This window comes from Lutra lutra, chromosome 10, assembly GCF_902655055.1.
Source record: "Lutra lutra chromosome 10, mLutLut1.2, whole genome shotgun sequence".
In the NCBI taxonomy this organism is placed as follows: domain Eukaryota; kingdom Metazoa; phylum Chordata; class Mammalia; order Carnivora; family Mustelidae; genus Lutra; species Lutra lutra.
The window spans coordinates 15,000,617-15,058,306 of record NC_062287.1 but is presented as its reverse complement, the minus strand read 5'-3'; the positions used below and the strand labels follow the sequence as shown (position 1 = coordinate 15,058,306).

General features: G+C 48.6%; 6 protein-coding genes across 16 annotated transcripts; 2 read left to right on the top strand and 4 right to left on the bottom strand.

Moving 5' to 3' along the window:
* Positions 1–11,215: 11,215 nt before the first annotated feature.
* On the top strand, positions 11,216–17,715 carry SLC37A4 (solute carrier family 37 member 4). 6 transcript variants are annotated; one of them, XM_047747472.1, is made up of 10 exons: positions 11,216–11,335; positions 12,554–12,896; positions 13,712–13,944; positions 14,254–14,497; positions 15,003–15,161; positions 15,394–15,479; positions 15,990–16,103; positions 16,319–16,384; positions 16,722–16,860; positions 16,993–17,715. In XM_047747472.1, the coding sequence occupies exons 2-10, from the start codon at positions 12,749–12,751 to the stop codon at positions 17,157–17,159; spliced, it is 1,356 nt and encodes a 451-aa protein (XP_047603428.1). In that variant the 5' UTR covers positions 11,216–11,335; positions 12,554–12,748; the 3' UTR covers positions 17,160–17,715. The 6 variants fall into 6 exon arrangements, with proteins under 6 accessions (XP_047603428.1, XP_047603431.1, XP_047603429.1 ...); XM_047747473.1 differs by lacking the exon at positions 11,216–11,335 and adding an exon at positions 11,381–12,071; XM_047747471.1 differs by lacking the exon at positions 11,216–11,335 and adding an exon at positions 11,381–12,281.
* Positions 17,716–18,466: 751 nt separating this feature from the next.
* Positions 18,467–21,545, bottom strand: TRAPPC4 (trafficking protein particle complex subunit 4). 3 transcript variants are annotated; one of them, XM_047747480.1, is made up of 5 exons: positions 21,058–21,545; positions 20,711–20,885; positions 19,999–20,102; positions 19,273–19,399; positions 18,467–19,009 (listed from the first exon to the last, which is right to left on the bottom strand). In XM_047747480.1, exons 1-5 carry the CDS (start codon positions 21,230–21,232, stop codon positions 18,931–18,933), a joined length of 660 nt encoding a protein of 219 aa, XP_047603436.1. In that variant the 5' UTR covers positions 21,233–21,545; the 3' UTR covers positions 18,467–18,930. The 3 variants fall into 3 exon arrangements, with proteins under 3 accessions (XP_047603436.1, XP_047603438.1, XP_047603437.1); XM_047747481.1 differs by having other exon boundaries at positions 18,993–19,133; XM_047747482.1 differs by lacking the exons at positions 19,999–20,102; positions 21,058–21,545 and having other exon boundaries at positions 20,711–20,846.
* A 56-nt stretch (positions 21,546–21,601) lies between these two features.
* RPS25 (ribosomal protein S25) lies at positions 21,602–23,661 on the top strand. Its single transcript, XM_047747483.1, has 5 exons — positions 21,602–21,738; positions 21,952–22,047; positions 22,589–22,772; positions 23,418–23,517; positions 23,615–23,661. Exons 1-4 carry the CDS (start codon positions 21,736–21,738, stop codon positions 23,510–23,512), a joined length of 378 nt encoding a protein of 125 aa, XP_047603439.1. The 5' UTR covers positions 21,602–21,735; the 3' UTR covers positions 23,513–23,517; positions 23,615–23,661.
* On the bottom strand, positions 23,575–30,368 carry CENATAC (centrosomal AT-AC splicing factor). Of its 3 annotated transcripts, XM_047747479.1 has the most exons (11): positions 30,173–30,366; positions 29,876–30,039; positions 29,174–29,272; positions 27,090–27,156; positions 26,956–27,018; positions 26,564–26,628; positions 26,313–26,418; positions 25,269–25,299; positions 24,095–24,184; positions 23,879–24,011; positions 23,575–23,794 (listed from the first exon to the last, which is right to left on the bottom strand). In XM_047747479.1, the coding sequence occupies exons 1-11, from the start codon at positions 30,290–30,292 to the stop codon at positions 23,695–23,697; spliced, it is 1,038 nt and encodes a 345-aa protein (XP_047603435.1). In that variant the 5' UTR covers positions 30,293–30,366; the 3' UTR covers positions 23,575–23,694. The 3 variants fall into 3 exon arrangements, with proteins under 3 accessions (XP_047603435.1, XP_047603434.1, XP_047603432.1); XM_047747478.1 differs by having other exon boundaries at positions 23,575–24,011; positions 27,102–27,156; positions 30,173–30,368; XM_047747476.1 differs by having other exon boundaries at positions 23,575–24,011; positions 30,173–30,367.
* Positions 30,369–38,201: 7,833 nt separating this feature from the next.
* On the bottom strand, positions 38,202–46,562 carry FOXR1 (forkhead box R1). Its single transcript, XM_047692077.1, has 6 exons — positions 46,340–46,562; positions 41,046–41,120; positions 40,694–40,962; positions 40,220–40,443; positions 38,729–38,967; positions 38,202–38,275 (listed from the first exon to the last, which is right to left on the bottom strand). The coding sequence occupies exons 1-6, from the start codon at positions 46,398–46,400 to the stop codon at positions 38,247–38,249; spliced, it is 897 nt and encodes a 298-aa protein (XP_047548033.1). The 5' UTR covers positions 46,401–46,562; the 3' UTR covers positions 38,202–38,246.
* A 6,568-nt stretch (positions 46,563–53,130) lies between these two features.
* UPK2 (uroplakin 2) lies at positions 53,131–57,311 on the bottom strand. Of its 2 annotated transcripts, none has more exons than XM_047692075.1 (7): positions 57,296–57,311; positions 56,978–57,105; positions 55,205–55,380; positions 54,601–54,732; positions 54,295–54,433; positions 53,979–54,049; positions 53,131–53,608 (listed from the first exon to the last, which is right to left on the bottom strand). In XM_047692075.1, the coding sequence occupies exons 2-7, from the start codon at positions 57,103–57,105 to the stop codon at positions 53,472–53,474; spliced, it is 783 nt and encodes a 260-aa protein (XP_047548031.1). In that variant the 5' UTR covers positions 57,296–57,311; the 3' UTR covers positions 53,131–53,471. The 2 variants fall into 2 exon arrangements, with proteins under 2 accessions (XP_047548031.1, XP_047548032.1); XM_047692076.1 differs by lacking the exon at positions 57,296–57,311 and adding an exon at positions 57,227–57,290 and having other exon boundaries at positions 54,601–54,735; positions 55,205–55,294.
* Positions 57,312–57,690: the final 379 nt, after the last annotated feature.

Genomic DNA, 57,690 nt, shown 5'->3' with positions numbered 1-57,690 from the left:
TGAAAACAAAACTGGTTTTATTTTTCCGCTGACATTTTTTGGACCTCTATGTCCCAGGCTTTTTTAGGTGACAATCACTTTTTAAGATGACAACCCCATTTTGCAAATAAGAAACTGACAGTTCATGGGGCTCCTGGCTGGCTCAGTCAATAGAGCAATGAGACTCTTCATCTCAGGGTTGTGAGTTCAAGCTCCATCTTGAGTGTGGAGCCTACTTACTTACTAACTAGCTAGCTAACTAAATAAATAAGAAGTTGACAGTTGACAGTTCATAAAGGTTTCAGTTACGGACCCAAGCAATCACGTGTTAAGTCCCACAGCTATGTCTGAACTTAATTCTGATCTGTTAGCCCTCGATGTTAACTGCTCTGATAGGAGAAGGTGTTGCTAGACATTTACCACTCAATTAATTCACCAGCACAACTAATTTAGGTTGTTTATCAGTCTTGATGGAACCATATTTTACCAAAGGAAGATCACTCCGGTCATGAATCACTTACATATTTAAGATGTTTTTCTCTAAAGGCTAAACAGGTCAGACAAGTTTTAAGCCTGGAAGTCTTTTTTTTTTTTTTTTTCAATAGACTATCGTTTTGAGCAGTTTCAAGTTCACACCAAAATTGAGCAGAAAGTACAGAGACTTCCCATATACCCTCTGGCTCCAGACAAGCACAGTCTCCCCACTGTCACCATCCCCCACCAGAGTAGTATAGTCATAATAATCTATGACCCTATATTGATTTTGTCATCACTCGAAGTATAGTTTATGTTAGGGTTCAGTCTTGACATTGTACATTCTTCGGTTTTGGACAAAGATAAAATATATGTACCCACCGTTACGTGTCATATAGAGTAGTTCCACTGCCCAAAATATCTTCCATACTCAGTCTCTTCGTCCATCCCTCCCTTCCCCCTCCAGCTCCTGGCAACCACAGACCTTTTTGCTGTCTCCATAGTTTTGCCTTTTCCAGAATGTCATCTAGTTGGAGTCAGACAGCCTGTAGCCTTTCAGACTGGCTACTTCTGCTTAGCAACATGCAAACGCATTTCCTCCATGTCTTCATGGCTCGACAGCTCATTTCTTTGTAGCTCTGAATAATACCCTGTTGTCTGGATGCACCATGGTGTAGCTATTCACCTAATGAAAGACATCTTGGTTGCTTTTCCAGGTTCTGCCAATCATGAGCAAAGCTGCTATAAATCTCTGTGTCCAGGTTTTATGTTTTTCAACTTGTAGCGGTATGTAATTTTACATATATTTTTATTTTATTTTTTTTTAAAGATTTTATTTATTTATTTGACAGAGAGAGATCACAAGTAGACAGAAAGGCAGGCAGAGAGAGAGAGAGGGAAGCAGGCTCCCTGCTGAGCAGAGAGCCCGATGCGGGACTCGATCCCAGGACCCTGAGATCATGACCTGAGCCGAAGGCAGTGGCTTAACCCACTGAGCCACCCAGGCGCCCCTATTTTTATTTTTTTAAAGATTTTATTTATTTATTTGACAGAGATCACAAGTAGGCAGAGAGGCAGGCAGAAGAGAGAGAGAGGAGGAAGCAGGCTCCTCACTGAGCAGAGAGCCCAGTGCAGGGCTCGATCCCAGGACTCCGGGATCGTGACCTGAGCCGAAGGCAGAGGCTTTAACCCACTGAGCCACCCAGGCGCCCCGCATATATTTTTAAATTAATGTTGTAAGCATGCCATTAGCAATTCTTAAATATAAAAGTAGTGGGCTTTTAGTAGCCATTCTTTCGGAAGGATTGATTTTTACATTTTGAGTTTACATTTTGAGTTCTTTAGTTTCTTATCATCAGATGGGCATTATTAACAACTCTGTAAAACATTGAATAGATATTCTATGGTTTCCTTAATCTTTCATCTGTTGCTTTCATCTGTTAATCTTTCATCTGTTTCTGCTTTTCAGTATCGCAAGTAACAATGACTACCTTTGGGCTCAGTGTTGTTTTCATGATCTCTTAGGTTAGGTTAGAAGGTAGGAATATTTAAGGCAGTGGTTCTCAATTGGGGCAATTTTCCAGAAGACCTTTGGCAATGCTTGGAGACATTCTGGGCTGTCAAAATGGGGGGGAGAGGAGGAGAGATATTACTGGTATCTAGTGGACAGATGTCAAGAATGCTGTCAAGCTTCCTACCCTGCACAGAAAACAGCCCTCCCCACCACAAAGAATTACCTCGCCCAAAATGTCAATAGCATTGATATGGAGAAACCCTAATCTAAATTCTCAAGTATCACCTTCTTTTAATTCTTTGCCATTGTGGATGGGAAGCAGCATCATTCATTGATTAAGGACATGGGTTTTGGTGTCCCAACAAATTAGGAACTAGGTAGTAACCTATTCCTGAGACAAATCATTTGGCTTTGATTTTTCTTTTTAAAGCAAGATGACACCCAACCTCACGTGGTTTCTTTCTTTCTTTCTTTCTTTTAGATTTTATTTATTTATTTATTTGGAGAGAGAGAGAGAGAGAGAGAAAACAAGCAGACAGAGTGGAGGGCAGAGGCAGAGAGCTCCCCGCTAAGCAAAGAGCTCAATGTGGGGCTGGATCCCAGGACCCTGGGACCATGACCTGAGCCAAAGGCAGCAGCTTAACCGACTGAGCCACCCAGGCGCCGCCTTACATGGTTTCTAAAACCAACACAACATTAGTACTTTAATTTTGCCAACCTGATAAATTAAAAAGTGGCTTCGATTTTATTTTAGAATTGAGGTTGAACATCTTAAGTGCTGCTTGTATTTTCTTTCTCTGTGAGCTATCACTCCTTACCTCTTGCCCCTTTTTTCTGTTAGGTTCTATTGGTCTTAATGACCTTTCAGGATTCTCACTCTATTAAGGAAATCAGTCCTTAATCCATGAATTGTAAATATATCTTACCCAGTTTAGGTTTTGACTCTGTATATGGTCTTCCGTGTAAATTTTATTTTAGGTAGAATTTACCATTATTTTTGTATGGCTTTTAGGGATTTGTTGTGGTGTGTTCATCACCATTCCAAGATTATAAGAATGTCTCCATGCTTTTGTCTAGTACTTATGGTTTTACTTTTTTGTGTCTAGACTTTGGATCCACCTAGAGTTTATGTTACTGTAAGGTATGAAGCAGTGATCTGATTAGCCAGTATTCCAATACCATTTAAATCTGGGTTTTTTTTCTAGGCTGTTATGGAGAGCCACCTTTTTTTTTTTTTTAAAGATTTTATTTATTTATTTCACAGACAGAGATGACAAGTAGGCAGAGAGGCAGGCAGAGAAAGAGGGGAAAGCAGGCTCCCTGCCGAGCAGAAAGCCTGATGCGGGGCTCGATCCCAGGACCCTGGGATCATGACCTGAGCCGAAGGTAGAGGCTTTAACCCACTGAGCCACCCAGGAGCCCCAGAGAGCCACCTTTATTATATAACAAGTTCTCAGATGGATTTGAGCTTATATTAGAATTTTTAAGTATGTTTCAATGATACTTTTTAGTAATGCACAGCTTTGGGGCACCTGGCTGGCTCAGTCAGAAGAGCATACGACTCGATCTTGGGGTGATGAGTTCGAGCCCCATGTTAGGGGTAGAGATTACTTATATAAATAAACTTAAAAAATAATGTACGGTTTTAATTATTATAGTTTTATTCTCTTTTTAAGATTTTATTTATTTATTTGAGAGAGAGAGAGAGCATAAGAAGAGAGAAGGTCAGAGGGAGAAGCAGACTCCCCATGAAGCAGGGAACCCAATGTGGGACTCAATCCCAGGGCTCCAGGATCATGACTTGAGCCAAAGGCAGTCGCTTAACCCACTGAACTACCCAGGTGCCTTGGACTTTTATACTTTTTAATAACCTCATTATACTTTTAAAATTTTGGGGGGTATCTTCCTTATTTTTTTCCCGACAGCTTCAGAATTGGCTTATCTAAGAGGCAGCAAGAATGAGTGACTTAAATCCTGACTGTCGCTTATTAGCCCTGTGATGTGGGTGTTTCTTTGCCTCTTGCCTCAGTTTTCCCATAAAAATTGGACTTACCTCATAAGGTTGCTGGGAGAGTTAACAATATATTTCTAATATATCTAATAATATAGAAAAGCTCTCAGAGCAGGGCCAAGGACCTAATGAACACTGTCTAAATGTTTGCTATTGTTATTAGCCAGTTCAAGAATCCTGAAAAAAAAATTATAAATGATGGAAACTGGAGATAGTAAGTAGAGGAATTGAGACTAAGGAGTTTACTTTGTTAAGGGGACAATATCAATTTTGGAAACCTTAAGGAATAGAGAAAAAGTAAATGTAAGTGTCGTTCTTAATAATTAAGGATATGCTGCCTCCAGAAGGCTCGCTTTATTATATTTTATTTTTAAAAAATTTTTATTTGTTTTGGGAGGGAGAGAAGCAGAGAATCTCAAGCAGACTCCCCACTGAGTGTGGAGTCCAATGCAGGGCTTGATCTCACAACCCTGAGATCATGACCTGAGCCGAAACCAAGAGCTGCACACTTAACCACCTGAGCCACCCAGGTACGCCAACTCACTTTATTTTTTAAAAAATATTTATTTATTGGGGCACCTGGGTGGCACAGTTGGTTACACATCTGCCTTTGGCTCAGGTAATGATCCTGGGGTCCTGGGATTGAGCCTTGCATCAGGCTCCCTGGTCAGCAGGGAGCCTGCTTCTCCCTCTCCCACTCCTCCCCACTTGTGCTCTCTCTCTCTGTCAAATAAATAAATAAAATCTTTTTAAAAAATTATTTAATCTCTACACCTAACATGGGGCTTGAACTCATGACCCTCAGATCAAGAGTAGCATGGTCTACCAACTGAGCCAGCCAGGCATCTCCAAAAGACTCACTTTGGATCAAAGACACCAATAGGTTGAAAGTGAAAAAATGGAAAATCATATTTCATGTAACTAAAAAAGAGCTGGAGTGGCTCTATCAATTCAGAAAAAATAGACTATAAGTCAAAAGAGACTTAAGAAAGACATTCTCGGGGCACCTGGGTGGCTCAGTGGGTTAGAGCCTCTGCCTTCAGCTCAGGTCATGATCTCAGGGTCCTGGGATAGAGCCCCGCATCGGGCTCTCTGCTCAGCGGGGAGCCTGATTCCTCCTCTCTCTCTCTCTGCCTGTCTCTCTGCCTACTTGTAATCTCTTGTCTGTCAAATAAATAAATAAAATCTTTAAAAAAAGACATTCTCTATATACTTTTGTTACATACATATTTTTCCTTGTTATAAGAGACAAACGCAGGGCGCCTGGGTGGCTCAGTGGTTGAAGCCTCTGCCTTCGGCTCAGGTCATGATCCCAGGGTCCTGGGATCGAGCCTCACATCGGGCTCTCTGCTCAGCAGGGAGCCTGCCTCCTCCTTCTCTCTCTCTGCCTGCCTCTGTGCCTACTTGTGATCTGTCAAATAAATAAAAATCTTTAAAAAAATAAAAAAATAAAAAAAAAAGAGACAAACGCAGTATGTTAATAAGAGAGTCAGTTAATCAAGGAGCTATAACAATTATAAACATATATACCAAACAAAAGAGGCCCCCAAAATATAAAGCATGAAAAGACATTCAGTGAAAAATTAAAGGAAGAGGGGCACCTGGCTGGCTCAGTCGGTTAAGTGTCTGCCTTCAACTCGTGACATAATCTTGGGGTCCTGGGATTGAGCCCTGCATCGGGAAGCCTGCTTCTCCCTCTCCCACTCCCTCTGCTAGTGTTCCCTCTCTCGCTGTCTCTCTCTGTCAAATAAATAAATAAATAAATACCCTACAAAAAATACCAAACAGATCAAAGACCTAAATTTAAGAATTAATACTATAAAAAACTTAGAGGAAAACATAGGGGGATTTGGATTTGGATTTGGCAATTGTTGTATAATATGTATAAATATGACCCTGAAGGCAATAAATAAAAAAAACAATAAAAGAAAAATAGGCAAATTTGACTTCATCAAAATTGAAAACTTTGTTCATCAAAGGACCCTAGCTAAAGAGTGAAAAACCAATATTTGCAAATCATGTATCTGATAAGAGTATAGTATCCAGAATACAAAGAGAACACCTACAACTCAACAACAAAAATACAACCAGTTTAAAAAAAATCAGCAAAGAGTTTGAGTAGACATTTCTTTTTTAAAATATTTTACTTCTAAGTAATCTCTACACCCAACATGGGGCTTGAACTTAGAACCCTGAGATCGAGTCATGAGCTTTTCTGACTGAGCCAACCAGGAACTCCCCAATTTTTTCTTAATCAATATTTTCAGAGTATTTCCTAGTTTTAGCTTGTCAGAATCTGGCTTTAATACACTGTATTGTAGTTTGTTTTCTTTTTTTTTTTTTTTAAGATTTTATTTATTTATTTGACAGATAGAGATAGGCTGAGAGGCAGGCAGGCAGAGAGAGAGGAGGAAGCAGGCTCCCCGCTGAGCAGAGAGCCCGATTCGGGGCTCGATCCCAGGACCCTGGGATCATGACCTGAGCCGAAGGCAGAGGCTTTAACCCACTGAGCCACCCAGGCGCCCCGATGTAGTTTGTTTTTTATTCCACTAACTTTTGCTCTTACTTCTGATTTCTTCTATTTTCTTTAGATTTTTCCTCTTTTTTTTTTTTTTTAAGATTTTATGTATTTATTTGATGGAGAGAGAGATCACAAGTAGGCAGAGAGGCAGGCAAAGAGAGGGGGGAAGCGGGCTCCCTGCTGAACAAAGAGCCCGATGTGGGGCTTCATCACAGGACCCTGGGATCATGACCTGAGCCGAAGGCAGAGGCTTAACCCACTGAGCCACCCAAGCGCCCCTAGATTTTTCCTCTTTTAAAAAACTGTCAGGGTGCCTGGGTAGCTCAGTGGGTTAAGCCTCTGCCTTGGGCTCAGGTCATGATCTCAGCGTCCTGGGATCAAGCCCTGCATCGGGCTCTCTGCTCAGCAGGGAGCCTGCTTCCCTTAACTCTCTCACTGCCTGCCTCTCTGCCTACTTGTGATCTCTGTCAAATAAATAAATAAAATCTTAAAAAAAAAAAAAACAAACCTGTCTGACTGACCTGAGCTGAAGGCAGACACTTAAGGACTGAGCCACCCAGGCACCCCTATAAAGTAAACTACTTCTGTTGGAAGTACAGTGGTTGCCTGGAGGAAACACATCTATGCAGTTGTTCGAGTACGAGCCGAATTAGCCTCTTTTTTCATGGAACACCAGTTTTACTGGAAAGAACACCTGAGAAACAAGCCACGGTTATTGGGATTCGGGTATTTGCCAGACATTTTGTACAAGACGAACAAAGTGATCCCGTCCTTTCAGGGAAAACAACTGACAGTATTTGTGCCGAAAATAAAATTTGAGCTTGACAACTTCCTACTCTTTTAACCCTTTTCCAGTAAAACCAGTGGTGGTATTACCAAATATTTTTTTTTTGGTATTATGTAATGAAATGCATTAACATCGGGAAGATCTGCAAAATTCAGTGAACCAACCACTTCCAAGTGACCAATACATGATGTTAAAAAAATCATGCATGGGGGGCGCCTGGGTGGCTCAGTCAGTTGAGCATATGACTCTTGATTTTGCCTCAGGTCATGATCTCAGGGTATGAGATCAAGCCCTGCCTGGGGCTCTGTGCTGGGCATGGAGCCTGCTTAGGATTCTCTCCCTCTCCCTCTCCCTCTGCCCCTCCTCCCACTGGATGTATATACACACACTCTAAAAAAAAAAAATTAGGGGCGCCTGGGTGGCTCAGTGGGTTAAAGCCTCTGCTTTCGGCTCAGGTCATGATCCCAGGGTCCTGGGATCGAGCCCCGCATCGGGCTTTCTGCTCAACAGGGAGCCTGCTTCCTCCTCTCTCTCTCTGCCTGCCTCTCTGCCTACTTGTGATCTCTGTCTGTCAAATGAAATGAATAAAATCTTTAAAAAAAATTTAAAAAAAAATTATGCATGCATAAAATACCCATTTTTAGTACAAGATAGACCAATAGATTTTAACTTATCAGAATATGAAAACTTCATTGATTTGGTTTTAGATTCCACATTGCAGCCAGTCTTTAAGAAACTAACATTTGGGGGCGCCTGGGTGGCTCAGTGGGTTAAGCCTCTGCCTTCGGCTCAGGTCGTGGTCTCAGGGTCCTGGGATCGAGCCCCGCATCGGGCTCTCTGCTCAGCAGGGAGCCTGCTTCCTCCTCTCTCTCTGCCTGCCTCTCTGCCTACTTGTGATCTCTCTCTCTCTCTCTCTCTCTCTGTGTCAAATAAATAAATAAATAAAATCTTTAAAAAAAAAAGAACTGTTAAAGGAATCCAGTAACAATGGAAGAAATTGAAGCCTAGAAAGAGTAGGCCCCCAGATGAAGGTATCAATGTATGGAGCCATAGATGACTAATTACAAAAAGATACACTTTACAGTATAGAAATCAGATGAACACCATTTTAACAAAATGATCAAACTTATTCCAAGACTCCTGTTGTGGTATATCAGTGTCCACTCAGGACATCCACCAAAAACTGCTTAACATGACACTTACTGCAACAACAGTTGGACAAATCTATATTAAGAGACATTCTGCAAAAAAACTGACCTAGACTCTTTTTCATGATTTAATTTAAAAAAATTTTTTACACTCTTGAAAAATATTAAAGTCATGAAAGTTTTTTTCCTTTTTTTTTTTTTTTTTTGTTAATGGGAAACTTCTTTCTCTTTATTTAGGCCTTGGGAAGAAAGTTAATTTCGGTCACATATTATGTTTAAAAGAAAATCCAGTTTTAAATAGATAGGACCAGATGATTAGAGAAATGATTTCTTCTGTAAAATTTGGCCAAATTTTATTTAAAAACATAATATACAGTGTTTCACATTGTATAAAGATTGCTTGGAATCATAACACTCCAAATGTATGAGTTACAATCCACCCCAACAGATGTCAAAAGTATTTGCTTTCATGTTGCTTTGGTCCAAAGACCAGTACCTAATCTTGTGCCAACATTAATTTAGATTTTTTAAAAAGATTTCATTTATTTCTTTGACAGAGAGAGACGCATCGAGAGAGGGAACACAAGTAGGGGATGTAGGAGAGGGAGAAGAAGGCTCCCAGCTGAGCAGGGAGCCTGATGTGGGGCTCGATCCCAGGACCCTGGGATCATGACCTGAGCCAAAGGCAGATGCCCAACAACTGAGCCACCCAGGCGCCCCATGTTTTCATATTCTTTGGGTAAGTACCCAGTAGTGGAATTACTGGATCATATGTAATTCTATTTTTAACTTTTTGAGGAACCTCCATACTGTTTTCCAGAGTGGCTGCACCAGTTTGCATTCCCACCAACAGTGCATGGGGGTTCCTTTTTCTCCACATCCTTGCCAACACCTGTTTCTTGTGTTTTTGATTTTAGCCATTCTGACAGGTATGAAGTGATATCTCATTGTGGTTTTGATTTGCATTTCCCTGATGATGAGTGCTGTTGATCATCTTTGCATGTGTCTGTTGTCCATCTGGATGCCTTCTTTGGAGAAATGTCTGTTTGTGTCTTCCACCCATTTTTTAATTAAAAATTTTAAAGTTTATCTATTTATTTTTGAGTAATCTCTGTACCCAACATGGGGCTTGAACTCACAACCTCGAGATGAAGAGTCACATGCTCTACTGACTGAGCCAGCCAGGTGCCCCTCATCTGCCCATTTTTAAGTCTGATTATTTGTTCTTCGGTGTTGGGCTGTATAAGTTCTTTATATATTTTGGGTACTAATGCTTTATTGGATATGTCACTTGCAAATATCATCCCCTTCAGTAGTAGGTTGTCTTTTAGTTTTGTTGAGGACACTTCATCAGGGGGCTCAGTAGCTTGGAGTTCTTTAGCTGATTCTTTCTCTGTGAATCACTTTCTGAGTCATCTGGACTTTCAGGATCAGGTGAATCACCATCACCATCATCTCCAGCCACAACACCTTCTCCATCATGATCTCCTACCTCACTGGAGCCAAGTCTACAAGGTCCTCAATATCTTCCTGATAATTTACTATCCATACTTTGCTGGTATTGAGACTCTGATTCTTCATTAATTTCTTGTTTTCTCCTAGGTTGGCTCCTCCCAATTGTCTAGATCCAAGACAGCCATCTGGGAGGCTGAATGATTTACCCCCGTGTGGATGGGAATCTCTGACAGCATTCATCATTTCAGGGACCCAGACAGAAAGGAGGGGAAATGCTGATCACACTAAGGGTTCTCATCAGAATCCAATCAAGGATTGTACATTGCATGTAGTTATCATACTGCAGTGTTTTATAATCTCATTTTAAAATCTTTCATGAGGACTTCTGCTTGGGCTGGTGGCAGATTGTGGGCTTCTCCTCCCTTCCTGGACCACCTTCCCAATTTAAAACTTCTTTGCTGTTAACTTTGGAACACTTAAAATTCTTTCAGCAATTCTCCAGTGGTCTCTATGAAAGCAATTATCTGAATTTTCTTAATTCTTATCTAAATCTTCTATTGAGGAGCACCTGGATGATTCAGTCGGTGTCACGTAAGACTCTTGATCTCCGGGTTGAGAGTTCAAGTCCCACGTTGGGTGCAGAGATTACTTTAACAATTACAGTTTTTAAAAAATCTTCTAAAAAAAAAATCTTCTTCTGAGTCCTCACAACAAACCTATGAGGTTTATAAAAAACTGGGGCTCAGGCGCCTGGGTGGCTCAGTGGGTTAAGCCGCTGCCTTCGGCTCAGGTCATGATCTCAGGGTCCTGGGATCGAGTCCCGCATCAGGCTCTCTGCTCAGCAGGGAGCCTGCTTCCTCCTCTCTCTCTGCCTGCCTCTCCATCTACTTGTGATCTCTCTCTGTCAAATAAATAAATAAAATCTTTAAAAAAAAAACTGGGGCTCATAGAGATTATTATCAAAGGTCACATTGCTAAAATGTAGTGGGTCTGGAATTAGAATTTAAGGTTTATTTCCAGCCAGGTACTTTTAAACACTCCGTCTATTTTATCTTAACCCCGTTCCCAACAGTCTGATTACAGGTTAAATGTTCATATTGTGCTTACTGAGGACTGCCTTAATCTCTTACAGAAAAGACTGTGCTCTCTACAAGACCTTTCCCAGACTGTGAACAACGCGGGAGCAGTGGTAGTGCACTCACTAAAAACGGATTTGTGGAAAGCCATCAGTTAAGAAGGGAACATACGAATCCAGCCCCTAAGGGGCGCTCTCCTCGCCCAAGGACCTATACCTCCCGCAAGAGTAGGACTAAAAGCTGAAGGGTGGACTTGGCTCTCAGCCAGCAAGGCGCCGGCGGAGGGCCCGCCCCCAGCGCATGCGCATGCGCATGCGCCCGCGGGCCCTGCTGCCCCGCTCTATCCTACTCCGGCTCCCGCCCGCGTCCAGGTAGCGGTCTGAATGCGGGGGAGGGGCGCCGCGTGAAGGCGGGGCTAGAGGGGGAGTCTCGGGTCTTTGGGCTCCTTTGTTAGAGCCCCAGCAAAGGTTGCCCTAACTTCCGATACGAACCGGAGCTGTTCCTGCAGCTGCCCCTTCCCGGGCGGGGGTTAGTTCCTGGGTCTAGGGGCTTCCGGGGGCGCTGCCCGTGACCAGCACGCACCTGCTTCTTTTCGTCGCACCATTCCGGTGTCTCCGCACCTCTCCAGCTCCCGCACCCGGGCCCGTGGGCTTCCAGCCCGAGTCGGGTGTCCCGGGTAGCTTGAGGACACGGGGCTGGGCAGGTGCCGAGAGCCTGCGCCTGGCCCCATCCTGCCGGGCTGAGCCACTCGGAGCCCGAAGCGAGGAGCCTCCGGGAGACTACGTGCGGTCGCCTGCCTCGCTCGCGCCTACGCCTTCTGTTCCTATTGCTTTCCCAACTGAGCGGAGAAGCCGGGGGCGTGTTGACCGGGCCCTGCAAAGCGGGCTGGCTCGTGGCTGCCGCCTGAAGTCCGCGGGGTGCACCTTCCCGCCCATGGGCCGTGCTGTCACGGACCCTGCAGTCCCCAGCCGGTCGGAGGGCACCCCATCCTGACGTTCCAGGGTAAAGGGACCAGAAACCGCTGAGTGGCCCCGCCACGACCCCAGCCTTCAGGAAAGCTTTCAGTGCCACACAGGGCCTGCAAAGGGAAGTTTCTCTTGCTTACAGGTCTGCAACTATCCATAAACAGTTATACCCGAATATGAATGTGTGCTGAGCCCAGGGAGTCACTTGAGTCAGTGCTAGGAAGACTTGGGAGTCGGGTTGTTGGGGGTTTGTGTCTCATTAAGTGTGTGTGTGGAAACTACCCCGGCACCTAGTGCGGTGCTAGGCAACCAGTAAGCCCTCCCTTAACTTCTTGGTTGGATGAATGAGAAGGTAGGTGACTGAGGGAGCAGGGCTATCGAGGGCATCTCTGCTTATCCCACCTCTGCCTCCCCTGGGCTCCTGCAGACAAAAGTAATTAGGTTGAGCCTTTAATCACAGCTCGTTTCACAGGCGGACAGACAAGGAAAAGCAGAGGAACGCAGAAGTTCTGGGGACACAGAATGCTGGCTGGTGCTGGCTCGCTGGCAGTGCCTCCTTCCACGACCCCCTCCAGCCCCCACCTCTTCCCCGTCAGTAATCTGCTGTTTTCTTGTCGCCCTCAGGACACTGGGTTCCCTACAAGCCGCCCCAGGCTTAATGATTGTCCAGAAGGTGGCTATAAAGGGAGCCTGGGAGGCTGGGTGGAGGAGGGAGCAGAAAAAGCCTAACTCAGCAGATCTGGGCACTGAGAGAGTCACCGGCAGGAGCTGTGGTCAGAGGCTCCGGGCCCCGGGCAGTGGGGCCTGCTCCCTTCCACCATGGCGGCCCAAGGCTACGGCTATTACCGCACTGTGATCTTCTCAGCCATGTTCGGAGGCTACAGCCTGTACTACTTCAACCGCAAGACCTTCTCCTTTGTCATGCCATCATTGGTGGAGGAGATCCCTCTGGCCAAGGATGACTTGGGTGAGCCCTGGCGGGGCAAGGGGGTGGGCCCTGGGACCCAGCACTAGTAGGACAAATTGGGTGTTTGTGGCTGTGTGGAGGGTCCGTGTGCAGCAGAGGATGGGGGGCAGCCTGCAGGTCCCGACTGAGGGGACTTTGACCATGTACCTGGGTTTGGGCGAGGAACTAGGCATGTGCTCTCCGCGTGCCTGAGGAGTGCTGCTCATCTGATGTGTCCTTATGTGCCTGTGGCCCACGAGTGCCCCCAGAGACATGGCTTATTCTGAGTGTGTTGAGGGTCACCCTGTGCAGTTTCCATACTGCATGGGGGGCATGCTAAGACCGCGGGGTGCCTGCTGGCCATTGACGTTGTGAGCAACGGGAACTGGGGAGTTGGCAAAATGACTTCACATGGCCCACCAGGTGACGTTTCGGGAGAAGGAAGGTCCTTGACTCCACTTCTAAGCTCCTGAGGTGGGGCAACAGAACTTCCAGAAGCCCTGGGTGGGAGCCAGTGTGAGGGGGAAATGTCATCAGGCCTTTGTAAATCCCAGGGCGGGGGGCTGCCCGCTTCTCCCTTCTTGCCTCCTGACAGCTTCAGCTGGAACTCTACGGGAGGCTGCAAAGTCATGGGTCAGCCTGGGGCTAGCGCTGATGGCGAGGAGCGGGGCCCCGGGAACCCAGCACAGGTTTTTCTGAGCCGTCTGGGAGGGGACCTGTCTCACCCTGCCTGGCACCTCGCCACACTTGACCCCATGCCTTCCTCCAGCCTTCCTCTGCCTCTGCCCTGGCCCCTAACTCCCCAGGCGTCCCGTGTCCCGCTCTCCCCTCTGCAGGTCTCATCACTAGCAGCCAGGCGGCAGCCTATGCCATCAGCAAGTTTGTAAGCGGGGTCCTGTCTGACCAGATGAGTGCTCGCTGGCTCTTCTCTTCGGGGCTGCTCCTGGTGGGCTTGGTCAATATAGCGTTTTCCTGGAGCTCCATGGTACCTGTCTTTGCTGCTCTGTGGTTCCTCAATGGCCTGGCACAGGGGCTGGGCTGGCCTCCGTGTGGGAAGATCCTGCGGAAGGTGCGTGCTTGCTTCCAGGGAGCTTCTTTAGACTGGCACAGGGGATGCCTAAGGAGCATGTGGGAGCACCGGCACCCTTATCCCGGGGCAGCAGGTTCCCTGGGAGTTCCAGTCCAGCTCCTATTGCTTGTTAAGATATTTTAGGAGCTAAACATGGTGGGATCGGGTGGCAGATGAGGGAATTGGCCCTGCCAAGTAAAAGCACCTTCTTCCTCATCCCTGTAATGTGAGCTCCTAGGTCTGCCCCACCTGACCTGCACCTTCAGCGTGTTGAATGTGGGCACCTCCTCCATCCCCTCTGTCCCACAGTGGTTCGAGCCATCTCAGTTTGGCACTTGGTGGGCCATCCTGTCTGCCAGCATGAACCTGGCTGGAGGGCTGGGCCCTATCCTGGCCACCGTCCTCGCCCAGAGCTATAGCTGGCGCAGCACGCTGGCCCTGTCGGGGGCCCTCTGTGTGGTGGTCTCCTTCCTCTGCCTCCTGCTCATCCACAATGAACCTGCCGACGTCGGACTCCGAAACTTGGACCCCACCCCCTCCAAGGGCAAGAAGGGTGAGCACCCACCCAAGCTGGTAATTGGGGCACCTTCATTCATCACTCATTTGGCAGACTTTCATTGAGGACTGGCTGTATGCCTGGCCCTGGGCTAGCCAATGGTGGCAGGGGGAGGGATGGTGATGGCGAGTTGGTGGGGAGTAAATAAAACTTCGTTCCAAGAGACACTTAAGTACCAGACAAGTGGCAGATCCAACAAATGCTGTGACTCACGTTATATCCTGGTCCTTCCTCACAGCAGAGCCAGACTCCCCTGTTCTGGACAGCATCCCAAGCTTAAGTGGCTCGGATGCCTTCCGCCATGTGCCTTGGTCCTCAGTTTCTCTCTCATTTGCTGAGGCTTGCAGTGGAGGGGACAGGGCAGAGCAGTGGGCAAAGGGGTGCCCTCCTGCTGGTTCCTGGCTATGGGGATGGCCCTGTGGCTAGTTAATGAGTGGTGGGGGCTCGGTCAGGGCAGAGCAGCAAGAACAGACCCTGAGGCCTGGCATCTTCCTGCCCCCAGGCTCCTCGAAGGAGGAGAGCACCTTACAGGACCTGCTGCTGTCCCCCTACCTCTGGGTGCTCTCCACTGGCTACCTTGTGGTATTTGGAGTAAAGACCTGCTGCACTGACTGGGGCCAATTCTTCCTTATCCAGGAGAAAGGACAGTCAGTCCTCGTGGGTAAGATGAGTGTTGGAGCAGGCGTGGGCCTAGGGAGCAGGAATCAATGAAGGGGATGGGAAACTCAGGCCCAACTTCTCTTTATCCGAGGCCAGGCACCACCCAGAGAGTTGCGGCCAGTCACCCTTGGGGACCCGTACCTCTCTGGGTTCCAGCCATTCGGACAACTCCAGTGTGTTTAACCCTCTTCCACTCCTCCTTTCCCTCTTCCCACCACAACTCCTTACTCCAGGTAGCTCTTACATGAGTGCCCTGGAGGTTGGGGGCCTTGTAGGCAGCATCGCAGCTGGCTACCTGTCTGACCGGGCCATGGCAAAGGTGAGTGGGCAGAGGGGACAGGAAGGAGGAGGGTCCCTTTAAATCTTACCAGCATGACTGGGACAGGCACCAGAGAGGCGGGAGCCCTGGGGCACGGGCAGGCTGGCATATGGGTTGGGGGAGGCTGGAATGATTCCACGCAACTCTTACCTGCTGAGGATGTGGTGGCAAGGTAAGGCTCTTGGGGAAAGGGTTCTAACGGATGTCAAGGAGAGCCAGAATTTCTCTCAGCTTAGCAGCGGGGTTCTCTACAGGCCAAGGGAAGCTGGGGTTGAGGAGAGACTAGGTGCAGCTTGCTAGCACCTGTCCCCAAGGTGGAGGAGGGGATGTGGTGGAGTTTGGCCTCAGGATATAATGAGCAGGTCCCAGGGCCTCCCAGAGCTGCCCCGGGCCAAGAACCGTGGTGGGATTGCCAAAAACCTGTCAGCAGAAGCCCTGCCGTGTCAGAGTCCAGGGGCGGATGTTGCCTGCTGCTTCTGGGGCGTGACACTGCTGGGCCTGTATCCACAGGCGGGGCTGTCCATCTACGGGAACCCTCGCCACGGCCTGTTGCTGCTCATGATGGCTGGCATGACCGTGTCCATGTACCTCTTCCGGGTAACTGTGACCAGTGACTCCCCCAAGGTAAATGAGGAGCGCCTGGCCTGCCACTGGCACAAGGATGAGAGAGCAAGGGCCACTGACTGTCAGGTTCCCTGTCCCTGACTCTACCCTGGCCCAGGCCTTTCTCTGCCTCTCAGATTTCCCTTTCCAGTTCTGGTTTACCTTGTGCCCTCTGTACTCTGGCGCTCCTTCTGGACTTGGGGCCTGGTTTTCTTCTCTTCCCTGTGCTCCTCTAGGATGTTGCTTTCTGGACTCCAGCTCTTCACCCTCTTGCTGAGCTCACAGGCTTTACGGAGCATGAGGTGCCTTGTCTGTGGCTTTCCTCCTAGTCTGTCTTCCCCTTGTCCTACCCTGTCTGCCTTGCGGCTAGCATCAGTTCTAAGAGACAGCATCTAACTGGGAGGGATGGCTTCTGCGTCCCCTTCACCTACCCACTCAGGCCCTCAGGTGGACTCAGCGTGGCTCCACACCTCTAGCTTGGCCCTGTCAGTTGTACCGGGAAGTGGGGAGAGGGAGGCCACTTACTACCTCCTTACTACAATCATGTGTTCCTGGGGCCAAGCATCTTTCTCTCCCCTGGCAGGGGTAGGTAGGTAGGGCTTCTCAGACTCTAAATGCCACCCTGCATTGTCCTTGCAGCTCTGGATCCTGGTGCTGGGAGCTGTGTTTGGTTTCTGTTCTTACGGTCCCATTGCCTTGTTCGGAGTTATAGCCAACGAGAGCGCCCCTCCCAACTTGTGTGGCACCTCCCATGCCATTGTGGGACTCATGGCCAATGGTAAGCGGTGCTCTCCAGAGCGTCCACCTGATCCCCGCTGTTGCCTTGTGCATAGGCTAGCTGGAGACTGGGGCCAGTGCCACTGACTCTAGCCTCACAAGTGACCCAGGCTCTTACCCCCCTCCTCTGCAGTGGGCGGCTTTCTGGCTGGGCTGCCCTTCAGCACCATTGCCAAGCACTACAGCTGGAGCACAGCCTTCTGGGTGGCTGAAGTGATCTGTGCAGCCAGCACAGCTGCCTTCTTTCTCCTACGAAACACCCGCACCAAGATGGGCCATGTGCCCAAGAAGGCTGAGTGAAGAGTGTACAGGCTAGGCTCCAGTGTGTCCTCTCCCACCTGTGGTCTTCCCCTGCACGGGGCTGGGGGGCGGAGGGGGGCAGAGAGAGAAAGGGGGGCTGCTCCGACTAGCACTGAACCTTTGATTTCCTCTTGTGCGCCTTTTCCCTCGCCCAGGTGGCGCTGGAAGTTATCAGTGGCTAATGAGGTCCCAGCTCCCCATTCTCTGTTCTATTTAAAAGGCAACTTTTTTTCTCAGACTCCATTAGCTCCTATTTTCTGCCTTCAAACAGGAAACCCCTGCTGTCAGGGAGTCCCCTAGACCCTTCTTCCCCTCCTGGGCCCTCCCACGCTGTCCCCAGGAGAGGTGAGGCTCCTCCTGCAGCTGCAGGGCACCAGTAGCCCGTGATTTCTGCCCTAAGGCCACTTAGCACCGGCCACCTGCTATTGCCAGTACCTCCGATTCCGGGGGAGGAGGAGGCCCATCATGCTCACGGACACCCTGCGAAGATGGCAGGTGGGGCTGGGAGGGAGGGGAACTTGACACAGATTAAAACTAGATTTGATACTAAACACTATCACTGAGTCATTCTTTTCAAAGGGGTACTACAAGCCAGAGACCACTTTCTTTGGGAAATATTCTCTTGGTACCTGCTCTTTCCACCCCAAAAGGGGAGGACTTCATCTCCTTGGAATGGGCAATCTGACAGGGACTTCTTTAAGCTTACGGGTCCTCTGCTTTCAGCTTCACTAATTCAATGATCATTTTACAGATGAAGCTTCTGGGTTTCAGGCTGGTGAAACCATTGAATGGAGGAAGGCAATATTAACAGTGGCTCACGGATGGTGTAGTCAGAAAGCCTGCGTTCAAACTCAGGTGCTTAGTAACTAGCTTTGAGACTCTGATGCGGAGAGTCTGTACCTTACTAAATCTGTTGTCCGTAATAGAATGCACCCTGAGATTAGGGTAAAAGCAGTAAAGCCTGGTGTAAACACCTGATAATACCCCACTGTGACCACTACCGCTGCCACCACCCTAGACGTCAGCGATGCTGGAACTAGACCCAAGGCTCCTGACTCAAAGCCCTGTGCTCAGTTTTTGGTGCTTTTCCTGGAAAGCCTGACAAGGAGCTGAATCCTAAGATTTGGGAGCAGATCCAGCCTGACCTTTTACTAGTGATGAGTGTGTGGCTACATACAAAGGAGGCCCCTTTGAGATGAAAGGGGAGGGAGTGTGTAGGGCTCAAACTATGACCAACAGTGGAATAAAATTAAATGCTTCATTTACTGAACTACATTGGGGAAAACCTTAATAACAATAGAAAGAAATACATTTGTCACTTGTCAACTTTAATAACAATAAAAAGAAATACATTTGTCACTTGTGCCTAAAATATAAAAAAACAAACCAAGTGAACAACTACTTGTTTTCTACCAGACCATAGCTCATCTTCCCAGAATTTCCTTATCATTCCCATCTCCCCACCAGAGCCTTTCCCCCCGCAAACTATCAATTAGAATAGCGAACAGATCAAAGGAATGTTTATTTAGCATTTATGGGCCTACTCCCTCCATAAATAACCCTGTACAGAGTTGGGAATCAGGCTCCTGATAGATATAGGACGGCAGAGAGCATGGCATTAAGGCTCAGGGATCAGTACATGTCATCAGGCTCAGCACCCTCCCGTCTTCAAGAGCACTAACGAGGCTGTGGGAATCTCCACTGGAGTGGATACAGCAGGATCCCTGCTATAGGATCTCTCAAAATTTGGGGGATCCGTTGCAGGCTCAGCCTATGACCCAGGTCCAAATGTTCCAGCCTTCTCTGCCACCTCCAGGGCTAACTTCAGGTTCTGGTCAAACAGCTCACACCTAGGCCAGACCCAAGAGGCACAAATGATGACAAAGTGTGAGGTCTCAGACTCTCCTCCCACTTTGGGTGCCAAAGTACTCTTGCTTGAAGAAGGACATGAATGGCAAGAAAAGTCTTTGGTTTCTCAAAATAGGGAAAAAAGACTAGTCCTTTTTGTTTTATTTAAAAGTAACTCTTATCCTTTTGAAAAATGACCTGGGGAAGAGCACAAAGGGAGGGGCAAGGACTCTTCGACCAGTATCTGGGGAGGGGGACTGCCTACCTGATGGGCATTTCCAGGGAGTAGAATGGATTCTTGAGAGCAAAGTCTGAGTAGATCTCATAAATCTTTCGGAGAAGAGAATCTATTCCAGCTTGCCTAGGATCTGCCAGTACCACAAACTTGATCCCTGGAGAAGGACCAATAATGGTTACGGAAAGGTAGAGAACGCAGCAAATATCCTGTGTGCAGATGACATTTTCATGAGCCCGTTTTTATTTTTATCCTTATTGCTCCATAAAGCAGGAAAGGCAAGACTGTGAGTCTATAAGACCAGAAGAGGGAAGTCACACTGAGATCACGTTTTGACCTCTAGCTCTGTCACTTAATTCCTAGTCTTGTGGTCCCTCAGCAGCAAGTGCCAGGCAGGGGACAGACTCGGGCAGTTTTCAATTATCCCCATTAAGGGTGTGAGGCAAGGACACAATCCAAAGGTCATTTCCATTTGGCATTCAAGTTTCATTTTGAAATACACCTTCCGAAACGTGTGCAACATGAGATGCCATTATGGTGAGTTTTATCTGCACACAGGATAACCACGGCTGAGCATTCTGGGTGGAGTTGACAAAATGGGCATCAGATTAAATATTGGTTTTGGATTCACAAAACAAATAGACGTATGTGTCTGTGCAATTGTCCCAGGAAAAGTTAACCACCACCCTCTTGCTTACCAAAGTTTCTTTGGTCAGTCCCTTCCCCCATCCCTCTGGCCTATCTGGAGACGCCTACCTGTCAGTGTCTGGAAGCAATGCAGCTTGAAGGTGTCCGTCTCCAACATCTCAATGCCTGAGCTGCCCTGTTCTGGAGACAGCTGGGAACCGATTGCAAACAGCCTATTTGCAAAAGAGGTAAGGTTGGGAATGCAGCCAGCCGTACGAGGGAGGGATGCTTCTCAAACTTGTCCCCTGAAGTGACCCTATCTGCTGAGGAGTTCACATTACACTGAGAAGTCAAAAGAGGCCGTGTCAACTGCCTAGCAGCAGCACCAAAATTTCTTTAAAATTCACTTGAGCTCTGCATGTTTTTTACACTCATACTTTGGTGTAAAACATTTTACATTGAAAACTGAGGGTAAAATTACCACTGGGCATATGTGTCATGGTTACTTACCCCATGGCTATCATTACCCAGCACATCTACTATCGTTGAGAATGAGAAAAAGGTCTTAACGATAATTTAATTCAGTTACCTAACTTTAAAAACTAAAGCTAAAGGAAGAGAAGTGGACTTGTGCAAGGTCACACCACTGCCGGTATTACCTAAAACCTAGTCATCCTGGATTAGTTCTTTTTCTTTCACAACACAAGAACTGACGATTTAAAAGGAGGCTTAGAAAGGTAAGCACGGCCGCTCAGAAGACTTCCCGCAGAACCACACTAATCCAGCCGGCCTAAGGGACAAGTGCAGGACCACAGGGCCTAGGAAGGGCTGGGGGACTTACGAGTGGAACATGGAGGCCAGCATGAGCTTCTCATTGGAGGTGAGGCGCGGTCGGCCGAATCGAATGGACACCGGGTAATTGGCAGGGTTGCCCAAGTACTCCAGCACCTCTTTCCCATCGGCCGTGTACTTGCCATTCACGTCCACGCCATTGATGGCCAGCACTGCGTGGCCCACTGCAGAGGTGAGGCTAAGGGTCAACGAAGCCCCAGCGCGGGGATTCCGCCAAAGGGACTGACGACCCGGCCTCACCCGTCCCCTCTCCCTCCGCGCCCTCCCCCCGCCCCGCAGAGACACCAGTCCACTCCGCAGCACCCGGCCCGCCCATCGGACGCAAGCCTAGCCCACCCCGGATGCCGTCGCGCTGGCCAAAGGCAACCAGCACACGCTCGTCATGCAGCTTCAGCAGCAGATCAAGGGGGTAACTGAAAGTTTTCTCAGCCTCGGCCCGTGGCGCGTAGCTGTCCAACTGGTAGATCAGGCCGCCAGCTTTGTTCACCACATACACGCTAAAAATCGCCATTGCGGCCGCCGCGGCCCGGAAACGCCTATTCGGCCTGTTCCTGACGGCCCCGCCCCGGAACCGCAGCCTCGGGACCCGCCTCCGCCCCCTGCTCCCTGCCCGGCACGCGCCTGCGCCTGCGCACTTGAAGCACCACGTTTAGCGGGGTCGCAGGGGGTGCGGGGGGGTCCCTTCGGGTTCCGGCAGATTGTTTTCTGTCTCTCTTTACTCGTTTCCAGAGCCAGGGGAAGCAAAGTGTGGCTGCTTCACAACTAACGGCAAAACCCAGTAAGCCGCGGGCAGCTCTCAGGATGCGACCCTCAGGAACGACCTCCCCTCGCTGCGGCCCCCTCCCCGCTGCACGAGGGGGCCGGAGTTCCGGCCTTTCTCTGCGGGCTCCGCCCCTTGCCCCGGAAGCGCTCGTTGCGGATGGAGGTTTCTGGGCCGGTTTGGGAGAGGCGCTTCCTTTTTGTCCGACATCTTAGTGAGGCTGCAGGGGTGGACGCTCCTCTTTCAGCTTCGCTATGGTGAGCTCTCAGGAATGGGGGGCCGGGCTGTTCTGAGAGCCGGGCGGTGCTGGGGCGCAGTTGGGGCGACACCGGACGGAGGGCCTCAGACCCGCCGGGCGGCTTCTTCAAGGTGGGTGGGGGGATTGCTTCACCCATGTGCTCCGGTAGTGGGGTTAGGACGGTGCGGGGCTGCCTCGTGACTTGCCTGCATTCCCCCTTTTTTCTCTACAGCCGCCCAAGGATGACAAGAAGAAGAAGGATGCCGGAAAATCGGCCAAAAAAGACAAAGACCCAGTGAACAAATCTGGGGGCAAGGCCAAAAAGAAGGTAGGCGTGAGCTCCCCCTCCCCACCCAGGAGTGGGGATTATCGGAGACGCCGGACCCATGTGTCTTGGTAATAAGTGACGTGTAGGGCAAATGGCTTTTAAGGTTGTGCGGTCTAGAGTCCGATTATTAGAACTTGTATTCCTCGTCACCGTTCTGTTGTTTTGGAAGAATAGGGTGGTACACGCTACTTAGAAGTTAGTGTGTATTCTGAGGCCTAGTCCATTATATTTTTAATTGGTATCGTGGGGTTCAGCTTGTATCCGAAAGTCGCATTTTTATTTTTTCCCCAGCCTAACGCATCTTTGGTACTGTTAGTGGCAGCTAGGGTTCCTTTTGTTTTGTGTCCTGGTTTCAATTATTTGAGTCTTAGTGTGTAGAACTTAGGTAAAATCTGAATTTCGTAGGTTTGTATAGGCCAAGGAACAGCTACCCTTGCAGTATAGCAGGAGGGCAGTGGAAGAGTTCTCTGACACCGGTTGTTGTGGGGGGGGGGGATGATTTCTTCAGAAGCACTGATTTTCTTTCTCTTTTGGTGAGCAGAAGTGGTCCAAAGGCAAAGTTCGGGACAAGCTGAATAATTTGGTCTTGTTTGACAAAGCGACATACGACAAACTCTGTAAAGAAGTTCCTAACTATAAGCTTATAACTCCAGCTGTTGTCTCTGAGAGACTGAAGATTCGAGGTTCCCTGGCCAGGGCAGCCCTTCAGGAGCTCCTTAGTAAAGGTGAGAGGGGTATGTTGTACTGGTGTGCTTTCACAGTTAAATTGGCCTGCCTGTATTAGCCATCTTAAATGTTTTTACTGGAATTTTGTAAAGTAGGCACAGGCTGACCACTAGCCATAATATTCTAACATGTTACCCCCTTGTGTAGACCCCAGAGCAGGGTTCATGGTCGCTTTTGTCCCGTGGACCCTTATGTCCTGTTGGTGGAACTTCAGGATCCCTTGTTTTCAAATAAATTCATTTTATTTAAAGAGTTACAAAAGAAACCCAATATTGAAATATGGTTGTGAAAATAGTAAAAGCTTTGGTAGGAAAGTATTTTTTACTTTAGTATTCTTAAAATTTAGTGGTGATTTAATTACCATGATTTCATATTAATGTAAATGAATGTAAATGTTTTAAGCATCTGTAGTGTCTAATGTGGAAACAGTAATTTTTAAGTTAAAGCGCTATGAGGGTAAGCATCCCAATAGCAGGTAATGGGCCCTTCATTTAAGAAGAAGAAATAAAATTAGATCATCACCAAGACATGGGGGATGTTTGCCTTTGTTATTAAACTCTAATGCTCAAATTCAGTATTTTTAGTGTCTGTTAAATATTTCCTAGTACTGCATAAAAACCCTACCCTTATTTTTTTCTCTCTAGGACTTATTAAACTGGTTTCAAAGCACAGAGCTCAAGTAATTTACACCAGAAATACCAAGGGTGGAGATGCCCCAGCTGCTGGTGAAGATGCATGAACAAGGTAAGAACGAATGTGGGCTTGTGGTGTAGAAAGTGTATACATCCCACTTTTGTATTGGGCTCTAGAGTTCTGATTCTTTTATTTTTATTTTTTACAGATCCACCAACTGTACATTTTGGAAAATAAAACTTTTATTAAATCAAATAAGTGGGTATGTCTCTTTCCTAAGAAAAGGATTTAGGTATGGGTTTGTTGACTTGAAAAAGTATCCGGAAACGATTGGCTTTTTTTATGTGACTGTTTGTTCCTTGCTGCAGCTTCCGTTTTGAACTGATGTCTGAAAGGAAATGAAAGGTTAGCGGGATAAAGGCTGACATCTCCAAAGGGATAGTGGGTTGGGGTCCTGGCAGTGGATCCACACCTGGATTGCCAGCGGCGTCCATTATTCCAGACCCGGCCGAAAGAGGGCAGCCAGCCTATACTGGTGCTGGAGCTATGATCAAAGTTGGCCCCAACTCTGTCTGGGGGGAGTTTCTTCAATTTCTGTTTTTCCTCTACAAAGAAGTCAACAGTTTTTAAACGGTTTTGCTTTGAGTAGGAAAATTTAGACAGCCCATTCTTGAATTTGTTAACTTACTTTCTTTAAGGAATTCTTCATAGGATGGTCCTATTTGTTGGTTTACAGAGCTGTATTCTTCATCCTGGACCATCCAAGGAGGTGTAGCACCTGGAAAAGGCCCATTAAGCAGGAATGAAGGCAGTCTTAAGTTTCAGACTACTGTGAAACATGCCCTTGCTATAAACTCTTACCTAATGCTCAAAAGCAAAACCCAGGAGTTTTGGACCATGGGCTGGTATTTAACAGCTTTGTTGAGGCATAACAGACCTACCACTGCCCAATGGAAAATACACAATTGGGAAACTTTGAGTGAAACCATCACAGTCAAGATATTAAATATCACCACTATGTATTGTTCTGCCCCTTTAAAGGACTTCCTACTCCTCTCTGTACCTTTTCCCAACCCCAGGAAACTATGATTATGCTTCTGTTAATCTAATTTGCATTTACTAGTTATGTACCTTTTTTCAATCTGGCTTCTAATAATTGAGATTCATCTATGCTGCACTTAACAATAGTACCTTCTTTGTTGGGCACTGCTCTGTTCCTTCATTGAGGCACATTTGGATTCTTTTCAGCTTCAGTGTTTGGGGAATTGCAACTAAAGCTGTGACCATCTGGTGTGCAAGCCTTTGTGCAGACATGCAATGTCTGGATCATAATGGTGGGTGTATGTTTAACTTCTTAAATCCCTGAACTGTTTCTCCAATTGGTTGTGCCATTTTACATTCCCACCAGCAGTTTATGAATGTTTCTTCACATACACAGTCTTTAATTTTAGCCACTCTGATGAACCATCTTCTACACGATTTTACTGAGTTTTGAGAGTTCTTCGTATATTTACGATTCAAGTCCTTCATCAGATAGCATTTCATAATCAACCTTATTCTTTAAGAAAGTAATGGGGGGGCACAGTCCGTTCAGTGTCCACCTTTAAAAAAGATTTCAGTAAGTGAGTGAGCACTGGGGTGGGGGGTGGGAGAAGAGGGAGAGAATCTTAAGCAGACTTGGTGCTGAGCCTGAAGCCTGAGGTGTAGCTCAATCTCACGACCCCAAGATCAGACCTGAGCTGAAACCAAGAGTCAGATGCTGAACTGACTGCATCACCCAGGTGCCCCCGAGATCATTAACTTTAAAAAAGTAATAAAATAATTGCCTCTTACCATCTGAGAAACACTGCTCTGGGCCTTACCTGAGTGGATGTTACCAATTCCTGGTGTATCCTGTAGTTGGAAATGGGGGGGGGGGGGGGGAATCCCAGATAAGAAACTGATGACAATATATTCCCAACTAGAAAAAGGACAAAGCCACGGGCGGGCAGGCGGTTGGGGGTGGAAGCACCACAGTGCTACTTCTGTCCCCTGGTTGGTGTTAAATTTTAAAAGCACAGATAACTGAAAGAGTCCTGTCCCTCAAAAGACTTACAGTCTTAGTAGTGAAGATGTCCAAAAATAGTGTGCCTACTAGGTGCACATTAGCAAAACTCTTTCCTCACAGGACAGTATATATTGTGGGGGGAGAGATTTAAGCATAAATTACACAGGTGACATTTTCAGCTTTTTACATGGTCCCATGTACATTTATAACAGGCAACCTGTTCACAGAAGCCTTCCATGAAAAGGTGACCTTTGAGCTAGGCTGAAGAAAGGTAGGCCTATCATTTAAAGCAAGGGCAATGACGTGCAGAAACCACAAGATGCACAGTATGGTTGGAGTGTACAGGACAGGAGGTGAGGCAGTGGCTTTCTGTGTTCAGAACAGGATTACAGGGGGCATAGAAACTTGCAGAAAAGTGTAACACAGGACATCTAGCCAGGAGGTAAAACAGGCCTACTCCTCGACAGGATGTAGGAGATGAAAGAAGAGGAAATTACTCGGCTACGGTTCTGATAATCTAGGGACAGTAGGGGTTAGCTTCAGGTGCCTGTGGAATGTTTACAAATGTCTTAAATTGAGCAGAAACGGGGGGTTCTACAGAGGATGACTGTAGGAGTTGGCACTCCTCAGTGGCAGTGGGGGCAAGAGGTGTGGATGAGATCACCGGACGGTGGGGAAAGAGGTCTAAGAACACATTATGTCTCTGTCAAATAAAATCTAAAAAAACCCAACACACTATGGAGCGGTGCAGCCAAGAGACAAGATCTGGATGGCCAGAATAGGTACAAAGCATGTGAGAGATGGAGGTCCTGGGAATTGAGGGAGCACTGGCCCTTCCTGACTCACTTATCCATGGTACCTGATGGCCAATGAATGTCAAAGGTTGTCCTGTCTCCATCCAGTCAAGCTCTGGGGCAGGTGGCAGGTCCAAGTAGGAGGGCTGCTGTGAGGCGGAGGCCACTAGACTGAAAAAGACAAGCAGGAGCCAGGCTGGCAGAGGAGGTCCTTGAGACATGAGGACAACAGAGGTGAACTCTTGCCATTTTCCAACCAAAAAGTTACAGAATGCTCTAACAATCCAAACTCAACGAGATTCCTTAGCAATTTTACCTGTTGGTGCCTTTCCAGCTTCCAAGTGCTGAAGAGCCTTCTTCTGGGTCTGGCACTGGCTGAGGCTGAGTTTGATTCAGGAAAAATAAATGTGTCTTGGATGCTTAAGTGTCTGCCTAGGCCATGCTCCCACCCTCCAGGAGGAAACAAATTAGCATACTGACATAAGGTACTGCCCATTTTACAAACTTCCTTTTTACCCCTCCCAGCTCAGCCCACATCGCCACTGACAAGGCCTGCCCCCTGGCGGACAGGTAAGGGAATTCAAGCCCAACAGATGAAGTACGGAGTCCGTGAGTTCTAGAAGAGCTGGTAGGTGAAATGCTGGACCTGGGAGAACCAGGGATCAGATGGATTTGGATACTGCTCTGGCTCCTCCGAGGGACACCAACCTCTAAGACAGACCGAACCAGCTCCTGCCGGCTGTGCTCCACCTCACGAATCTGAGCTGCCATCTGTAGGGGAGAGGCTGCTTAGCTTGGTACAAGGCCAGGGGGCTGTGTCCTTCAGTGGCCTTTTAACTCACTTCTTTGATCACCTCATCCTCCTTTTCCTCATAGGTATCCAGACTTTTCACCATGGATTTCTTGAATCTGAAAAGAAAAAGGGCAAGTCAGCCAAGAACCTGTCTTTGCATGTTACAAAAAGATCCTCAGTAGATCATTTTTTCTTCAAATTTTGGATAATTTCAAAATCACAAAAACAAAATAGAACAATTAACACCCATGGACCTTTCACCCAGATTCACTGTAAACATCTTGCCATACTGGCTCCACTTTTCTTCTAGCACATATTTCCTTTTTGCGAAATCAAAAAGGGACTTTAGAACATCATGAGACTTAACAGTTGTTATTATCCTATAATACACACAGGAAGGTATCAGAAAAGTACCAATACTACCAATATCACTATCAACAATAGAACTACTAACCAAAGCTCAGGATTTCTCCTGTTCTTCAGTCCTTAGTAAATATCCTAAGGCTATACAGTTAGAATTTTGTGTTGAAGTTACCTGAATTCTGACTCTTTTATAACTGTTAAAAATTTGATATATAATTATGATAATCTGTCATTGGTTTGCAATGAGTTTTAGGATTTGCTTTCTGGCCTGATTTTATTTTGTAATTTATTTTTATAAATAGTGTCCCACAGCTCACACTACAGTTACCTAGCCCTTTTTGTTTCAGAGTGGCCCTTTTTGGTGGGTGGGCAAGGACCTGGGAAGCTGGCACTCCGGGTTTATTTTCTTCGATCTTTAAGTGATAACCTGTCTAAATCTAAAAGTGGCTTGTGGTATCTTTACCAGTCAAAGCAGTCAGACTTGGCTTTGCCTTCTGCGTGTGCACGTTAAATGTATAAAGTTCAAAAGTCAAAACTGGGGTGCCTGGGTAGCTCAGCTGGTTAAGCCTCTGCCTTCAGCTCAGGTCATGATCCCAGCGAGCCCAGTGTCAGGCTTCTTGCTGAGGAGAGTCTGCTTCTCCCTCTCCCACTCCCCCTGCTCATGCTAGCTCTTACACTTTCTCTAAATAAACAAAATCTTAAAAAAAAAAAAAAAACAAAACAAAAAATGAAAACTAATAAAAAATTCAAAGAGTCCAGGGGCACCTGGGTGGCTCAGTGGGTTAAAGCCTCTGCATTCGGCTCAGGTCATGATCTCAGGGTTCTGGGATCGAGCCCTGCATCGGGCTCTCTGCTTAGTGGGGAGCCTGCTTCCCCCTTTCTCTGCCTGCCTCTCTGCCTATTTGTGAGCTCTCTGTCAAATAAATAAATAAAATCTTAAAAAAAATTAAAAAAAAATCAAGGAGTCCATTCTCATAATTCTCAATTATAACTTTTTCTGCTCAACTATTCTTTATTCCCACCAAACACCGTTTGGAGCTGGGCCAGGGTGTGAGGAGTTAGTGCTTTTTGGCCTCAGTTCTCCCATCTCCTGCCCAGTTTGAACCACAGATTTGAAGGCAAGGTAGTAGGATTTAGGCATTTCTCACCATTCCTTCATTATTCTCCACACTGAATAGGAAACAATAATAGAGGTCATGAGTTTTTCTGTAACTTTGGTTCTGGGATCCCCTTGGGTTCCATTCCCCATAATCTTAATATTGTCCTAATAAAAGTAGTGCGAGGCCATCTGTGTCCTTTTCATGAAGCAGCACTCACACCTGCTCTACGCTGGCCAGCTGACTACACCCCAGTTTCTCAGGGTCCTTTAGGGGCCAGTTAAAATAGAATCTAAAACTATTCAAAGTGGGCACTGAGTGAGTACCAGCTGCTTGCACACACTATTAAAAAGCCTCTTCTATTCCTAAGGGACCTTAATATTCTCTGTACCACACATTTAAATAATTGATTATAGTGAACTCTTATTATATACTATTCTCTATTTGCTCAATGGATTGTAAACCCCATCCCCCAACTAGAATATAAACTTTTCAAGGACTCTATCATACTTCTTTTGTGTCCAGTATAGTGACTAGAATGAGTGCTATGAAGACAATAGATACTTAAAAAGGCCCCGCAGAACTTTCCAATTAACAGAGAAAGCTCCAGTACCTGACACAGACCCAGAGAAGTCCCATTCTGTTATTTCACCTTTCATAATCAGTGACTTACCTGGCATAGTCCTGGGGGGAGATCAGAAACTTCTCTTTCATTTGGAACTCAGCCTTGTTCTCCCACCAGAATCTGTTGGTTGCTTTCTTGTGTTCTGGGCTGAGAATGAATGGATAATCTCAATGACAGATTATAGAGTATTACTCAGACATCTAGGCATTATATTAAGTAATGCACACTGATATCTGGGTTTCTGCCTCTGGGCAAGGATGACAGAATACTGTTACATCTTCCAGATGTCCAGTCTCCCCTCTTCCAATAAAAATGGAAGAGGCGCGCCTGGGTGGCTCAGCCGATTGGGTGTCTGCCTTCCGCTCAGGTCATGATCCTGGGGTCCTGGGATCCAGCCCCACATCCGGCTCCCTGCTCAGCACGGAGCCTGCTTCTCCCTCTCCCACTCCCCCTACTTGTGTTCCCTCTCTCACTGTCTCTCTCTCTGTCAAATAAATATAATCCTAAAAAAAAAAAAAAAAAAAAGCAAAGGAAGAAGAATCTGGGAGGAGATGGTGGGAGGTAACCCTCTACCACTAAAACCATGGCAACCATAAGCCCTCCACGCGTCAAAGATGCGAGGCTATAAGCTGACTGGACCCACCCCAATCCAATCACAAAAGCGATCCTCCTCTCATGCATCCCAAACCACCGCCCCCCGACCCACCAGGATGCGAATATGCTGGATGCGGCTCCCAGGTCGGATCTCACCTGGCCAGATGCTCCAGCAGACCCCCGTGCAGCACGGTCAGGTTTCCGTGGCTCAGGTGTTTCCGCACCTCACAGCCGCAGCAAATGCACCAGCAGCGCCGCTCGTGCTCGGGCACGTAGCGCTCCACCTGGGCGGCGCGGACGGCCTTGCGGGCGGCCTCTGCCTGCGGCGGAGAGGGGAGAGGACGGGAGAGCTCAACCAGGACCCCAGTGGAACCCCCACGTCCCATCCCCTCGCGTCCTCCCTGTACTGCCCGCATCCCCCACCCGCGGCCACTTCCCGCCTCCCGTCCGCACCTGGGGCAGGAGCCGATCCAAAGCTGCCTTCAGCGTCCGCTGGTGCTTGCGACTGTAGACGTGTCCGCGACCACAGAAGAAGGTCTGGCGGCACAGGAGGCAACGCTGCGCGGGCGCCATGGGCCCAAGAGCCGGTATCTGCGACGCGCAGCAGCTCTTTCGCTCTTCGGTGACCCCTGACCCCTCGGGGGCGGGGCGAACCCAGCGCTTCCCCCGCGACCCCCAGCGGCAGGCTGGCGCCACTGCAGACCCATCTGCGGCTGCGCGAGTCCCGCCCCGGGCTCTCGGCTGTCGGGTGCACCCAGCCGACATCAATATTCCCAGATGCTATTGACCCAGAAAAAGTGGCGGCACCGCTGTGCAGATGCCCGGGAAAGAGAGCGCGCGACAGTTAGGTGCCACTGCAGGACCGCAGGCCGCACGCATGTCGGGGCATTGACAAGGACCCGCATTAGACAATGGAACACATTGTAACTAGTATTACAGGGTGCTCACTGTGTGGCCAGAGCTTTACATTCACGAGGCACTTAATCCTCACCATAGCCCTACGTGGCGTACTATTATTACCGACATTTTACAGATGGGAAAACTGAGGCAGGGGGAGAAAGTAACTGTGTGGAAGGTTGCACAGATACGAAGCATCAGAGGCAGCACCTTTCATGCTCTGCTGTACCAGATGGTGGTAAGGAAGCATGCTGGAGGTGGCCTTCATCTAAGACCTAATCACAGCCATATACCCCCCGGGGGGGTGGTGGTGTTCTGAGCAGCTGTTACTATAAAACTGTAAAAGGGAAGCTATGAAAAGGGTGCAGAGTCATTGCTGAGGGTTAATAGACATTTTTATTCTGTAAGCATGCTCACTCAGTGGAATTTTCATTCTTTACAAGCTACTTTTCCTAGAATGAACAGCCTTCCATCTGTCCTGCTCCCCTAAGCCTTAAGGCTTAAAGTAAATTGCTCCCTACAGGGCTGAAATCTCCAGACTGTGATCTCTACCCTAGAGTACCTGACACAGAAAAAAAAGCCTGGGGCCCAGTCCAGACCTTACTGATAGGAGGTGCAGGACAGAGCTAACAGAGTCCGAACTTCACTTGGATTTGTTACCAGTACTGGTGCATTAACCTGGATGGGCTACAATGTCTGTGGGCGTATATACAGTCAACTATACCTAATTTAGGCCCAGAAAGTAGCCAGACCCCCCTTCAGATCTTGACCTCCTCTTGGAGCTTCCCAGTAGACTCAGGCCTCTGTCAGATGTGACTCATTTTAAAGACCCCACAACGCTCAATGCCTTGACCTCCCATCATTTCCCCGGAAGGGTCAGTCCTGGACCTTAAAATTGCTCCTCTGAATTCAAACTCTGAAGTTGTATTCTGACCACCATCTTCCATCCTCCCATGTGGACTTAGTTTCCATCTTTCCTTTAACTGCAGGAAGATCTCCATTCCTGAAGATGAGTACTCTTATTCATTCCCTCAGAAAACTTTCAGCATCTACCAGCTGCTTTGCTCTAGATTCTCAAAGTGTGGCCTCCAGGTCAGCAACATCAGCGTCTGGGAGCTTGTTAGAAGTGCAAATTCTTGGGCCCCACCACAGATCTACTGAATCAGAAACTCTAGAGTGGGGACCAGCTATCTATAGTTTAATGAGTCCTTCAGGGGATTCTAATGCTTAATCAAATTTGATAATTAGTGGTCTAGGTTTTAGGTCCTCTTTGCCTTCACTTTACTCACTGGATCCCACGACCGTTCCTACCACACTCTCATGGCAATCTATTACTTCCCTTGACCGTCCCAGACCTCTAATTTCATCAAACCCCAAAAGCAGATGAACCCAGTCATCTGTTTTCCTCATTTGTTCCCAGGTGCCTAGTGTAGACTACACTGCTTCGACTTCCACTACCTTATTACCCCTCTGCACTTTTGCTTTTGAAACTGTTTCCCTAAAGTTCTGCACCATGGAGTGCTTATTCAGTTGCAACTGAACTTGACTGTGTGAAATGGAATTTAACATCTTCCACCTGAGAACATCCCCTATTTTCATCCTCCTAGGGAACACCACCAAGCTAAATCCTGGAGTTTTGGGGAGAGTTATCTTTGATACCGGCTTTCACTCACTCCCCATATCCACCATGTTCAAGTTGTCTTACTGGATTATATATTACTGGATATACTCCTAGAGCAAACCTTGTTTCAATTCCCTTGTTCTTTTGCTTGGATTCACGTAAAATTTTTCTAACGGGTTTCCAAATGTGTGGTCTAAGTCAGCTCCATTTATCCTTCAGACTCTGGATTTAGGAAAGCCTTCAAGTGACTTTCTGGATTAATTTAATTTCTCTAAATTAGCATCAGGAAAAAATTTAAATTTCCCAGGATGACTTTCAAAGCCTTTTACAGCATGTTTCCCAAATTCTTTTTGTCTTATCTCCCATCACTTCCCTGACCTCCTCCACCTCCTCCTCCAGACAATATGCTGGAGTACTGTGCACTTCAGCATCTTCCAGCCCTTGGTTCCCTCTGCCTAAAATTTACTTCCTTCCAGCCCTGCCTAATAAATTCTATGATAAAGGATCTGAAATACGAACGAGAATGGAATTTCCATGTGGCTGGTGGCTTTGTCTGGCATATGGTAAGCTCTCAATCATTCACAGGCTCCTGTATCAATGTATTATTGAATAAATGAAATGTCACCCCTTTTGTGAAGTCTTCTAGAGTTGTCTGCAGGATTTTTTTTTTTTTTTTTTAGAGATCTTATTTAGAGCACCTGGGTGGCTCAGTGGGCTAGGCATCTGCCTTTCGCTTAGATCATGGTCTGGGGGTCCTGAGATTGAGCCCCACATCAGCCTCCTTGCTAGGTGAGGAGTCTGCTTCTCCCACTGACCCTTTCTGCTGCTCATGCTCTCTCTCATTCACTCAGGTTCTCTCTCCTTGAAAAAATAAATAAAATCTTCTAAAAAATAAAGATCTTATTTATTTGTCAGAGAGAAAGAGAGAATGCACAAGCAGGGGGAATGGCAGGCAGAGGGAGAAGCAGGCTCCTGAAAAGCAAGGAGCCCAATGAGGGACTCAATCCCAGGACTCTGGTATCATGACCTGAGCCAAAGGCAGATGTTTAACCTACTGAGCCACCCAGGAGCCCTAAAATAATAAAATCTTAAAAAAAAAAAAAGCTAAACTAAAAGTTTTTCTATGCTTAGACATCACATTTATATATATGAACATGATTTCTGTCACATTTGTAGTCATATCCAACATATTATTTTGCTGGGGTTTTTTTCTCTCCAGAATGTGTTGTGGATACCTGCATTAGCACACAGGACATAATATTAAATACCGTCTATATCCTGATGACTCTCAGATGTATTTACATCTTCAGCTCAGACTTGTCCTCCGAACCCCACACTTACAACAATCATCTACGTGATGAAACTGCCCTGATGTCTCACAGAGTCTAAAGATTTTATTTATTTATTTGTCAGAGAGAGAACGAGAAAGCACGAGCAGAGCGAGCGGCAGGCAGAGGGAGAAGCAGGCTCCCCACTGAGCGAGGAAACCGATGTGGGACTCAATCTCAGGACCTGAGCCAAAGGCAGGCGCTTAACCCACTGAGCCATGCAGGCATCTCTCAGATTCTAATCAGAACTGCTCCGGGCACCTGGGTGGCTCAGTGGGTTAAGTGTCTGCCTTCGGCTCAGATCATGATCCCAGGGTCCTAGGATGGAGCCCCACGTCGGGCTCTCTTCTCAGCAGGGAGCCTGCTTCCCCCTCTCTCTCTGCCTGCCTCTCTGCCTACTTGTGATCTCCATCTGTCAAATAAATTAAAAAAAAAAAAAAAACAAAAAACTGCTCAAACCTGCTCTGCCTACAGGCTTCCCCACCGCACTGTTCTCCCCAGTTGCTCAAACCAAAAATCTCAGCCTCACTTCCTCCTGTGTCCAACCAGTCCTGTTGACTCACCGATGCCGCCTGCAAGCTGCATCGCGGATCATCCTGCTTCTCTCCAGTTCTCGGGCCGCTGCCCCAGTACACCTGGGCTACTGCATCGCCTCCTAACAGTCCTGTTGCTTCCATGTGTGCCCTCCTAGCAGGCACTGCCAATGAGTGGCTAAGCAGAATTTAAAAAATAAGGTGCACCTGGCTGGCTCGGTCTGAAGAGCATGCATGAGACTCTTGATCTTGGAGGTTGTGAGTTCAAGCCCCATGTTAGGTGTAGGGTTACTTAAATAAAATTTAAAAATAAATAAAATCAGGTTCTGTTACTTTCCACTATACTTGAAAAAAAAATTGAAATCCTTCTAGAAAGGCTCACAAAGCCTGGTCTCTGTCTCCCTCCCCAATCTCACCTGGGTCTTTCTCCCCTAATTTACTATATTCTGTTGTCCAGGTCTTATCCCCATTCCCTCAATAGGCAGAGGTGAGGAGGTCCCTCCCTCCCAGGCTTTGTCCACTTTGTTCTCTCTACAAAACACTTTTCCTCCCCATTCTGCAGCCTGGATACTCAATATCCAGGTCTTGGCTAAAATGTCTTAGAAAGGACTTCTCTGGGGTGCCTGGGAGGCTCAGTCAGTTGAGCATCTGACTCTTAATAGGGACTCAGGTCATGATCTCAGGGTGTGACATTGAGCCCTGCATCAGGCTCCCTGCCCAGTGCAGAGTCTGCTCTGGATTCTCTCTCCCCCCCTCTAATATCCCCCCTCTAAAATAAATAAATAAATCTTTAAAAAAAATGGACTTCTCTGACCTCCTCTTCAGTCTAAGTATCTGTATTGTTTCCTCTCACAATCACCTAATATTTATTACTATTTCTTATCATTGAACATTAATGGGACTATTTAATGTCTTTCTTTTAAGATTTTATTTATTTATTGGACAGAGAGAGAGATCACAAGTAGGCAGAGAGGCAGGCAGAGAGAGAGGGGGAAGAAAGCTCCCTGCTGAGCAGAGAGTCCGATGTGGGACTCTATCCCAGGACCCTGAGACCATGACCTGAGCCAAAGGCAGAGGCTTTAACCCACTGAGCCACCCAGCCACCCTGTTTCATATCTTTCTATCTGGACTGAAAACTCTGAGAGAAGGACCATTTTGGGTTTCACTGTATCTTTAGCACCTGGTGTTGGGGGGGGGGTGCTCTGGCTGCACAGCGCTGCGTTGGGTGGGTCCAGAGCGAAGGACATGAATGACATGGTCCTTCCACCCACTCCCCAGTGGCTATCACACAGAGACTAGCACGCAGGTGGTCTGGGAGGAGAGAATCACAAAGCACTTCCAAGTGCATTAGGGAAAGGCCATTGCTCCAACCGGGCACCTGCCCGGGGCCTGTCCTGTCTTTTCCTTGGAACCACTTTTTCTTCCCATCCTGTCGCTGCTCTTCCGCACCTCCTCAGCCTGCCCCCTGCCTCCTAGGAGCATCAGCAGTGCCCCACAGAGCCTGGCTGGCTTTGGGCACTTCTGGGCAAGTAGGGGCTGTTGTTTTCTAGACCTGGGAAGAAGACCCCGTGCTAACTCTTCCTGTGAGAAGCCTTCCCTAACTCCTCCAGACAGAGCTGATTGTTGTCTTCTCCGTGCTTCCAGAGAATATGGAATGTGCCTTTTAGAGAAGTTACTAGTCACCAGTCATAACAAACAGCGTGATCCTACTACCTGACAAGCCCTACGCTAGGCTCTGTGGGGCTGGACATAAACATGAGTTGTCCTCACTGGTTGCCGATGTCACTGTGTGTGAGCATGTCTGGGCAGGAACTATATTTTATATGTTGCTTGGTTCACTGGTTCTCTACCCCACCAGCCTTAACACCCTAGGAATAGAGCAAACGATTTGTAAGACTGTTTTTACCATCTTGGGGTGTTTGGGTGACGCAGTCAGTTGAGCATCTGACGTGGTTTCGGCTCAGGTCGTGGTCTCAGGATGTGGGATTCAGCCCGTGACAGGCTCTGTGCTCAGCAGGGAGTCTGCTTGAGATTCTCTCTCCCTCTCCCTCTCCCCCTCCCCTCCACAGTTCTCTCTCTCAAATAAATACATAAATCTTAAAAAAAAAAAAAACTGTTTTGGGAACCTGGGTGGCTCAGTTGTTAAGCGGCTGCCTTCAGCTCAGGTCGTGATCCCAGGGTCCTGGGATCGAGGTCCACATTGGGTTCCCTGCTCAGTGGGAAGTCTGCTTCTCCCTCTCCCTCTCCCCCTGCTTGTGTTCCCTCTCTCTCTCTGTCAAATAAATAAATAATCTTTTTTTAAAAAAGTTTTTACCTCTTGAATCTTATTGATAAAATAATTTACTAACACGTGTAATTTTAAAAAGGTTGATATAACACTTTAACTGTAATATAACAAAAATAAAGGTAGAGAAATTTATGAAAAAAAGTACATTTCAATAGATAAACGAGATTTGAAAATATGAGATAGTTGGAAATTTGCACATACCTATGGTGAGAAGAGTTTAGATTTAAGAAAGGATATTCAAATGAATACTGAAAATAATTTTTCTTTATATTGGCTGCCTTGATATAATAACTAAATATTTGTTTGTACATGTAGACTCCCCATGAGAACAGCAGACATAAACACAGACTCATATAGGTGTGTGGTATCGGTAACTTAAATATCAGAGCAGCTTTGCTGTCAGTGAAGTGATTTTCTGAAATGGCAAACAACTCTTGGTAAACTTCCAAACAAAAAAAAAACACAAAAAACCCACAATTATCCTTCACTTTACAGAATAGTTGCATTCCTGAAAAGTTCAGTATATCTTAAAATGATGCAACAAGTACTTTCTGCTTAGCTGTAATACCAAGTTGGTTTCCTGGCTGAACTCCTTGTCTACAGCCCCAGGTATAAGGGTCGGTTCTTCAAGGTCAAAGGCTGCCCCTGGGGGGCAAGGGGAGAGCAGGAGAAGGAATGAGCGAGGTCATCCAAATTCAGTATTGTCTTCAAGCACTGTCTGAATGTCTGGGGCATTGGGATACAGCTTTAAACTTTGTTCCTGGGGCGCCTGGGTGGCTCAGTCCATCGAGCCTCTGCCTTGGCTCAGGACATGATCCCAAGGTCCTGGGATCAAGCACCATGTCAGGCTCCCTACTCAGCGGGGAGTCCGCCTCTCCCCCTCTCTCTCCTCCTCCTTCCTCCTGGCTTGTGTGCTCTCTCTCACTCTCCTCTCTCTAATAAAGAACATATTTTAAAAAACCCAAAACCAAAACAAACAACAATGACAAAATACCCTTGTTCCTTTCTCACTCAGCCCACAAGGCTTCTCTGTATTCCCCTCCGACCTGAGGCTGGCACCTGGCCCCGCCCTGGACGCCAGCTCCTGCCACCAGGAAAGCACAGCAGCCCAGCTGGGATCTGAAGCCGCTGAGAACTCAATCCACGGGTGCTCTAGCTTCTGCAGGGCGGGGTGGAGAGGAACAGCAAGGGGGATGGGCCCCAATCTTGGCTCCAAGTTCCCACCCCTTGCTCAAAACGGTTAAATGGATGCCTGGGTGGCTCAGTGGGCTAAGCGTCTGCCTTCAGTTCCAGGCGTGATCCCAGGGGCCTGGGATGGAGCCTCATGTCAGGCTCTCTGCTCTGCAGGGTCCGGGGAACCTGCTTCTCCCTCTGCCCGCCACTCCCTCCTGCTTGTGTGCTCTCTCTGTCAAATAAATAAGTAAAATCTTAAAAGGGTTGCCCTTCTCACTGCTCCTTCTTGGCCTGCTAGGAGGGTCTGTCTTTCCTTCAACTGCCCCACAGTGATGTCTTTCCTTAGGCTTCTTTCCACTGTTCCCAGTTGATTACAACCCCTCCTGTGAGCGGTGGGCTGCTCTGAGCTGGCATCTCCCAAGACTGTCCTCATAATCCAGAAAAATGGGAACAGATCCAGGATCCTGAAGGGGGTTGAGTATTTTCTTCCTTTGGGAAAAGCAGGACGTGGGCTCCCTCTGCGGGACGCCAGGCCAATGGTGTCAACTTCCAGCCTCAGAGCTGACCTCCACCTCCACCCTGTCCCCAGCTCCAGAGACCACACACACACACACACACACACACACACACACACCAGGCTGCTGCAGGTAACTTTAATACGGGATGGGCTGACTCCTGCTTCTTGGAGTTAAAGGTCAAAGAGGAAGGGCATCACATCTGTAAGAAAAAAAGAGTCAACAGAATCTATCCGCCCTTTGCAACTGCTGTTCCCTCAGCCCAGATCATGTCACGGCAGATAATCTACTTCTCCCTCAAGGTCCGAAGGCCACCAGGTCTCCAGAAAAAGAAAAAGCCTCCTTTGCACATAACTGCTCATAGCCCGCTTCTCTCACTGTGTGGTCACCATTTCCACGGGCTGTGAGGTCAACTGCACCTCGGTTGTTTCTCTGTCCTCCCCCTGGACCACCAGGACATGCCTGTGTGGGGTGGGGTCCCATCTCGGGCAGGCACTATCCCAGGGTCTCAGGCCACTGGCATCTTCTCCCCTTCCCACAGGATGTGCCCCCCCCCCCCCATAGTGTGACCCAGGCTCCCTCCCTGCACACTCAGCTTGGAGTCCGGACAGTCGGGTCCCCTGCCCTGGGCCCCTCGCGTGACAGGGCCTCTCACCTGGCTGGCTCATGCACTGCTGGATACTCTCCAGGCGCGTGGAGACCAGGGCGCGGGCCTCCTCGGCAAAGCGGCGGTGTCCCTCCTCGGTCAGCTTCCAGAGGCAGGAGCGGGGCCGCGTGCTGGCTCCGACCTGCATGCCAACCGGCACTTTCTCAAAGCTGTCTCGGAAACAGAGGTTGTGACGGACGGTATTCTTCCAGCCTTCCGGAGCCGTCCGGAAAAAGGGGAAATGTTGTCTGTGGACAGGGAGTAATGGTCAGGAAGGACCCAGTTCCTGGGGGAGAGGCCCTGTCTTGAGACGTCTATTCTCCCCCAGCGGCCAGGAGCCCCAGCCCCTCTCTCATGGCGGGGAGAATGGCAAGCCGGCCTCAAAGACTGGCTCTTTGCTGATGGAACATGTGGCAAAACCCGACCTGGTGTGTTGCTTGTCCAAACCCTCATCTTTTAAACCCAGTTTATTGCTCGCATTCCCAGGCTCATTTTCCTCCTTCCCTCTGAGGGCTCAGGACTGAGACTTGCCACGCGAACAGAGCAGAATCAGGCCCATCAGCTCCTGTGAGAGGAATCCAGGTCAAGGAAGGACACCACTGGTGGATTAATATTTTGAGACTCGCCCGCTAGAGGGAAAAGGTCGGGGAAGCTCCTCACACTCCTGTGTACACGACTCTCAAAGCTAAATGTAATTCAACTGGGCTCCCCTGGGGGTGTGCGGGGCGCTGGCTGGCAGGCCAGCCCAAAGGGAAAGCTTGCAAGACGCTGTTGGGGAAACCAGACTTTCTACTGGAAAATTGCTGACAGGAAAGAAAGGAGAACTTCTGACCCAGGTGAATTCATATTTTAAAGAACTAAGGTATAGGGGTATCTGGGTGGCTCAGTAGGTAAGCATCTGCCTCTGGCTCAGGTCATGATCCCAGTCCCCATGTCAGGCTCCCTGCTTCTCCCTTTCCCTCTGCTGTTCCCCCTGCTTGTGCTCCCTCTCCCTCTCAAATAAATAAATAAATAAAATCTTAAAAAAAAACAAAAAACAAAAAACAAGAAACTAAGGTATAAAACAGTTGGGGGCACCTGGGTGGCTAAGTGGTTTAAAGCCTCTGCCTTTGGCTCAGGTCACGATCCCAGGGTCCTGGGATCGAGCCCCGCATCAGGCTCTCTGCTCAGCAGGGAGCCTGCTTCCCGCTCCCCCCAACTTGTGATCCCTGTCTCAAATAAATAAATAAAATCTTTAAAAAACAAAACAAAAAAAAAACAGTTGGATTTTTTAGATGTGAAAGAGAGTGGATGTGGATATCTTCCCGCACATAGGATAAGTGGACACACGTCTGGGGACAACCCGAAGCAGTGCCTGGGAAAGGAAGCCTGGGAACACACTTATCCTTTCAGACCCACATGGGAAGCCAAGGCAGCAGCCCAGGAGCACGGGCAGATCGGAAAGTATCAGGCCAGGGTCCCTGCCCTCCCCCCTCACAGAGCCCCCCCGGGGGCACATACCGAGTGAAACTGTAGATCTGTTGCACGTTGAGGCCACAGGGGGAACTGTTTCTTAATGCCAGTGCAATTAGGTGGAAGTAATTGAGGGGGGGCCGGGACCAGAGCCTCCCCTCCTGGCTGTTGGCTTGCCGGAGCCTCCGACTCTGGAGGGGGGCCCTTTTGTGAGGGGGCGGGAGAGCCACAGAGGAGCGGTCATCCTGGTCCTCAGCCTCCTCTTCTGTGAGCTAGAGGAGCACAGAGTAGGAACTGGTCCTAACTCCACGGCCTCTGCTCCGGGGGGCGGGGGGTGCAGTGGCAGGGAGGGGGGTTGTCTAGGGCCACCTGTCTGGGCTTCTCCCCAACCCAAGGGGGAACGGCTGATTTCTGAACCCATTAACCCTTGGTTATCCCTAAGCAGACACCTCTCCACTGTATCATCCCGAAGCCGCCCTGCCTACAGCCCCAAGTCCGGCCCACGGGCCCAGAAATTCCTACCTCCCAGGTGCTGGGGGAAGAGGCAAACCGCTTCTGCTTCCGAGGGGGAGACTGCTCGCTGGAAGAAGGCAGCGACTCTGACTCCACCGCTGCGGCCTCCGAGGAGCAGCTGGTGTTGGCGAAGTCTTGCTCTTTGGGGGGCAGCTGAGGGGAGGGGAGTGTGCTTGGCAGATGCTCCCACTGGCGAGGTTCTCGGACCTCCAGCTTTCCAGGGGGAAACACGATGTTGGGGTTTACCCACATCCATAGGTTGGGCTCAAGGGCTGGGCCTGTTGGGAGAGAAGGAGATTGTGCGCCACAGCTCACTGGTTCTGGGGGCTGGCCCGAGCAGAACCCACTCCCTGCTACTCACCATCGTCATCAGGGCTGGCTGTTTTGTTCACGGGTTCTTTTGGTGGCTCGACTATTCGGAGTCTATATCTGGCAACTGACAAAAAGAAAGATAGAAGAGGGTCGAAACGTCCTAGGATTTCCACTGCGGTCCCAGGATCCTGGGCCTGGAAGTTTCTCTGGGAGATGGCTGTGGGCTCTCCCCAGGGCATGAGGACACCAAATTTGACCTCTCTGAACTTCTCATTCTCCCCACTCCACACACCCTATGCCCTGATTGAGCTCATGAATGCCTGTGACTTCAGCCACTATCTCTCAATTTAGGGCTTCTAAATCTTTACCTCTAGCCAGACGGCTCTGCTTGCCCATAAACAGAACTGCCTATGGGAGGTCTTTATCCGAACAACCTGCAGGCACTTCAAAATCAACATTTCTAAAACCAAACTCCATCTTCCTGCTCTTCCTCCTGTGTACCTTGTCTCAGCAAGTGGCACTGCCACCTACCCAGTCCTTCAGGCCAGAAATGTGCATGTGTTCTTGACTTCTGATCTCTTCTTTCCGGTCTAGCCACACCCAGGCAATCCCCAAGTCCCGGAGCACCTGAATGGCGTTTATGTTTCTCTGCTGCTCTAACTTTATTCCCACGGCAGTTGGAGCATCTTCCTAAAATATCAATCCAATCTCGTGACCTTTCTACTTAAAAACTTTCTGATGGCTTTCCATGAGGGCCAAATTGAAGTTCCTTTTTTTTTTTTTTAAGATTTTATTTTTATATTTGACAGAGAGAGAGATCACAAGTAGGCAGAGAGGCAGGCAGAGAGGCAGGGGGAAACAGGCTCCCTGCTGAGCAGAGATCCTGATGCGGGGCTCGATCCCAGGACCCTGGGATCATGACCCGAGCCGAAGGCTAACCCACTCAGCCACCCAGGCGCCCCTCATGTCTTCATTTATTCAGAACTCTTGTGTCCTTAAATAGTGATTGCATCTTTCCCATGAAGGTCTACTTCATTCTTTGATGGGTTAACTCCTAGATACTTTATAATTTTGATTGTTACTGCAACCAAATAATATAGTTTTATTATTTATTATTATATTTTCCAGTTTCTTCAGGCTGCTATGGAGGAACAGTGTTTATTAGTATGTTGTTCTTATTATCAGCAAACTTGCTGGGCCCTTATTGGTTCTAATAATTTGTATATTGATTTTGTATAGTTTCTATCTTAACTTTCTTTTTTCTATAAATAATAGTAGTTTTGTCTTTTTCTTTCTTTCTCTTTCTACTTTTTCCTCTTTTCAGGATGCCTGGGTGGCTCAGTTGGTTAAGCATCTGCCTTTGGCTCAGGTCATGAACCCAGGGTCCTGGACTCGAGTTCTGCATTGGGCTCCTTGCTCAGTAGGAAACCTGCTCCTCCCTCTGCCTGTTGCTCCCCTTGCTTGTACTCACTCTCTTTCTCTCTCTCTTTTTTTTTTTTTTTAAGATTTTATCTATTTGACAGAGAGAGATCACGAGTAGGCAGAGAAGCAGGCAGAGAGAGAGGGAGAAGCAGGCTCCCTGCTGAGCAGAGAGCCCAACGTGGGGCTCGATTCCAGGACCCTGGGATCATGATCTGAGCTGAAGGCATAGATTTCAGCCCACTGAGCCAGCAAGGTGCCGCACTCACTCTCTTTCTCACTCTCACAAATGAATAAAAATCTTAAAAAAAAAAAAAAAAGAAAGACCTGTACTTTTTCCTCTTTTCAAATACTATGTTGAACATTATTAGTAATGTAATGGGAATCCTTTCTAATTATTGAGTTCTTCAATAAGTATAACCTCATTTTCCAGATAAAGACCTAGATTCAACTGCCATATGACGACACTCATTGGGCCTGGGGCGGGGCGGGCGGAGGTGGAAATAGATCCCCCTAATCCAGAGGAGCCAGCATAGTGCTGAGCCCATAGCTCTAATACACACTTGATGTGCTTCTAGCCCGCCACGTATTCATCCATCCAGTTAAGCTGAGCTCCTCCCATTTGCCCGGCAGTGAACAAGACAGACCTGGAGATAGGCCTTAAGCAAAGTAATTATGATAAAATGTGTGTTATGAGTGTTTGGACAGGCGGTCAGAGAAGGCCTATTTTGAAAGATGTTTAAACAGAAACAGGATGGGGGCACATGGATGGTTCAGTCGGGGGAGCATCCAACCTCGTGATTTTGGCTCAGATCATGATCTCATGGGTCAAGGGAAGGAGGCCCACATCAGGCTCGGTGCTCAGCAGGGGTCTGCTTGAGGTTCTCTTCCTTCCCCCTTTGCCCCTTCCCCCACTCACTCACACTCCACCTCTCTCAAATAAGTAAATCTTTTAAAAAACCAGAAACATGATGGGTAAACTAGCCATTAACTTGGGCAGGAGGAAGAGGAAAGAGTGTTTCTGGCAAAGATAACGGCTTGTGGGAAGGCCTGGGATCTCAAGTGTGGTGTGTTGGAGATGAGGAGAGAGCCTGGGAGGAATGACGACACTGATGAGGAGCTAGGGCCTTGCAGACTATCTCAAGGAACTTCAATTTGGGGGCACCTGGGTGGCTCAGTGGATTAAAGCCTCTGCCTTGGGCTCAGGTCATGATCCCAGGGTCCTGGGATCGAGCCCGGCATCGGGCTCTCTGCTCGGCGGAGCCTGCTTCCTCCTTTCTGCCTGCTTCTCTGCCTACTTGTGATCTCTGTCTGTCAAATAAATAAATAAAATCTTAAAAAAAAAAAATCTGTCCTACCAGAAGCTTCCTCTGTCTCAGCATGAGGCCACTCCATCCTTTTAGTTAACCAGCCAAAACTTTGGAGGAATCATGTTCTAATCTCTCTTTCTTACACTATGGCTTCTCTGCCACCACCCTGACCCTCCAGCCTACCACCGGCTCTTGTCTGGATTACAGTAGTAGCCTAGTCTACTGGCTTCTTATCTCCACATTCAACACATCTTCCACGGTGATATAGATCATGCAGGATCAGTTACATAATTTGCAGGGCCCAGTGCAAAATGAAAATGAAGGGTTCTTTGTTCAAAAATTAAAAAATCTGGGGCGCCTGGGTGGCTCGGTGGGTTAAGGCCTCTGCCTTTGGCTCAGGTCCTGGTCCCGGGGTCCTGGGATCGAGCCCCACATCGGGCTCTCTGCTCAGCGGGGAGCCTGCTTCCCTCTCTCTCTCTCTGCTGCCTTTCTTGCCTACTTGTGATCTCTGTCAAATAAATAAATAAAATCTTTAAAAAAAAGAATTAAAAAATTAAAAATCTTAAGACACTGAAAGCAGAGCATCAAACCAAGTACCAGCCACCTATGCAACTACATGGGTCACACCCTCGGAAATCATTGTCACTCCTTTGCTCAGAACCTTTCAACCATGCCACAACTTATTGAAAGTCAACCCTACGGTCCTTAAAGTGGCACATGGGCTCTTCCAGATCTCTGTTCCACACCCTGTGAACTACCCTCTGTATTTGACTTTGATCCAGCTTCACTGGCCTCTTTCCTGTGACTCAAACACCCCAGGCACATTGCCTCCTTAGGACTTTTGTCCTATTTCTTCTGCCTGAGAAACTTTTCCTCTAAATATCCTCTTGGCTCACTGTCTCACCTTCTTCAACCCTCTGCTCCAATATTATGTTCCCAAGGAAGCCCAACCTGATGACCCTACTTAAAACTGTGGCTGCCACCACCTCAACCCACAGCCACCACCATTTCCAAGCCCTCTTACTGTGTCCTTTTTCCCCATCTTAGTTGTCACCTTATACCATACTATATATATTTTTATGTGGATTGTCCGTCTGCCCCCAATAGAATGTAAGCTTCATTTAGACTTGTCTGTTTCACTCATTATGTATTACCAGTGTCTAGAATATCGCCTGGCAAATTGGAGGTGCTCAATAAATATTTCTTACTCAGGGGCTCCTGGGTGGCTCCATGGGTTAAAGCCTCTGCCTTCAGCTCAGGTCATGATCCCAGGGTCCTGGGATGGTGCCCCACATCGGGCTCTCTGCTCATCAGGGAATCTGCTTCCCCCTCCACCCCGCCCCGCCTGCCTCTCTGCCTGCTTGTGATCTCTAATAAATAAATAAAAATCTTTAAATATTTCTTACTCAACAAAAACTTTGGAATTCATTAGCATTACTTAAGGAGGCAGAGAGCTGGAGACAATATAAGTCTTCATTAGCAAGGAGAACTAAAATGCAAAAGGCAGTATACACAGATGGTAGAATACCACCCAGCCATCAGAAATAAGGAACCACATCTTCATTCAGCAACCAGAATGGCTCTCAAAAACATGCGAGTAGGCAGGGGCGCCTGGATGGCTCAGTTGGTTAAGCGACTGCCTTCAGCTCAGGTCATGATCCTGGAGTCCCAGTATCAAGTCCCACGTCAGGCACCCTAGTCAGCACAGAGTCTGCTTCTCCCTCTGACCCTCCTCCTCTAGTGCTCTCTCTCAAATAAATAAAATCTTAAAAAAAAAAAATAGTGCGAGTAGGCCAAGGGAAAAAAAAAGAATAAGCATTTAGTAAATTAAGGTCATCTCTACACAGAAAATAACGTTAAATAGTTCTCAAAGATACACCTACCTAAAGATATTAAAACAATTAGGGTAGATACAGGGGAGTGTGGGGGGTGACGGAAGGTGGGGTGAGGGCGTGGGGGGTGCACTGAAGGGGGACAATGGACTAATCCAAGCACCTTGCCCGAACAGATGGCAATAATGTACCACAAGCTAGGAGGTGATACCTCCACTCTCTGCCCCTGAGGTCCCAAGAAAAGTCCTCTTTTTAAAGACCCTGACGGTCAACCATTCGTTCAGCAAATATTGAGCGCTTCTAGGTGTCAGCCAATGTACTAAGAGGGGGGCGACAGCCTGGAACAAAAACGATAACTTTAAAAAAAAAAACAGAACAACGAGGGAAATGTGTGGTGTGCCAAATGGCGGTAGGCGCCATGGGAAAAGGGCCGCGGTGAGGCCTAGAAGGTTCTGGGACTGGGCGGACAGTGGGGCGGAGGTGGCAGGCGGCAGGCAGGCGAATGGATTCCCGGGTGGGACCCACTGCCCGCAGGGGGGGGCGTTCTCCGTCGAGGCCCGCTTTGTCCGGGACGGGGAAAGGGCGGGGAGGGGGCGCAGGCTCAGCGGAGGGGCGAGGGCCAGCGAAACCGCAGCGGGCTTCAGGTTGGCCCGTGGGACCCGAGGTGGGGGACAGGGGAGCTGGGTGCCGCGGGCGGGGTGCCGGGGGCGAGCGCCCCCGCGCCCCGCGAGGACGCCCCCTGCCGCCCGCCGCGCCCCTCCCCCACGGTCCAGCGCACTCACGGTTCTGCTCCGCCGGGGGCAGGTGCGCGGTGGTGAAGGCCAGAAAGGACTCATTGCCCATGTCCCAGTCCAGCAAGCCCGGGACCTGGCCATGGAGGCTGGCCCAGAGGTCGTGGTGTTGGAGTTTCAGGTCCACCTTCAGAGAGAGGAGAGGTCGCCCGGCAGGGGGTGGGATACTCGAGACACTGAGGCCTCGCCCCACTTCCTCAAAGCCCGGGCTCGGATCCGGTTAGTTGGCGCCCGCTCAGGTGTGGAGAGTCCTCAATTTGACGCCTTTAATCGCCTCTGGCCTGCACCGGCTGCTCTCTGCGACCTCTCTCCTCAACCCCTACACTTTCGTTTTGGGGCTTGGGGGGTCCTGAAGGGAGGGATCCCGGGCCGTCTTCCCGCTCTGCATTTGCACCGAGCTCTTCCTGTGTTTGGTAAGTTTCCCTACTACCACCCCTGATGAACCATCCCGGCATCGTATCAATAGTTACTTTTAGAGGTTCTGATAGATTCTGCGCTTATCCAAGATCTCACCCATAGTACTTGGTGGAGATAGGACTGGAAGGTGGGGTTTTCTTGGGTTTTTTTTTGGGGGGGGGGAGGGGGTTGAGATTTTATTTAGGGGCCCCTGGGTGGCTTAGAGGTTAAGGATATGCCTTTGACTTAGGTCATGATCCCAGGGTCCTGGGACCACGGACTCCCTGACCAGCCGGGAGTCTATTTCTCCCCCTACTTCTCCCCTCCCTGCCTCACCCCACCCCCGTGCTTGCGTGCTCTCTCTCTCTCTCAAATAAATAAGATCTTTCAAAAAATAAATAAAAAATAAAGATTTTATTTATTTGTCAGAGAGAAAGAGAGCACAAGCAGGAGGAGCTGCAGGCAGAGGACGAAGCAGGCTCCCCGCTGAGCAAGGAGCCCCATGCGGGACACCATCCCAGGAGCCTGGGATCGTGACCTGAGCTGAAGACCGACTGAGCCACCCGGGAGTCCCAGGAGGGTGTTTTGTTTTGTTTTGTTTTCTTGGTTTTAAAAGATTTTATTTATTTGAGAGAGAGAGAAGAAGAGTGAAAGAGAGAGAGCACAGGGTGTGGGGACCGGGACAGAGGGAGAAGCAGACACCCTGCAGAGCAGGGAGCCCAAGGCAGGACTCCATCCCAGGATTCTGACTGGGATGCCAAATGGGACCCCTGGGATCATGACTTGAGCTGAAGGCAGTCGCTTAACTGACTGAACCACCCAGGTGCCCTAAAATTTGGTTTTTAATCATTTCAAATTTACAGAAAAATCCCAAGAACAGTATAAAAATTCTTGTATATCTGAATCCTATAATCCACCAATGACACCAAGTATTAACATTTTATCACATTTTAATTTTTCTCTCTGTAAAAAAGACATTTATTGTTATTTTTCTGAACTAAAGGTAATTTACAGACATAATGCCCTTTACACATAAATACTTCATTGTTTATTTCCTAAAAACAGGGATATTGGCATATATAACCAGAAAGCCAGAAATTAGACCATTATCAAAATCAGAAAACTTAACATTGAGTTAATACTATATTTAACATACAGATGTTATTCAAATTTCACTAATTGTCCCAACGATGTCCTTTATATAAGTTTGCTCCCTGGTCTAGGATCCGGTTCAGGCTCACGCAGTGCATTTCATCTTCAAGTCTTTTGTCCTCCTTTCATCCTGAGCAGTTTCTCAGCCTTTTTAATCTTTCATAACATTGACATTTTGGGAAGAGTATAGGACATTTATTTTGGAGAATGTCCCTTAGTTTAGGTCTGTCTGATGTTTGCTCATAATTAGAATTGTGCTTTTGGGGCAAGAATATCACACGAGAGAGGTTGCCTCCTTCTCAGTAACTCACACCAAGAGGCACACGATGTCAGTGTGTCTCATTATTAGTGATGTTAACTTCAACCACTTGGATTAGTGGTAGCCACCAGGTTTCTTTTTTTTTTTTTTTTAAGATTTTATTTATTTATTTGACAGACAGAGATCACAAGCAGGCAGAGAGGCAGGCAGAGAGAGAGAGAGGAGGAAGCAGGCTCCCCGCTGAGCAGAGAGCCCGATGCGGGACTCGATCCCAGGATTCTGGGATCATGACCTGAGCCAAAGGCAGAGGCTTTAACCCACTGAGCCACCCAGGCGCCCCAACCACCAGGTTTCTTGAGGGTAGTTATCCTCCCTCCCTTTCTCTCTCTCATAATTAGTAAGTAATTTGTGGGGAGATACTTTGATCCAGAATCCTGGTCCTTAGGACGCCTGGCTGGCTCAGTCAGTGGAGCATGTGACTCTTGATCTCAGGGTTGTGAGTTCGAGCCCCACCTTGGGGGAGGGATTACTTAAATAAATAAAATTTTATTAAAAAAAAATAAATAAGGGCACCTGGGTGGCTCAGAGGGCTGGGCGTCTACCTTTAGCTCAGGTCATGATCCCAGGGTCCTGGGATCTAGTCCCGTGTTGGACTCCCTACTCAGCAGGGAGCCTGCTTCTCCCACTCCTTCTGCTGCTCCTCCTGCTTGTGCTCTCTCGCTCTGTCAGGTAAATAAATAACATCTTTTAAAAAATAAAAAATAAAATCTTGCTCAAAAAAATTAAAAATTAAAAAAAACACCTAGTCCTCATCAAGTTTATGCCCATTAATTCTAGTATCCATTTATGATCCTTGCCTGAATCAATCATTATTATGATGGGTGTAAAATCATGACTTCTCTAAATCTATCATTCCTTTCCCATTTATTTAACTGGCATTCTATTGTAAGGAAGAGCTTTTCTGTATCTCATATATATTTTTTAAGATTTATTTATTTATTTTGAGAAAGAGAGAGATCACAAGTGGGAGAGGCGGGAAGAGGAGAGAGTATCTCAAGCAGATTCCCTGCTGAATGAAGAGGCTGATACAGAGCTTGATTCCAGGACCATGAGATCCTGACCAGAGCTGAAACCAAGAGTTGGAGGCTTAATCAACTCTATCACCCGGGTGTCCCTATTTTTCAAAAAGATTTTATTTTATTTTATTATTTATTATTTTTTAAAATATTTTATTTATTTGAGAGAGAGAGAGAGCATGAGTTGGGAGGAGGGGTAGAGGGAGAGGGAGAAGCAGACTCCCTGCTGAGCAGGGGGCCAGCTAGTGCAGGGCTCGGTCCCAGGACCCTAAGACCATGACCTGAGCTGAAGGCAGATGCTTAATGAACTGAGCCACCCAGGCACCCCTATTTATTTATTTTTTAACTCCAAGAGGTAGAGATTTTATTTTTAAGTAACTTCTACACCCAACATGGGGCTCGAACGTATAACCTTGAGGTCAAGAGTTGCATGCTCCCCCAGCTGAGCCAGCCGGGTGTCCCCTTATCTCATACTTGTTTGTTTGTCTGTATGGACCCAAAGGATTCTTAGAGTGGATTATTTATAATTATTAATTATAACAACTTATCGGGGTGCCTGGGTGGCTCAGTGGGTTAAGCCTCTGCCTTCAGCCCAGGTCATGATCTCAGAGTCCTGGAATCAAGCTCCGCATCGGGCTCTCTGCTCAGCGGGGAGACTGCTTCCCCCGCACCCTGCCTGCCTCTCTGCCTACTTGTGATCTCTGTCAAATAAACAAATAAAATCTTTTTAAAAATTATAACAACTTATTATAATTGTTATAAAATTCTATAATTATAAAGTTGTCCCAGATTTGGCCAGTGGGCAAACTAGCCCCCTTTGGTACCTCTGTGCATCCTGGGTTCCCTATCAGAGCCTATGTACTCTGTACTACGCTGCCTGTGGCTTGTCTAATGGTCCAGAAACTTTGAGTACCTAGCATATAGTAGACCCTCGATAAATGTTGTTTCAACTAAAGTGAAAACAACAGCTTCCCTTTTGAAAATTTGCTAGGACTCTACCTTTATTATCTCTAATAGTAATTCTAATGCTGATTTCTCTAATTGTAAAAATAATTTGTGTTCGGTGTGCCTGGCTGGCTCAGTGGGTAGAACATGAGACGCTTGATCTCGGGGTTGTGAGTTCAAGCCTCATATTGGTTGTGGAGATTACTTAAAAAAAATAAAATAAGGGGGAGGCACCTGGGTGGCTCCTCAGTTGGTGAAGCATCTGCCTTCAGCTCATGTCAAGATCCCAGGGTCCTGGGGGGATGCCTGGGTGGCTGCCTTCAGCTCAGGTCATGATCCCAGGGTCCCGGGATCAAGCCCCGCATTGGGCTCCTTGCTCAGCAGGGAGCCTGCTTCTCCCTCCTCCTCTGTCTGCTGCTCTCCCTGCTTGTGCTCACTTGCTCTTTCTCTCTCTCTCTCTCTGACAAATAAATAAATTTAAAAATCTAAGAAAAAAAAATCTGGGGAAAAAAAAAAGATCACAGGGTCCTGAGATCGAGCCCTGCATCAGGCTCCCTGCTCCACCAGGAGCTTGCTTCTCCTTCTCCCACTGCCTGTTGTTCTACCTGCTTATTCTCTCTCTGTGTGTCAAATAAATAAATAAAATATTTTTTAAAAGACTGAATAAGGGGTGCCTGGGTGGTTCAATGGGTTAAGCCTCTGCCTTTGGATCAGGTCACAATCTCAGGGTCCTGGGATCAAGTCCCGTATCAGGCTCTCTGCTCAGCAGGGAGCCTGCTCCCCCGTCTCTCTCTGCCTGCTTCTGCCTGCTTGTGATCTCTCTCTCTCTCTCTCTCTCTCTGTCAAATAAGTAAATAAATAATAAAAGACTGAATAAAAAGTTATTGTAGGGCGCCTGGGTGGCTCAGTGGGTTAAGCCGCTGCCTTCGGCTCAGGTCATGATCTCAGGGTCCTGGGATCGAGTCCCGCATCGGGCTCTCTGCTCAGTGGGGAGCCTGCTTCCTCCTCTCTCTCTCTGCTTGCCTCTCTGTCTACTTGTGATCTCTCTCTCTGTCAAATAAATAAATAAAAAATCTTTAAAAAAAAAGTTATTGTAATGCATCTACTCTTTAATAGGCCTTTTCTTTTTTTTTTAATATTTTATTTATTTATTTGAGAGAGAGAGAGAGAGACAGTGAGAGAGAGCATGAGCGAGGAGAAGGTCAGAGGGAGAAGCAGACTCCCCGTGGAGCTGGGAGCCTGATGCGGGACTCGATCCCAGGACTACCAGGATCATGACCTGAGCTGAAGGCAGTCGCTTAACCAACTGAGCCACCCAGGCGCCCTTTAATAGGCCTTTTCAAATCAGTCTACCATTTAAGACATTTTATCTGCCTGCTACTCCCCCTGCTTGTGCTCCCTCTCTCTCTCAAATAAAGTCTTTTGTTTTTAAAGATTTTATTCATTTATTTGACAGAGAGAGACACAGTGAGAGAGGGAACACAAGCAGGGGGAGTGGGAGAGGGAGAGGTAGGCTCTCTACAGTGCAGGGAGCCCGATGTGAGACTCAATCCCAGAACCCTAGGGTATGATCTAAGCCAAAGGCAGACATATAACCAACAGAGCCACCCAGGCACTTCACACTTATCACATTTTTTATTTAACTTACTTACTCGTTTGCATTTTTGGGAATCTGTTTTTTGCATTGAGTTCCACATAAACCCCATGAAGGAGGAACAATGCCTTGCTACATTTTATTCCTAGCCCTTCTAGTAGTGCCTAGTACATAATAAATGCTCAGTTAATGTTTGTTGAATGCATAAATACTGTTGTTCCTCTCTTCCATTGCCTTCCTCTCCCAGACTCTTGGTTTGCTCTAGAAAGGGGTTGTTAAGACCATTGTTCCAGCATCTTCTATGTTTGTTGTTTTTTATTGTTTTTACAATTTTTGGCGCTTTCCCAGTCTCCACCTTTTCTTCAAGGGACTGTACTTTCATTCATTCATTTGTTCACTTATTCAACAAGTATTTACTGAGTACCTACTATGACCCCAGCACTGTGGAGCACAGGTACTGCAGGCCCTTGGGAACAAAATGACTGCTCTTGGGGAACATACAGTCTACTGGGAGAGACAACCGAATAACCACATAAACATAATTATAAACCAGAGTAATGGTATGAAAGACAGGATAGGGGAACCTAGCGAGGGGATGGAGGTCAGAGGCCTCCCTGGAGATGGAATAGGTAGGTGTGGGGTGGGTTTGGGGGCAGTCATAAGAGCAAGTCAGGCATATGGAATAGTCTGTGCAAAGGCCCTGAGGCAAGAAGAAACACAGGCTATTGGAGGGAACATGGTGAGAATGGAGGAGCTATGAGGGGAAAGACTAGGGCTGGTCTTGAAAATCACCTTAAAGATCCTGGTATTTCCTCTAAGATCAATACAAAAGTCACTGATCCTTACAAGAGACATGTATTGGAAAGGGGACCACTCCTGCTCTTTTCCCTCAGTTACCAGACTGTACCACTCTTGTCCTCTACCCAGGGTTCTTCCACTTCTGCTCCCTCCTCCTAGTCTCCCTTACCCTATTTTCCACTTCTCCCACCCCTCAGCGTTCTGTTCAGGGTCTCACCCAGGTGGCCCTCTTTGTCCCTAGTCAGAGCCTGTACTCCTTTCCCCACCACTTCCCTTTGCTCCGCCAACATCCCGAGACCCTCCGGCCTCCAGAGCCGCCCACTCAGTGCACCGCAAGCCGGTTGGGTTGCCTGCAGCCAAGCGGGGCAAAACCCACAGCCCAGGTGTGTTCTGAGAACCCTTGACTCCTGACTCCGAATCATCCGGGCCCCTTCTGGCCTCCTGAGAGAAGCCGCTCTGGGTTGTGGGGCAGGGAGGGGGTGGGGAGCACCTGCTGCCTGAGGAGGAGTCTCTTCCTCCCAGGTGGAGCCCATAGAAGGGAAACACAGGGCAGATGTGGTGTCAGACTTTATTGAGGGGATTTCGGTCACTGACAAAAGGGTGAATTGTTGGGGGGGCCGGTGAGATTAAAGAGGTCAAGTGGGAGGAGCGTCAGTTCTGACAGGAGTGGGCTGAGGGGATTATAGGGAGTGTGGGGAGGGGAGGCACCAGGGATCTAGGGGAGGGCAGAGGGAGGAAAGGCTCCAGTGAGAGGGGGCAGGGAGGAGAGGTGAAGGCCCCTTAGAAGCCATGGTTGAGGACTGGGAGCAGGTAGTCTTTTCAGCAGAGGAGGCGGGCACACAGGCTGGGGAAATGGACAGGGTCGCGGACCTCATGGAGGCCTGCTGCCTGGCGCTGGCCTCCTCACTTCCGGGCGCCCAGGGCCAACGCGATGATGAAGCCCACCACCAGCAGGAACATGGCGACAGACAGCAGCACTGTGATGACCACCATGCCCCCCGTCCGGGCCATTCCCAGCCCAATGGATTCCACCTTTCTTCCTGTCAGAAGAGGCGGGAGAGGCCTTGGTGGGCACGAGGAGCCCCTGTTCCGACCCGAGGCTCTCTGGTTCACCCAGATTTCCTTCATCCATTTATTCAACCAACCAGTCAGCTGAGCCACACATTCATCGCATAAACGTTTATGAAGCATCTCCTATGTTGGCCACTGAGGACGCAGAAACTGATTGGACACGATCCCTACCCACAGAGAACCTTTAGTTTATGAGATGAGTCAACCGGCTGTTAAAAGGCCAAGGGCTTAAGGCTAGGATACAGGTAAGCAAAGAAGCTACGGGAGCCCAGGGAAGGCCAGCTGGTGGGGATGGGGTGGGAGGGCCAGGGAAGATTTGGAGAGCTCTGATTTACTTACGAGGAAGTGTGGACATTGGGATCTCTCTACTGGACTCAGTGGATGTCCCCTTCGTCACTAGGTAGGAAATGCTTTTGTGGAGGGGTTTGGGAGAGAGAGGAGAGACTCCTCAGTGATTATCTGGGACTTGGGAAAAGAGGGAGGGAGCCCAGTCCTCCCCCTTCCTAGCCATGCCTTCCTCTAGGCTCTTGGTCCCTTCAGCCGTATCCTTACTTTCTTACCCCAAGCTGACCAGATCCCTCCCCACCAGCAAATGTCAGGACCCATCTTCTCTCCCTGCACCCCCTCCCACAGGTGCCCTGGATCTGGGACCTACTAGTATTTGGTTCCTGGCACGAGGTTTGTCACCTGGTACGCGCTGAGCCGGGTGACTGTGAATCCGGCCCCGCTGTCCACCACACTCACCAGCTCCCTGCGCCCACGGCATGGAGGCACCACGAAGCTAGATTTCACCACTGGCAGCAAGTTGGGGGTGAAGTATGGAATATGAAATATGGGTGGTGAGATATGGGTGGCCCAGGAGAAGGGTTATAGGAAGGCAGGAGCTGGGGAAGGGGTGCGGATGGTGTCCTGGGTAGAGTCTCTGGGGACCAGGGGGCCACCTTGGGAGGGGGTAGCAAACCTTGGCTGTCATTGGCTCTCCGGACCATGAGTGTGGCATTGCCCCCTGTGAGGTGACAAGGGGGCAAGGCAACCAGCAGGCTCTCCGTTAGTGCCAGGGACAGCAGACCAGAGATGCTTGAGATGTTGAAGTCTGCTGGGGGGCCAAGAGGGAGTTCGAGCTGGGGCAACCAGTCCCCTTCCCCACCATCAGATCTGGCCCTGACCCCTGGGGGCCATTTCTAAGGATGCAGACGCCTCCCCTTCCACTCTACCCCGCGTGGGCAGAACACAGGCCTTTGCTCATCTGACCACCAGGTGGCAGGCTTGGGCTGCAGAAGCTGGGCCGTCCACCAAGTGGCCAGACTCTGGATGCCAGTAGGGGGCAGCCACCAACCTTATCGGGATTCTTAGCCTGGGGCCCTTTCCACACCTCTCTGCCTCCTGGGTTTGGAAGAGGACCAGGAGTGTGCCTTGGGCTCAGTGACTGATGCCTGGTCACTGCCATCACCGGCCCCCCACCCTCAACTGGCCAGACCAGCTCCTCTTCGAGGGTCCCGAAGGCACAGTGCCTCCTGCGGTGGACTCAGAGTCCCTCCCCACACCCCACCAGAGACGGCAGAGACCTGCAGCCCCCAGGGCCAGGACAGTCAGCAGAATCAGGATCAAGGGCCAGGTCTGGACGGGCAGCAGGGATGCCATAGCTGGGCCGGGAGCTAGAACAGGAGCTGGCTGGCTGTGGCTTCCAGGCAAGTGAGGCCAGGCCCCTGCGGTGGCTGATTTTGTCTTGGGGTGGGAGTGGCTGGAGGGGAATCCTGTCCAACCTGCCCTTTGGGCCCTACAGCCTTAGGGCAGGCCCCCCAGACAGGTTTTTCAGGACGGGGAGCCAGCTCTCAGGCCAGAAGTGGGGATGCCCTGGCTGGATCTTGACGGCTTAGTCAGCTGCAGAGGGGCTGGGTTATTAAGGTGGGGGTGGAAATCACCCCTTCCCCTAGAACTCCCACATGTTAGGGCCTGAGCATTCCTGCCTGCACGTGCCTCTGGAAATGTGGCCTGTTGAGGATGGCTCCGCACAGATGAGGGGAGCCTTCCAGAAGGGCAGCAAGTTCTGAGATTGTCCTGGTGTGCAAGAAGAGGAGATGAATGCCAAGGGGCCCCAGACAGGGCCTTGGACGAGCAAGGATGGGAGGGAAACTGAGGCTGGTAGTAGGGGATGGGGGCAGCAGAGCCAAGGGTTCCAATTCACGGAGGCCAGTGAGACCCAGACACTGCTATTTGGGGAGAAGCAGAGGGGTGTCCGTGCCAGGGAGTGTGTGGGAGTCAAAGTCCTCTGGAGGGGCCAAGAGATGCTAGGGAAGACTTTCAGAGAGACAGGAGAGGCAGGAACCAGCCCTGTCCCGTAGAGAAGGGCAGTCAGCCTCAGTCAGCACCATTGTCAAACTGATGGAGAATGGAGGAGAGAGAGACCTGGCAGGAGAAAATAAAAAGACACACAACCCCTCTGACTACATCCTCCACCCCTGGGCTCAACCAGACAGAAGTGAGAGAGGAGTTGTGGAAAGCGAGGAGAGATGAGGAGAAAGTCCTCGCAATGGGCACAGGGCATGGGTCACCATACTTACCATTCTGGCCTCCGTGGGCTGTCCGTGTCACTGGCTCCCTTTTGTAGGTATGGAAACAGACTCAGAGGGAGACTTCGCTAGGAGGGGCCGAGAGCTACATCCCTGAAGGATGTCTGGACGCCATGAACCATTCTCTCTTCCCCAGTCCCAGAGAAGGGCCAGGGTCCTGTAAGGAAGTGTGGGGGGGGGGGGCTATGTCCTTACCCCCATGATGGGAGGGGGAGCTTCAAAGCTGGAGTGCTAGCATGGGGTGACTGTGAGGCTAGAACTCATGGACTCAAACAGAGGGTATGAGGCTCTCAGACCAGCGCTGGTGCACATTTCCGGGGATGATTTATCACTGAGGATCTCACTGAGAGGCAGGTTCTGATTCAGTGGGTCTGAGGTGAAGCCTGAAAGTCTACATTTCTAATAAGCTTCCAGGTAATGTCGACTGCCTCGTCTGAGAGGCCCAGACTTTGAATTACCACATGCTCTGTGCTGTGCCCCTTACACACACACACACACACACACACACACATGCAAGCAGCGGATCCTCTTTGGAGGAGATGAGAGGCAGATGTGTTTTCCCCAGTCTCTCAGGACAGGCTGCCTTGGGGTGAGGAATTGAATTCTGTTTTTTCTGTGCCTTGGCTTTTGTCTGCCTACCACCATCCTACAAACCGAAAGAGGACCGTTTGCACATTGAGGAGAACTTTGGAGAGAGGGAACAAAGTAGGTGCTGGCATCCTAGGGGTGAGGGGATCTTCCTGGTGCTCTTGAAATCCCATCACTGACCTGGAAGGATGTGGACCCTGGGGCTGGGGAGGTATCTCTTCCAGTCCCAAACCAGGAAGCAGAAAGGGGGGGGGCGGGTTAAGTGCAGGCTGGGTTGTCTTGGGTCCATGCCTCAGTCCACACCCCATCTGAAATTAGGAGTGGGACAGAGTAGGGTAGGGCAGGGCAGAGCTCTGCCTGGATTTTAAAGGGCTAACAGGGTCCTGTGCCTTTAAGCCCTCCCTTTTCCCTCCAGCCCCCCTTCCCCACCCCGGCCCTCCCCAGGTTTCTGGAGGAACTGAGAGTTGCGTCTTCTCCCTGCCCTGCCGAGCTGCTCACTGGCTGCTCTGGAGGCTGTGCTTTGCGGTCTCCATGGAAACCATTAGTTGCTAAGCAACTGGAGCATCATCTGTGCTGAGCTCTCGCATCTAATTATCCCATCACAGCGGCCGAGAAGGGTTTGGGGAGCTGCAAGGAGGGGGAGGCCAAGCGCAGGAGCAAGAGGATAACTCTTTTAGCAAAGCAGATTCATTGACACGCTGAAGTCATTTAAAGCCACAGCACCCTGGGCCTCTAGGGGATGTCCTCGCAGTTTGGAGGAAAGGAACCAGGGCCACAAATGCCTGTGGGGTCTCTCTTTTGGACCCACACTCTCTAAGCTGTCTCCCCCTCGGACTCTTAATTCTAAACTCACTGAACTCTTCTGCCCCCTTCCTTCCACGTCCCATACCCAA

What these genes read in the sequence shown, in the direction of transcription:
- RPS25 (XM_047747483.1), top strand. An exon ending in GGGGCAAGGCCAAAAAGAAG is followed by an intron (nt 22,048 to 22,588) that starts GTAGGCGTGAGC and finishes TTTGGTGAGCAG; the next exon opens with AAGTGGTCCAAAGGCAAAGT. An exon ending in TCAGGAGCTCCTTAGTAAAG is followed by an intron (nt 22,773 to 23,417) that starts GTGAGAGGGGTA and finishes TTTTCTCTCTAG; the next exon opens with GACTTATTAAACTGGTTTCA.
- TRAPPC4 (XM_047747480.1), bottom strand. Translation starts at nt 21,232, where the DNA reads ATGGCGATTTTTAGCGTGTATGTGGTGAACAAAGCTGGCGGCCTGATC. An exon ending in CCAGCGCGACGGCATCCGGG is followed by an intron (nt 20,886 to 21,057) that starts GTGGGCTAGGCT and finishes TCACCTCTGCAG; the next exon opens with TGGGCCACGCAGTGCTGGCC. An exon ending in CTGGCCTCCATGTTCCACTC is followed by an intron (nt 20,103 to 20,710) that starts GTAAGTCCCCCA and finishes TTTTGCAAATAG; the next exon opens with GCTGTTTGCAATCGGTTCCC.
- SLC37A4 (XM_047747472.1), top strand. Translation starts at nt 12,749, where the DNA reads ATGGCGGCCCAAGGCTACGGCTATTACCGCACTGTGATCTTCTCAGCC. An exon ending in CTGACCGGGCCATGGCAAAG is followed by an intron (nt 15,480 to 15,989) that starts GTGAGTGGGCAG and finishes CTGTATCCACAG; the next exon opens with GCGGGGCTGTCCATCTACGG. An exon ending in CAGGCTTTACGGAGCATGAG is followed by an intron (nt 16,385 to 16,721) that starts GTGCCTTGTCTG and finishes TTGTCCTTGCAG; the next exon opens with CTCTGGATCCTGGTGCTGGG.
- FOXR1 (XM_047692077.1), bottom strand. Translation starts at nt 46,400, where the DNA reads ATGGGCAATGAGTCCTTTCTGGCCTTCACCACCGCGCACCTGCCCCCG. An exon ending in CAGATCTACAGTTTCACTCG is followed by an intron (nt 38,968 to 40,219) that starts GTATGTGCCCCC and finishes CCCTGTCCACAG; the next exon opens with ACAACATTTCCCCTTTTTCC. An exon ending in GCAGTGCATGAGCCAGCCAG is followed by an intron (nt 38,276 to 38,728) that starts GTGAGAGGCCCT and finishes TTTTTCTTACAG; the next exon opens with ATGTGATGCCCTTCCTCTTT.
- CENATAC (XM_047747476.1), bottom strand. Translation starts at nt 30,292, where the DNA reads ATGGCGCCCGCGCAGCGTTGCCTCCTGTGCCGCCAGACCTTCTTCTGT. An exon ending in AATTGGTAACATCCACTCAG is followed by an intron (nt 24,185 to 25,268) that starts GTAAGGCCCAGA and finishes GGCCTTTTCCAG; the next exon opens with GTGCTACACCTCCTTGGATG. An exon ending in TGAAGAATTCCTTAAAGAAA is followed by an intron (nt 24,012 to 24,094) that starts GTAAGTTAACAA and finishes ACTTCTTTGTAG; the next exon opens with AGGAAAAACAGAAATTGAAG.
- UPK2 (XM_047692075.1), bottom strand. Translation starts at nt 57,105, where the DNA reads ATGGGGTGTGGACTGAGGCATGGACCCAAGACAACCCAGCCTGCACTT. An exon ending in CCTGGCCCTGGGGGCTGCAG is followed by an intron (nt 54,733 to 55,204) that starts GTCTCTGCCGTC and finishes GCCCCCCAGCAG; the next exon opens with ACTTCAACATCTCAAGCATC. An exon ending in CCCAATGTCCACACTTCCTC is followed by an intron (nt 53,609 to 53,978) that starts GTAAGTAAATCA and finishes CTCTTCTGACAG; the next exon opens with GAAGAAAGGTGGAATCCATT.